The sequence below is a fragment of the Perna viridis genome, chromosome 8, assembly GCF_037379345.1.
Source record: "Perna viridis isolate PV_CMFRI_1.1 ecotype Kerala chromosome 8, ASM3737934v1, whole genome shotgun sequence".
In the NCBI taxonomy this organism is placed as follows: domain Eukaryota; kingdom Metazoa; phylum Mollusca; class Bivalvia; order Mytilida; family Mytilidae; genus Perna; species Perna viridis.
In genome coordinates, this window is record NC_142452.1 from 31,347,174 (window position 1) to 31,408,121 (window position 60,948).

At 33.4% G+C, this 60,948-nt stretch overlaps 3 protein-coding genes and 1 long non-coding RNA gene across 10 annotated transcripts; 3 read left to right on the top strand and 1 right to left on the bottom strand.

Moving 5' to 3' along the window:
- The first annotated feature begins 5,214 nt into the window (after positions 1-5,214).
- LOC148610227 (ETS homologous factor-like) lies at positions 5,215-10,966 on the top strand. Of its 3 annotated transcripts, XM_088542462.1 has the most exons (9): positions 5,215-5,355; positions 6,565-6,640; positions 7,147-7,303; positions 7,560-7,823; positions 8,089-8,217; positions 8,459-8,629; positions 8,806-9,202; positions 9,613-9,734; positions 10,425-10,966. In XM_088542462.1, exons 2-8 carry the CDS (start codon positions 6,620-6,622, stop codon positions 9,719-9,721), a joined length of 1,248 nt encoding a protein of 415 aa, XP_088398588.1. In that variant the 5' UTR covers positions 5,215-5,355; positions 6,565-6,619; the 3' UTR covers positions 9,722-9,734; positions 10,425-10,966. The 3 variants fall into 3 exon arrangements, with proteins under 3 accessions (XP_088398588.1, XP_088398586.1, XP_088398587.1); XM_088542460.1 differs by lacking the exon at positions 5,215-5,355 and having other exon boundaries at positions 6,546-6,640; XM_088542461.1 differs by lacking the exons at positions 5,215-5,355; positions 9,613-9,734 and having other exon boundaries at positions 10,425-10,660.
- A 1,532-nt stretch (positions 10,967-12,498) lies between these two features.
- LOC148610228 (ETS homologous factor-like) lies at positions 12,499-16,261 on the top strand. 2 transcript variants are annotated; one of them, XM_088542463.1, is made up of 7 exons: positions 12,499-12,598; positions 12,855-13,118; positions 13,384-13,512; positions 13,754-13,924; positions 14,101-14,497; positions 14,908-15,029; positions 15,720-16,261. In XM_088542463.1, exons 1-6 carry the CDS (start codon positions 12,511-12,513, stop codon positions 15,014-15,016), a joined length of 1,158 nt encoding a protein of 385 aa, XP_088398589.1. In that variant the 5' UTR covers positions 12,499-12,510; the 3' UTR covers positions 15,017-15,029; positions 15,720-16,261. The 2 variants fall into 2 exon arrangements, with proteins under 2 accessions (XP_088398589.1, XP_088398590.1); XM_088542464.1 differs by lacking the exon at positions 14,908-15,029.
- A 12,648-nt stretch (positions 16,262-28,909) lies between these two features.
- Positions 28,910-60,747, top strand: LOC148610229 (uncharacterized). 2 transcript variants are annotated; one of them, XM_088542465.1, is made up of 8 exons: positions 28,910-29,218; positions 35,421-35,617; positions 39,324-39,369; positions 41,166-41,346; positions 46,081-46,266; positions 53,478-53,762; positions 54,126-54,318; positions 55,592-60,747. In XM_088542465.1, the coding sequence occupies exons 1-8, from the start codon at positions 29,147-29,149 to the stop codon at positions 55,698-55,700; spliced, it is 1,269 nt and encodes a 422-aa protein (XP_088398591.1). In that variant the 5' UTR covers positions 28,910-29,146; the 3' UTR covers positions 55,701-60,747. The 2 variants fall into 2 exon arrangements, with proteins under 2 accessions (XP_088398591.1, XP_088398592.1); XM_088542466.1 differs by lacking the exon at positions 35,421-35,617 and having other exon boundaries at positions 28,914-29,218.
- Positions 30,649-41,180, bottom strand: LOC148610230 (uncharacterized). 3 transcript variants are annotated; one of them, XR_015914772.1, is made up of 4 exons: positions 40,997-41,180; positions 40,135-40,202; positions 34,876-39,367; positions 30,649-32,959 (listed from the first exon to the last, which is right to left on the bottom strand). It is a non-coding gene; the product is annotated as an uncharacterized LOC148610230 (long non-coding RNA). The 3 variants fall into 3 exon arrangements; XR_015914773.1 differs by lacking the exon at positions 30,649-32,959 and adding an exon at positions 39,763-39,878 and having other exon boundaries at positions 38,940-39,367; XR_015914771.1 differs by lacking the exon at positions 30,649-32,959 and adding an exon at positions 39,763-39,890 and having other exon boundaries at positions 38,940-39,367.
- Positions 60,748-60,948: the final 201 nt, after the last annotated feature.

Below are 60,948 nucleotides of genomic sequence, written 5' to 3' on the forward strand. Positions count from 1 at the left end.
TCTTGATCTGTTTGTTTCTCATCCAGTCAAGTTTTATTTTAGTTGGAGTCGTATTTAAAGAGAAATTCCTGAAAACTGGTGTTAAAAAACATACGTTTGTATAGTGCATCTAATTACTTACGTTATATAAAATCATGCCCGTAAGCTGGGGGTCGAGGTAACGACGAACACTCCCCCACCCCAAACCACCCGTTTGAAAGCAAAAAAAAAAGGCGTTGTAAACTGTTAAAAAGAGTTTGCATTTGGTGAAGCACTATAAAAGTAGAAGAAAATCTGCCCCCCCCGAATCCCCCTAAAAAAATGCTAGCTATTAGATGACCCCTCAATTTAGATAAAAAAAAAAGGTTGTACAGGGTCGTTCAGGTTGACCTCTTTAAACATGTAAATAAAAAAAATGAAAATTTCATTTTTGTGTCCATAGTCTAATTTAATCCATGAACATCGAATTATTTGCGGTTTTATTTACAAGTTTTTGACTCTCCAAACACAATTTATCTACAATCGCAGATATTGGAGATCTATCCAGTGCATCAAACCCCTGGATCTGAATGAAGCATACATGTATGTATGTCTGCCATGAAAAAAGATTCGAAAATATGTTTCAATCACTAAACTTTTTTTTAATTTTCATGTATATGGAAATACACGTAGTGCGCAAATTTGGGACAAAACAATTAATATCTATACTTTAAATCTTATATTGATCAGGCTTTTCCCTTCTTAAGTAGTTCATGTGTACAAAATTATGTAAAATCACGGTAATAATTTTTAAAGTAAGTTAAAATGACCGATCACGTACATTTGTAGATCAACATAACAAAAACACAGAGGTTAACTAAAGTTGAACAGAGCTCGACTGAATCAAAAGGGGCTTTTTCTTACAATATTTTATAAATTCCAATGAAATCGTTTATATTTCCTTGAACGGGTGGAAAATTTTCGCTATTTTTAGTTATATATATTCCCAATGATTTGGTTTAAATATGTGACCTCGTTTCATTCACGGTCACGTATCCGATCAGCGATGTAAGACGTTTTATGCTTTTTGCTTTGTCTTAACTACATTGAAGCTGAAATCGAATTCGGAACGAAGGCATTTAAAACGCTTTAAAGGTCCACAATTAAATCTTAGGTTATCAGTTACAATTTTTTTTAAATACTATATGATATTTTTTGCAAATGTTATATGTATGTAATGGAAAAAGAACGAAGTTTCTTCATAGGAAACTTAAAAAAAAATGCATCTCCTTGCTCTGTCTAATACTTGTTAAGTACATGCATGTACATGATTGTAATGGCAAAAACATACCTTTATTTAGAGACACAGAAACCATGGGTTGTATAATATTTACTTTAGAACAAAAAAGTTCGAGCAATCCGAATTTCGCTTACAGACTTACGGACAAACAGGCTTTAATTGCTAGAGAAGTTTTGAAATACTTGCATTGAATTTCAATCGATGACAGCAGTGACAGAACAGCTAGAACCAGTTCCGTTTTAAGCCGTAAGGCCCATTGTAAAAAGATGTCTTACTATAACAAAAAACGATAACTATCATGTATCTAACGCTAATTCTATCAAACATTGCCTAAAGCTCAATGTTGTAAATGTGTATTATAAAAATATTACAATATTGTTTAATTTTATTAGAAGTAAAAATCAAAATATTGATTTCTGTAATAAAATTATTATATTAACACGAGCAGGTCTTCAAAGAACGGAAACACCAACTCAGATTAACGTAACAAAATATTGCATCAAAAATTATTATTATCACACATTTTGAAATTCTGTTTTTCTTTGATTCAAATTTTTGATAGATATAAACATCAAAGTTTTTATTCCATCACGAAATAATATGACTTGTAACACGTTTCTATAATTGTAGATGTTCATTAAGATTAAAAAGTGAAAAAAAAGGGATTTTAGAATAATATTTTCATCTTTAACTGCAACAAATATTTAAGATAAATGTTTGTACGATTGAAAAAAAAGCATGTACAAGAACTTGAATTGTCTGTTGGTACACGTTATTTTATCTGTTAATCATTATTTATTCATTGTATAGTTCAACAGTGTAATAGAAAATGTGCCTAAAGTTTCCTTAAAAACATATATAATGTATATTCCATAAATATAGGTGTCACATTAACTGAATCAATATTTCATTGACTATAGATATATACATTTGTATACTTTAATGTTTTAAACCCTAATAGATTTCATGCCTAAAACTGCATGTGAATGCAGTTGCAGAAATTCCTTAAAGTATGGAGGGGGCAGAATGTTCTAGAAGAGGGTCCATTCTTGTGATTAGGCCTGACTGGTCTAGGAGAGGGCCCACTTTGTGATTTGGCCTGACTGGTCTACAGATGGAGGAGAGGGCACGCTCTCGCGATTTTGACCTGACTGGTCAAAGAGAGGGGCTGCTCTTGTGATTTGGTGCATTGTCAACCGAACTTTTCGAGTACAAAGGAGGCTTTTATGTTAATGTTATCGACTAAGCATATAATATGAGAAATTAGCATAGACGTATATTCTCATGTATATCAAATGGAATAAAAAAACAAACTTGTGTTAGGTAAACTGATTGTGCAGAACTTCAAAGACATGTTTCGGTGTTGAATCTGACCTATTTACATTTTGTTCTAAAAACACTCAGTTCTGTCTTTTACAAGTAAGCAGACAGAAAGACTTCATGGGGTTAAATTAATTGATTCGTTGTTCTCTTTTTGTCATGGCTCCATTGTAACAAAAGCATTCCTAGTATTGACCAACCGTTTAAAAACGGATGATGTCTAGAGCTTCAAAATCTTATCAAATAAAAGATTTTTATTAACTCACTTTGGTATACCATTCGAACCGCTAAGATTTTGTCAATAAACATTGCTTCAAGTTGATACTCTATCTTGCGTTGATAAGATTATGTACGTTATTTGAAAAGATTATCCATACGAACTATTTACCCAGGTATCAGCAGGGGTTTATGTTCTTTTTTTGACAGTCATAGTAAAGGATCAAAGAAACCTAAATGTTCAGGCGCAGATTCTTAGGTGGGCGGACCGGGCGTACCCCCATCCGGGAGACCCCCTAATAACAAACTGGGAAAAAAAAATTGCATTAAAATTTGATTTATTACAAATTGTCGATCGATCTTTTATTTCATTAACGCTATTAATCCTGAAACCCTGGGACCGCCCTTGATGTTTGAAGTAAAAGGTACCGTAACCTATACATGCATATAACAGGTAAATACAGTATATCTTGTCGAGAACTTGACATGGTATATAAGGATCCCTTAATTATCATTTGGAAAATAAGGTGTGACTGACGAACAGACGAACGAACGAACAATTAACTGTATATAATATCCACTAGAGTATAATAACTCAAGAGGATTTCAAATTGTCTCTTTTAATGCAAGAGTAATCAAGGGAACCAAGATTATAGCGGTAACCAACAGAACGCAATCCAGGGACAAAGACCAGACATGGAAAACAGACACACACAACAAAAAACATAAAGTAACTAAAATCATACATATAAAGTAACAAAAGCAAATGAGCAACTCGGACTCCACTAAAAACTGGGAGCATGAACCAAGTGCACCGGTAGGGTAAGCGTCCTCTGCTTTTCTAGAAACATCCATTCAAGCGTGGGTAAAACATGTTAAAAACGCGACGTTCTAACAACAAAAGAATCAAAACTCATGTATATTGCAGGCAATGGCTAAACAATACAAAAATAATACTTTTAGTGAAAATATATACCATAAATTTAGTCAATTTTATACTTAATATAGGGGATAAGGAATCTTTGGTATGGCAAAACCAGACAGTTAAAAAAAAAAACAGGTTCCAGGCTATATTTTGCTCCGATTTTGCTTGAAATTAACGAAATTTGACAAGAAATGGTGATTGTTGCCCGAAACCTGCCGAATCACCCATTTTGTAGATTTATTCAACGAGTTCGTATACATAAGACACCGATATTATATGGAACGTATCTATTTGACTGAAAGGCTATGTACATTAATGACGACCAATGCACCTGGCTTTGATATTCAGACAGAAATTTGAAAATGAAGCGCTGTCATTCATTCATAAGCATCTATGCATGTAATATTTAGATACGTAACGTAAATTTATGAGAAACAAAAAAGTAGCACGTTCAGCAAAAGCGTATTGGCTTAAACTATCATGTCTTCAATCAAGCTTTCTAAACGTGAACACAATCATTCATAAACAAAATAATACAAATAGATTCTCAAAATTGAAAAACGGCAAACACGCAACTGACTGCTCTGAAAAGAGTACATGACGATATACAGAAAACAAAATTTAATTTCTTCACAGCGGGGCTTTATTGAACATTTTCAAATGCATACTTTCGTCTCTAAAAATACGTACTGAAGCAAGAGTACTTAAAAGTATAGAATTTCAACACAATGACAAGGCTCTTTGTGGAATGAGACCAATTTGAATGTTTATCCAGTACATATAATAGCGAGTATACAAGTTAACAGCTGATCGATTTCCTAGGGACTTTCCCCGAATCCACCCGCAAAAAACGTGATTAAATATGTATGAAAACTGCAGTTTATCATGGCAATGCCGATTGTCCAATAAATGAATTGTATTGTACGAGGTCTTTCTTGAATACAATGCATTTCAATTTGTACATGTATTTCCGTACTTTTTGCTTTTTTCAATTCAAATATTTCCCCCTTCAATATAAACAGTTATAATCCAGTATTTTATTTTATACAAATCTACCTTTTCATATGATTCAGGTTTTTTTACGAATGGCATTTCCTCCGTACCAAGAAGTGCAGTAATTCACCATCACATGTATGAGATGCAATTTTAATCAATAAATCATGAATTAATATGTAAAACTATAACATACATATACTGGCCTATTAAAGTTTTGTTATCGTCTGCGAAGATAAACTTCACAACCAGCTATTTACAAAATATACGGTAATAATATACTTCAAAATCTAAATAAAGAAAAAAAAATAAGAAAAGTTTTCGATTATGACACAATTTCTCTAGAATTACTGTTTAATGAATGAGTCTCTCTTTGCTTCTACCATTACAGTCAAGGTTAGCTAAAAAATCAATGCCCTGACGTCACATCCAATGAGAAATGTGTATTGCTATGAGAGGGTATTTCCCTTTACTGTTAAGTCAATTTATCACGTGGCTTATAGTTGTTTATATGTGTATTGCTTTACGAATGAAGGTACAAATGAAATATATGTTGGATAGTAAAGTGTAAAAATTAAATTTAAATTTAAATTTCTAAGTCATCATCTTTGAGATACTGAGGCTGGGAATTAATACTCATTTGGTAAGCTTCATCTATATAAGGCACTTATATTGCTTCATAAGGAAACAATGTCACATTAAATATGAAATAGTGATTGTTTTTTTTCAGCTACACTTTTGTAGACTTTATTGCACAATGTTATATTTGCATTTCGTTGTACAGTAAATGATTATGTATAAAATTATTTAATGTATTTCCTTTTTTTAAGTAGCATTTCGGGATTCGCAATTAACTATGTGAATAAAAATTGGCTTATCTGCACAACATTCTGTAATTGGTTTTTACATCATGATTCTTTGAAATGATATTTGCATCATTTAAAATTGTCTTCCAGTTTGTACAATATGGCAAAAAAAAAAGAAGAGTTCAAGAACTGTATACAATATATACATCTTTCGCATTATCGATTTCGCGATACTAATTAATGCTACAAGCAAGCAATCGATAAACGCCAAAGTCATCTGACATTGTACATCAAACTTTTGACTTTTCAGGAAAAATTAAGGTTTTGACATTTTTAAATTCGATTTTATCAGTAATAGTATGTCAACAGTAATCCGTTTTTATGCATACATAATTGCATAAAATCCTATCATATCGACATAAAGTTCATAATATGTCCTGCAGATATTTGTTAAATTTCAAGATAGTGTTGATTAGCGGTTTCCAGCCTTCGTCTTGTAAAGGGTGTTAAAACCAATGTAGAACTATCAATCAAAATCCAACGTGAGCCTCTGTGACAGCTCTGCGATGTATTTAGTTTTGCCTGCAGGAATTCGGGTAGAATCAGTCGTAGAAATCGTGGGATGGAACCTGCGTAGAGATTCGTAGTCAAAGTATTGGTTACGTTTGTATATCGCTCGAGGGCCTTTTCTGAGTCTTTTGATTATTGGTTGTCGGCTGGTTTATAAATTGGTACCGCGTGCCGAAAATGGACTAGTTGAAATTTGTAATTAATGAGTTACAGGTGTAAAGAGACCGAAAACTTATAAAACATTGAGACATCGAATAGTGCTTCATTAGTTGCAATACCTACCCTTACGTGAACGTTACATACTGACAGTGACCGAACAGTCCGTAACCTGGAATAACTTGGATATTTAAAAAATACATCGCTGTATTAACAGTATATTCATACGTTAGCATGTACAACAGCCTGTGCGATTCCGAAATTGCTGCCTTCACAACAGAAATCGGAAATTTATATGCCTATCGTTCCATGTATTTCAGGCCGATCTCACCAGAACAAACCCAAGTTACCTTGTCTCAAGACGATCTCATAGATATGGCTTCATCTCCACAAATCGTAAGTATTTTAGACTTGCCTCTTCTGTAATTGTGTGGGAATGCGTACTATATTTATGTCGTATTTAGCAGTATGTGATAAAATAATCTTTTTTTAATTAAAATTCGTAGAAAAAAATATCAACTAAACTTGAATAAAGGTCCATTACGGTGTAATTTGTATTGAGACCAGAGCTAAAGAGAAGTGCGAATAGTTTACTATCAATGATTTAAATATGAATGGTCTATATTTAAAGATTTGACTTATTCTGGATCAAAAGGTCATCATTGCGGTCAGTAATAAGCCTTATAAATTCGATTTCAAAACAATTAAAGAATTGAAATAAATTCTTTGAAAAATGTTTTTAAATTTCTCGGAAATGCTAAAACTGAAACGTTCCAATCACTACCAAATACTTAAGGCTTGCTGCTATGATTATTTATTTGTAAATTCACTCACGACTCAGACGAATGGATGTTTTGTACCCGCTACAGTTTATCGATACGGAAAATGTTTTCTTTCTTCAGGTACCATCTGAAGGTTATCATAGTGATTTGTCAGAATCAGAACTGTCATTCCATGAACCTGAACCAACAATGGTCAAACAGGAGAAAGTTTACTTCAATTGTAACACTGCACCTGAGCAGGAACAGAAAACTTTCATGGATATATCAACAAAAATGGGTAAGCTGGATGCTATTTATGCTTAACTTGACATTTTTCCAAACATAATAATTTTTCCATGTTTTCATATCTTTTTTTATTCAAGTATTACAGTTTAGCGTTGTGTATTAAGATGTTGGTTCACAGTTTACTATATTTGTACAATATATGTTTTTAAAACAGTATGATCACGTTTCCTGTAATGCATAAATACTGAGTAATTGACATAAGAAACCGGAAGACAACGTTTATTATTACTTGCTTTTCCCATTTGCAGAATATATCGAGGAAAGTGACACACTGTCTCTTTTAAGCTGGACAAGAAAACATCCAGAGCATTGGCAGAGCCAAGAGGTACTAGATTGGGTTTATTATGTGGCTGAGAAGATGTTCTCGGAGACCGAAGCACCCATCAGAGGCGAAAAATTCAATAACGTCACTGGTGCCCAACTCTGCAGAATGACGTTGGAAGATTTTCTAAACTGTGACAATTACTATGGAAAAGCTCTTCACGATACGTTTAGAAACTGTCTCATGCAAGGTAGGGGCTTACATTTTTTAAACAGGGGCCTTGCTGGTCCCATTATACATACATGTATACTATTTACATATAAAAGCGTGAGTTGTATATGGATCTTTGTACTCATCTGCTGAACACGACACGTTTTTGATAAAATAATATCTGATTACCTCATGCGATTTTTATCAATGCACAAACAAAAAAAATGAAATAAAATAAACATACAACATTATCAATTTTCAATACTGTTCACATTTTTATAATAATATTTTTTTTCATTTTACAGGCCGTTTTATTGAACCTACACCATTCGAATATACTGCCGATCTGATGAATTCCAATATTCCTGATATTTATAAAATGTACCAGATCTCCGAAAACATTGACCCGATCTCCATGGATACCAGAACTGAAAGTAAGACTTAAAAAAAAACTGATATGTTTCGGATCAACTTAATTTTACAAAAAGGGAGAATGCCATTAGTTACGAGAATTTTTGTCTTTGTAGTAAATAATCATTAAATAGTGTTACTACATATATCTTTTTATATTAGATTGATTGATTGATTGTTGGGGTTTAACGTCCGATCTTGGAGTAAATCGGATTGAATTGACTGAATGACTGCAGCTAACAATGATTTATTTTGTTTTTGCAGAAATGCTCGATGAGAATCTTAGTCTGGTAACCAAGATTGATGATAGCGATGGGGTCAGAAAGGTCAACATTGGAGGTATTTGGATACCATTTGATGATGACCCTTCAAGTATCCCAGACTCACTGCTCCAACACGGAGGTGAACAGAGTTTCGAAAGCTTCAGCGACGATGGTAAGCATATTTATAGTTATTTCCCCTAAAACAAAAACAGAAATGCTAAATTTTCGAACAGTTTTAAGTGCAAGATACTCACTATGTTTACAAATCTTGTATACTTTCTCCTTTTCAACAAATGATGGCAAAATTTAGTTACTAATTTTATATAACTTCTATGGTTTTTTTTACAGATTCAGACCGATTCAGTGATGCAAGCAATGATGGATCAAGATATCCTTTATTGTGCAGCTCGGGATCTTATGACTATTCCATGTTTCACACGCGACCACGCCCACATTCTAGTGTATCAAGTGACGAAGGTGTGTTTATGGACGAACCAACATCGCCAACAGAAACCAAACCACCAAAAAAGGGACGACGAGTTGGACAGGGGTCGAAAGGAAACCACTTGTGGGAATTTGTTAGAGACTTATTGAAAGATCCAAATTTGAACCCATCTTTGTTGAGGTGGGAGGACAAAGAATCTGGTGTCTTCAGATTTGTACAGTCCGAAGCAGTGGCGAAAATGTGGGGACGAAAGAAAAATAACCCAGGCATGACCTACGAGAAACTGAGCAGAGCAATGAGGTAGGTTGAATTTCAGGTCACATGACCGCATAAAAGCTAGCGACGCATGATTATTGTAGAAATCGGTAGCATGGGACGCAGTCAGTATGTGTTGCTGGAATGTAGTCTGAAATTGTTTTAATGTGAATTTAAATAAAGTAATGAAATATTTTAATCACTGATTTTGCAGGTTTAAATGGATTTTTTCTTCTAATAGTTTTTTTTTGGTGATATACACTTTATGTATATATGCAATTCATTGTTATCAAAGTCTCTAAAGAAGGAATAAAATTATTGTTTGGGGCGGTTTTATTTGTTAAAAGAACCTAACGAAAGAAATTAAATGCGTTATTAAAAGCAAAACTTTTATTTAAAAATGTTACCATAGATTATATCGATGTCATTGCTAAATGTGTGCTTTTCCTGTGCAGGTTCTGTAGAACAGCAGGTTACTTCGCTGAAGTGCCTAAGTCAGGGAAATTCCCGAAGAAATTATGCTTTAGATTTGGGCCCAAAGCTTATGGATGGAAAGAGGTGTAGAGAGAATGCTTAGGTTAATAACTTTATATGTTGATATTGTCTTTTGTGCAACTAACTGCTTGCTTGGTGGAAGGCTTCATGTACTCTTGTCTTATGTCTATCTGTAATTAATCCGTAACTTTTTTCTCATATCTCTTTTTTTATTTTCAATTATTTCTAACTGGTTTACTCACTTTTCTTTTAAGTAACTGCACCTATTTCTTTTTGCTTTTTTCTATTCGTTTCTCTTTATAAAGTGGTTTTTAATTTTGTTTTATTTTCTATCTTTTTTTCTTTAACATCTTATAATTTTCCACTGTATATCTTTTTTTTTCTGCATTTTTTTCTTTTTAATTTTATACATTTTTTACTATATTCTTTTTTGAATCTCTTATTGTGCTTTAAATGACTCCAAGTCAGAAACATTTATGAAAATACAAATGAAAAATGAAATTTTCAAAGTCAACTGGATAAAATACTTAATTATAGTTTTTTTTTAATTATTAATTAAAGTTTAAAAATTGAATCATATTTGAATACTTAAAATAGGAATACTTAAGACAAAATAAAACTTGAAGTATTAACAATCGTGTTTGCATGGATTTGGAGATGGGATAAGCTTCATGAATATAAATGTTACATACTTGCATTTGTACAATACACCTATGTTGCGCTTGTGCATCACAATATGCAATGTACTAAATTATTTCCTTTCATATTTCAGGTATTACTACAAGCGAGGCATTCTCGAACGAGTCGACGGTAGACGTCTGGTTTACAAATTTGGACCATTTTCCACTGGCTGGAAAGACTGAAAACATTTTTGATACCAGACCGTTTTAATTCTAGTCGGTAGCATGCAGGAGACGGAAGTCAAACGGAAACAAGCGAGGCGTAACGAAAAAAAAAACGAGTGAAAACGCCCAGTTAATCGCGTCAGTAAGAGTCCGAAAAGGGGATCAATTCGTGCGATACACTTTGATGACAATCAACTCTTCAGCCAATCAGAAATCCGGCAATGGTCGCCTGAACATGGAGTGCATAATCTCTAAAGAATGTTAGTTGAATTCTCAACTTAGAGAGTTTCAGTAAAGTGACTTTGGATGGACAGATTTTTTTTATAAAAATTCTACAAAATGGAGTCGATAATCCATGTCCTTTTTAATTTGTTATTTGTACAAAGTCTCATTATTTATAATAATTGTTAATATTTGTTATTTATTTTTGTATATTTTATAATAAAAATACATCATTTTTTTTTATCTATTTTCTTGTTTTTATGGTTTTCTTATAGAAGGGAATAAGCATTGATTTACAGTCGATTGTAAATTAAGGCAAATTTGGAACACTTGTTAATGAGACTTACAATGTAAAACAAACGTCATAAATGAACAATACAGCGCCAACCGATGTTATGACACATTATTTCTCAACATTAAAATGTTCAAGTCTTTTTTTCTTTAAGAACTGCATGAAGGAACAGCTACATCACTAAAACACTATTGCAAGGTACAGTCAATAAAACACTATTACAAGGTACAGTCACTATAACACAATATAACAAGGTACATGAAATACATTTCTACACTTCTCAAAATGATACTTCACATGTAGGTGGGGTGGGAAAACTACATTTCAACAATGAACTTCAACCCTGTCTTGAATGTACAAGTTTATGGTTGTCAGAATACTTGCCTTAACCAATCGCTGTCGTAATTTCTCTTCTAATTCTTTTTCTATGCAAACATGTAAACCCTACATGAGCAAACAGTGGTAAGGATCAGACTTACTTCTCAATTCGAATCTTACAAATAAAAATCTTTTTTCTGAAGACATTTCTGATGGGCCAATCAAATTTCTGCTATCATGATTTTGGAAGTATTTTTTAGAGGAAAACAGAGGATTCTGAAGTGGCGGCAGGATGGAATGTTGTCAGATCCTGCACACCGAATGGAACAATTTGTAGGTCTTCCTTTGATTTTATTTACATGCATCCTATGGAAAAGTAAATAAAAAAATAAACTTACAAAAATATTTATTTAGTTCGAGACATATCAATCAATCCTAAAAAAGCAACTTTACTTAAATAGCAAAGTAAATACATGTTTGTTAAAATACAATAGGCCCATTCTTCGAAAAGACATGCAACTTCAGTTTATATACTGAATCATTGATACTGTGAATCAGCGACAAGCTAACAAGAAGTTAGTGGGAGGTGTGTTGGTCTATTACCACATGTTTTAACCACATGTACAAATCATACAACTTTTTCATGTGTATATTTCATATACTTATCACCCACATATACATGTTATGCAAGTTGGCTTACACTGTATTACGCATGTACATGAAAATGTAGGGTTGTGACATTATGTTATTCCCAGATTTTATTGAGGGTGAAAAGTTCGAGTATTTGATAAGATTGAGCTGATAAAGTGATCGAACAAAAGCAGTGTTTGTAAGATTGCACATGAAAACCAGACCTACATGTAGTAAAGCGCACGACACAGAGTCAAAATCTGCCTTCCTTGTCGCAAAAAGGAAAAGGTATGAAGAGGAAGAAGGGATATTTTTAGGGGTTTATCCCAAAAGGTTTTGCATAGGATTTTCCAAATATTGAACATTCTACTACGTCTTTCCAATAAAAAAGTCATGTCCGTACTCCAATTTGTTTAAGCGTAATAACCTTTTATAGGTTATCTATATTAGATTATTAGTAATTAGACTGGTTTGACTAAAATGCTGATTACAATGTCAGAACGTGATTAAGATTATATTTAGCAAACCTGAAACCTGAACCTGAACCAACAATGGTCAAACAGGAGAAAGTTTACTTCAATTGTAACACTGCACCTGAGCAGGAACAGAAAACTTTCATGGATATATCAACAAAAATGGGTAAGCTGGATGCTATTTATGCTTAACTTGACATTTTTCCAAACATAATAATTTTTCCATGTTTTCATATCTTTTTTTATTCAAGTATTACAGTTTAGCGTTGTGTATTAAGATGTTGGTTCACAGTTTACTATATTTGTACAATATATGTTTTTAAAACAGTATGATCACGTTTCCTGTAATGCATAAATACTGAGTAATTGACATAAGAAACCGGAAGACAACGTTTATTATTACTTGCTTTTCCCATTTGCAGAATATATCGAGGAAAGTGACACACTGTCTCTTTTAAGCTGGACAAGAAAACATCCAGAGCATTGGCAGAGCCAAGAGGTACTAGATTGGGTTTATTATGTGGCTGAGAAGATGTTCTCGGAGACCGAAGCACCCATCAGAGGCGAAAAATTCAATAACGTCACTGGTGCCCAACTCTGCAGAATGACGTTGGAAGATTTTCTAAACTGTGACAATTACTATGGAAAAGCTCTTCACGATACGTTTAGAAACTGTCTCATGCAAGGTAGGGGCTTACATTTTTTAAACAGGGGCCTTGCTGGTCCCATTATACATACATGTATACTATTTACATATAAAAGCGTGAGTTGTATATGGATCTTTGTACTCATCTGCTGAACACGACACGTTTTTGATAAAATAATATCTGATTACCTCATGCGATTTTTATCAATGCACAAACAAAAAAAATGAAATAAAATAAACATACAACATTATCAATTTTCAATACTGTTCACATTTTTATAATAATATTTTTTTTCATTTTACAGGCCGTTTTATTGAACCTACACCATTCGAATATACTGCCGATCTGATGAATTCCAATATTCCTGATATTTATAAAATGTACCAGATCTCCGAAAACATTGACCCGATCTCCATGGATACCAGAACTGAAAGTAAGACTTAAAAAAAAACTGATATGTTTCGGATCAACTTAATTTTACAAAAAGGGAGAATGCCATTAGTTACGAGAATTTTTGTCTTTGTAGTAAATAATCATTAAATAGTGTTACTACATATATCTTTTTATATTAGATTGATTGATTGATTGTTGGGGTTTAACGTCCGATCTTGGAGTAAATCGGATTGAATTGACTGAATGACTGCAGCTAACAATGATTTATTTTGTTTTTGCAGAAATGCTCGATGAGAATCTTAGTCTGGTAACCAAGATTGATGATAGCGATGGGGTCAGAAAGGTCAACATTGGAGGTATTTGGATACCATTTGATGATGACCCTTCAAGTATCCCAGACTCACTGCTCCAACACGGAGGTGAACAGAGTTTCGAAAGCTTCAGCGACGATGGTAAGCATATTTATAGTTATTTCCCCTAAAACAAAAACAGAAATGCTAAATTTTCGAACAGTTTTAAGTGCAAGATACTCACTATGTTTACAAATCTTGTATACTTTCTCCTTTTCAACAAATGATGGCAAAATTTAGTTACTAATTTTATATAACTTCTATGGTTTTTTTTACAGATTCAGACCGATTCAGTGATGCAAGCAATGATGGATCAAGATATCCTTTATTGTGCAGCTCGGGATCTTATGACTATTCCATGTTTCACACGCGACCACGCCCACATTCTAGTGTATCAAGTGACGAAGGTGTGTTTATGGACGAACCAACATCGCCAACAGAAACCAAACCACCAAAAAAGGGACGACGAGTTGGACAGGGGTCGAAAGGAAACCACTTGTGGGAATTTGTTAGAGACTTATTGAAAGATCCAAATTTGAACCCATCTTTGTTGAGGTGGGAGGACAAAGAATCTGGTGTCTTCAGATTTGTACAGTCCGAAGCAGTGGCGAAAATGTGGGGACGAAAGAAAAATAACCCAGGCATGACCTACGAGAAACTGAGCAGAGCAATGAGGTAGGTTGAATTTCAGGTCACATGACCGCATAAAAGCTAGCGACGCATGATTATTGTAGAAATCGGTAGCATGGGACGCAGTCAGTATGTGTTGCTGGAATGTAGTCTGAAATTGTTTTAATGTGAATTTAAATAAAGTAATGAAATATTTTAATCACTGATTTTGCAGGTTTAAATGGATTTTTTCTTCTAATAGTTTTTTTTTGGTGATATACACTTTATGTATATATGCAATTCATTGTTATCAAAGTCTCTAAAGAAGGAATAAAATTATTGTTTGGGGCGGTTTTATTTGTTAAAAGAACCTAACGAAAGAAATTAAATGCGTTATTAAAAGCAAAACTTTTATTTAAAAATGTTACCATAGATTATATCGATGTCATTGCTAAATGTGTGCTTTTCCTGTGCAGGTTCTGTAGAACAGCAGGTTACTTCGCTGAAGTGCCTAAGTCAGGGAAATTCCCGAAGAAATTATGCTTTAGATTTGGGCCCAAAGCTTATGGATGGAAAGAGGTGTAGAGAGAATGCTTAGGTTAATAACTTTATATGTTGATATTGTCTTTTGTGCAACTAACTGCTTGCTTGGTGGAAGGCTTCATGTACTCTTGTCTTATGTCTATCTGTAATTAATCCGTAACTTTTTTCTCATATCTCTTTTTTTATTTTCAATTATTTCTAACTGGTTTACTCACTTTTCTTTTAAGTAACTGCACCTATTTCTTTTTGCTTTTTTCTATTCGTTTCTCTTTATAAAGTGGTTTTTAATTTTGTTTTATTTTCTATCTTTTTTTCTTTAACATCTTATAATTTTCCACTGTATATCTTTTTTTTTCTGCATTTTTTTCTTTTTAATTTTATACATTTTTTACTATATTCTTTTTTGAATCTCTTATTGTGCTTTAAATGACTCCAAGTCAGAAACATTTATGAAAATACAAATGAAAAATGAAATTTTCAAAGTCAACTGGATAAAATACTTAATTATAGTTTTTTTTTAATTATTAATTAAAGTTTAAAAATTGAATCATATTTGAATACTTAAAATAGGAATACTTAAGACAAAATAAAACTTGAAGTATTAACAATCGTGTTTGCATGGATTTGGAGATGGGATAAGCTTCATGAATATAAATGTTACATACTTGCATTTGTACAATACACCTATGTTGCGCTTGTGCATCACAATATGCAATGTACTAAATTATTTCCTTTCATATTTCAGGTATTACTACAAGCGAGGCATTCTCGAACGAGTCGACGGTAGACGTCTGGTTTACAAATTTGGACCATTTTCCACTGGCTGGAAAGACTGAAAACATTTTTGATACCAGACCGTTTTAATTCTAGTCGGTAGCATGCAGGAGACGGAAGTCAAACGGAAACAAGCGAGGCGTAACGAAAAAAAAAACGAGTGAAAACGCCCAGTTAATCGCGTCAGTAAGAGTCCGAAAAGGGGATCAATTCGTGCGATACACTTTGATGACAATCAACTCTTCAGCCAATCAGAAATCCGGCAATGGTCGCCTGAACATGGAGTGCATAATCTCTAAAGAATGTTAGTTGAATTCTCAACTTAGAGAGTTTCAGTAAAGTGACTTTGGATGGACAGATTTTTTTTATAAAAATTCTACAAAATGGAGTCGATAATCCATGTCCTTTTTAATTTGTTATTTGTACAAAGTCTCATTATTTATAATAATTGTTAATATTTGTTATTTATTTTTGTATATTTTATAATAAAAATACATCATTTTTTTTTATCTATTTTCTTGTTTTTATGGTTTTCTTATAGAAGGGAATAAGCATTGATTTACAGTCGATTGTAAATTAAGGCAAATTTGGAACACTTGTTAATGAGACTTACAATGTAAAACAAACGTCATAAATGAACAATACAGCGCCAACCGATGTTATGACACATTATTTCTCAACATTAAAATGTTCAAGTCTTTTTTTCTTTAAGAACTGCATGAAGGAACAGCTACATCACTAAAACACTATTGCAAGGTACAGTCAATAAAACACTATTACAAGGTACAGTCACTATAACACAATATAACAAGGTACATGAAATACATTTCTACACTTCTCAAAATGATACTTCACATGTAGGTGGGGTGGGAAAACTACATTTCAACAATGAACTTCAACCCTGTCTTGAATGTACAAGTTTATGGTTGTCAGAATACTTGCCTTAACCAATCGCTGTCGTAATTTCTCTTCTAATTCTTTTTCTATGCAAACATGTAAACCCTACATGAGCAAACAGTGGTAAGGATCAGACTTACTTCTCAATTCGAATCTTACAAATAAAAATCTTTTTTCTGAAGACATTTCTGATGGGCCAATCAAATTTCTGCTATCATGATTTTGGAAGTATTTTTTAGAGGAAAACAGAGGATTCTGAAGTGGCGGCAGGATGGAATGTTGTCAGATCCTGCACACCGAATGGAACAATTTGTAGGTCTTCCTTTGATTTTATTTACATGCATCCTATGGAAAAGTAAATAAAAAAATAAACTTACAAAAATATTTATTTAGTTCGAGACATATCAATCAATCCTAAAAAAGCAACTTTACTTAAATAGCAAAGTAAATACATGTTTGTTAAAATACAATAGGCCCATTCTTCGAAAAGACATGCAACTTCAGTTTATATACTGAATCATTGATACTGTGAATCAGCGACAAGCTAACAAGAAGTTAGTGGGAGGTGTGTTGGTCTATTACCACATGTTTTAACCACATGTACAAATCATACAACTTTTTCATGTGTATATTTCATATACTTATCACCCACATATACATGTTATGCAAGTTGGCTTACACTGTATTACGCATGTACATGAAAATGTAGGGTTGTGACATTATGTTATTCCCAGATTTTATTGAGGGTGAAAAGTTCGAGTATTTGATAAGATTGAGCTGATAAAGTGATCGAACAAAAGCAGTGTTTGTAAGATTGCACATGAAAACCAGACCTACATGTAGTAAAGCGCACGACACAGAGTCAAAATCTGCCTTCCTTGTCGCAAAAAGGAAAAGGTATGAAGAGGAAGAAGGGATATTTTTAGGGGTTTATCCCAAAAGGTTTTGCATAGGATTTTCCAAATATTGAACATTCTACTACGTCTTTCCAATAAAAAAGTCATGTCCGTACTCCAATTTGTTTAAGCGTAATAACCTTTTATAGGTTATCTATATTAGATTATTAGTAATTAGACTGGTTTGACTAAAATGCTGATTACAATGTCAGAACGTGATTAAGATTATATTTAGCAAAGGGACAATATTCAAACGTTCCTGACATTAACTGCACCAAATATATATCCAACAGAGTACCTAAATTGTGCTTCGTTTTTTTTTCTTTTACAACAGTATATTCATTGTGAGTCCTTATAGGCCAAAGCTAAATGGTGGTGAAGTGTTATGTTCATTTCATTGCATTTTCTGTATTCTGTGGATATCTCTATTCTGTTATAAAATTACAATAAAAAATTGATAAAACAATCCTCTTAAACATGTATTTGATGCTACATGTACATGTATATATGGAAAATGTTTAAAATGTTGAAAATGCATTTAAAAATATGATTCAACTTGGCGTGTCAAAAATGTAACTTACTCGGTACAGCCACCCCAGCCTAAATACCATAAAAAGTTTGATTAATTCGTTCGGAAATAATAATACATATATACATATAGGATCCGCGCATAAAACTAGGTTTACAGGTACAGATATAAACCGACGTCGATATCAGATGGAAACATTACTTATTTCCGTTTCTCTCGGCACCTGGGATGTGCAGCACCTTACTTCCCAAAGTTCGTTATTTGGCAAAGATTGGTAAAAAAAATGAAAACGATCCATAAAAAGACACAAAATAAGGTTTGTCATTAATATATAATTGTAAGTACGGCATTAATTGCTTAAACTGCAAAATTGTCATACATGTATTATATATCGAATTACCGAACATGATGTACACGTATTAAATGTATGAAAAAATCATAAGACCTCCAGAAATATGTAGCTGCATTTCGTCAGATGATTATTCCATGGCTTGCAACTATATCCTGACAAACAGATGATTACGACCTAAATTTGGGAATGAGCTCAGAGGAAATGACGTACGTCTGGGCATGATATTAATGGTAATCTTTTGTTGCCTGCAAGCATGATTCTGTCTATACTGATTTTCCCAAACAACGTTAAACGATCGATTGATTGGTTGATTGTGGTGGCTAGCCCAAGAAGCAACAACCCGCAGGTAAACATCTCATCCCACTAGGACACAGTCATTTTGAGTCTGAGCCAACAGGCCGTCATGTTATCCCCTAAATACCATGTTTGGTGGAGAACCAGTGATTACCGATATTAAATCCCTTGCTGTGACTCGGACGAACCCCCGACTTCCCAAAATAGAGGTGAGTACGCTAGCCCAGAGAACATCGAGGCCTTTCAAGAGTAATTAAGGTTCTTGTTCACACGAAAAATAAATGTATGTATATTGTTGGGAATGACATGTACATGTATGAGCAAACATACAAACGATTTATTGAACGCATAAATTTTCACAATTTGCAAAATTAGAATAAATAAAATTTCACTTCAGAAAAACGTAAGCATTAACATGTATACTAGGGTTGCGTATTTGGCGCAAATGAATGCGACAGCTCGAGTTTTATAGGGAAAACAAAGTATTAAAGGAAATTTCATCTGTCATTAGAAATAATTTACATTAAAGGGAGAAATAGGTTGTATTAACCATCCCTATCTCCGATTTTGAAAATATATACGTAAATTCTACGTCATTCACGCTCTCCGAGAAACACGTTGAAAGATGGAGTAAAATAAAATAAGTCCTTACGTATATACATTTTATTAATATTTATTAACCCTGAAAACTGATGTGTTCCAAGTGTCATAGTTTTCTTCCTCTTTCGTCTATCCTGGACTTGACTTTTTATGACCAACTCGGCGGGTGTTTCTAGAAAAGCAGAGGACGCTTACCCTATCGGTGCACCTGGTCCATGCTCCCAGTTTTTAGTTGCTCATTTACTTTTGCTTCTTTGTATGTATTATTTTAGTTTCTTTATGATCTTTGTCGTGTTTGTCTGTTTTCCATGTCTGGTCTTTGTCCCTGGATTACATTCTTTCGATTTCAGCTAGAATCTTGGTTCCCTTGGTTACTCATATACAAAATCGATCACGGGCCCAAAGAGAACTGTTATGGAGGAAGGTACTCTGAAAAGTGAGTGGCTCATTTCTTTATGTCGGAGGTACATACATTTCGGAAATGACGTATGCAGTTCAGTTGTAACTGTTTGAACTTTCAACTCATACAAAGGGTAAGATGTATGAAGTCTCGCATATTCCCGTTGGTCGAGACATCAACGATATAACAACAAAGTGGTGAATCGTCAACAAAAACAAATTCATTTTTAGTACAAATTTGTCAGTCATAGGCAAAGCATAAAATCGTATATAAAATGTCACACATGCATCATGGAAAATACAGATTTTCTTGTCACAAAAATTTTCACTTATTCGTGAGAGAAATGCTATAATAGACTTAAGTCCAAGTGAAGCATTTATTAGGTTTCCTTTGAAATAAAATGGATTTTATATTATTTACCATTTTTGCTAAATTTGATTCAGGATAATTTCATCTGTGGGAGCCGGTAAAATATATTCATAATATTTGTAATTTTATCGGTAAAACAGTTTCGGGATTGGCTAAGAATGCCTTGTTTTATCACAACTGGAAGAAGTTTATTTTAAAAATGTCTAAAGTGTGTCTTAGAAACGTTTTGTCTAGCAAGTAGTTCGACTACATTTCAAAGCTTCGATGGGTAAAGCTGTATCGTTTTGCTGGTACGAGAGAGAACACAATTAATTAAATAACGCATTTCAACAAACCCATTTTGATATATACAAAAATTCCATCGCTTCAAACTCAATAAAACTTCACCAATATGGAAACATGTATAAAAGCTGATTCCTATAAGAGTGCCAGAAAAAAAAATCACCATACTTTTTTTTATTTTTAGCGCGTTTGCTTCGGAGACCCCGTAAAAATGAAAAGTGACCACTGCCAAATGTCCGAAATTTTGACCTTCTTCCATAGAATCAAATTACAACTTCTACATAAAATTACAGAACGAAAAAAAACATCCCTTGTAAATTTGATCGTTGTCCTACATTTCTGCAGTAAATACTAAGTAATAAAGTTTATGACAGCAAAGAAAAAAATCAGGAAGAAACACACTAAAAAGGGAACTATATTCGTAAGTCAAGGAGAATTGATTGTGATCTCGTACCTGCTTGGACGAAAGTTTCTCAAGCGGTCAATATGATACTTTTAATCGTATTCCTATACATTTAAGATCTAGTATGTTTCGGCATTTTTCTTTGAAGTTATCATTGTACCGGTTGAGAGTTGGATCATTCATGCCTTGCCTTTGTTTATCCTGGAAGCTGTTTACACACTCTTAAAGGAAATACTGTATGAAAACTACATGTACAACTTCAAAGCAAAATGCAATTTAAAGCATACTGGTTCATTATGGAAGAAGACAAGAAGCAGAACTACAATTAGAACTAAAAGGTCATCCTCGTGCTGAATGCTGATTGGGCTGCTATTTAGTTGATCAGACTTAAAGGGCACCAAGAGCAGTGCTACATGACAAAAAGGAACGTTGTCTTTAACGAAAAGTAAATAAAATGGATTTCTTGTCAATTCCCTTTTCCCGCTAAATTTGATTTAGGATAATATCTGTGGTAACCGGCAAAATATATTTCATATATTTGTAACTTCATCGGTCAAACAGTTCCGGGGTTAGCTAAGCCTAAACTGGAAGTATTCATTTTAAATGCCAAAGGAGTTCCGATTAAATGTCACGTGGGTCTTTGAAACGTTTTGTCTAGCTAGTGTTTTGAGTACATTTCAAAGCTACAATAGACGGCGATAAAGCGTGATGGAAGCCCTGGTCAAACTCTCGTTCCACAAGTTTCTATCAAATGTAAATCCGATCACCGGTGACGTCTTCTGTCATTTAATTTGGCTGAGTGGATATGCGTTATTTAATTACTTTTAAACGTTCTTGTGTTCAAATTTTAGAAAATACGTTAAGATATTTCTTTCAAATTAATTTTCTTTTGTAAAAAAAATAGTTAATTAAGATAATTTTAATGCTTTATTTACCTAAAATAATGGCAATTTACTGATATATTGTGCATATCCATTGAAGGTGATTTTGACGATCCTAGGGTCGCTTATGATATAAAACGCTGAACCAGATTAATGCAGCGTTTTTTTTTGTTTGCTTTGAGTGGTCAACATGAACGTTTTTTAGACGAATTTCAATACATTTAAGACTGAGCTGTGCTCGCTTATTATCATTATGTTATTATATTTTCTTCATCGAGGAGATACGAAGAAGAATTAGTTACTAAACAACCTCAATAAAGGCACAGAGACTTGCTCCCACTATCAAATATGCAGTCCACTAGTGTAAAGGTTATATACTATTGAGGCTGCATATTTGAGAGTGGGCGCAATACCCTGTGATAAAGGTACATGTAACTATTGTGGGTAACGGTACAGACTGAAACAGATATAATAGCGAGCACCGCGAAGCGGTGTGAGCTCTACGGTTATGTACTATTAAAATTTCCCTTAAGGTTCCCAATATACTAACTAAAAAAAAGTCAGGTCCCAGAAGTAACAAAAAGTGACTGTCCTTATGGAGAAAATTCATCGCTTCCTTTAACCAAACAAATAAAAATACATAGGTTAAGATTACGTTTCAGTAAAAAAAATAAATTCATCTTTTCATAGTTTTCGAGTCTTTCTCTATTTTTTACTTAATAAAGAAGTGAAAATGATGTTTTTAAAAAGTTCGGAAAACACGTGGATGTATGTACTCCGCTGTTGTCAAGAACCTAACCCGCCTAATAATATATTATAAAAATCGAAGCATAGCTTTTCTATGATGGGAAAGGCAATCATTTTCTTGTTTGGAATTTGCAGCTGTCGTCTGAATTTTGTTTACGTCACGTGATACGTGAAGATATTCCCACCGTCAGTGGAGAACTGTATGGCAAGCTAAAGTGGACAAAAATCAATATTTTGTAATATTAGAAATTCATTTTGTAATATTAGAAATTCATTTTGTAATATTAAAAAATCATTTTCTAATATTACAAATTCCTGATTTAGTAATATTATAAAACATCACACATTGGTAAAGCTCACGGTGCTCGCTGATGTAGGTAATGCCTACACCATATTACAAAATGAATGGCATTATCAAATTGTTCAGAATCTGTTGCTTTGGAGTTTAATATAGTGGTTTTATGTTATTATAACTTTTTTCTTCTAGCTGGTTCACCTTTCTATAGAGCCTTAAGTTTATTTGTTAACATCCTTGGCAGCGTGTACTTATCAAATGCTATAGGTGTAAGAAAGACAACTCTTGTTTTCGTAACACACCGGCTGACATACATGTACTGATATACATGTAACCAAAAACATGAAGAAAAATGTTAGATTATATTTTCGAAGACGTATAGTCATTTTGTGTATTTACAGAATGCAAATTATTTTAGCAAGTTTTGTTTTAAATGGACGTAACCCACCAACACAAGACAATCTGTTTGGCGTACTCTCTGGGGAATTTTTTGAAAGTATCCAAGTACTTGCCGTAGCTCCAATAAATAATTGAATGTGAATTCTACTGCTGTTCATGTGATATGTTTTTATATCATTGTAAATTTAAATTCCCAGGAGTCTTTAACGTTGTAGACTACAAAACGTAGTTCCTTACAATCAGAAGTCTGAATAATTAATATACATGGCAGAGTTTTAAAATGGATAAAACTAGCATTCATGCAGTTGATAGGTCGTCTGCTTCCAAAACCAGGTTTCTCGGGTTGATTCTCGTTCTGAAATTTGTAAGTGCATCTATATTTATATTATTATAATATTTTTATCATTTTGTTGAATGTATATCTTCAATCCCTACTGTGTTTTACTTGCTCCTCGAGAGCCATTTATTGGTCAAATAAACTTGACTGTATTCATGTATTTCCTTCTTTACTTAAAAACAAAACACGTGACTAAGCGAGAAATTCCATACCTTATATTGACTTTTTATGGCACATACTAATAACAATATTTAACTTATCAGGGCCGGAGCCAGGCACTTTGAAAAGTGGGGTGGTGGGGGGGGGGGGTCCCAGCCAAGATTCCTCAGTAAAGTAATGCTTAAATATTAATTGCATTTTTTGTCAATTTTACACATGAAAATGACAATTTTTCCAACAAAAAGTGCGTGATTACCGCCCCCCCGAACCTGCCTTCCTTGGATCTGCCACTGCTTATTGTACCGCCTTTGACTATAAGCTAACTGCACCTCTCAATACTTTTGTGCTTCCTTTTGCTAATACTTTCAGAAGAATTATAATTAACTTACACAACAATGCCATCAATGAACTGGTGTAATTTAATAAATGTCTATAATTGTCATACAAGTGAAACCAAAATAAGATTAAGACTGGAAATTTTAAGATAAACAGAAACAATAATAACTAAATAAAATAAGAGTTAGCTCCCCTCGCCCGTATAATTGTTTATGCAGAAATAATACGTGACCGTAAAAATAAAATTGAAGATATGACTGTCATGGTAACCTTTTATAGGCGTACCAAGGATTTCAGGTTAAGGTAGTCGTAAATAATAATAAGGGCCGGGTGGGAGAGTCAAGAAGATTTTTCGAGTAGAATTTGTGAAAAATCTTGATTTCATGCAAAAAAAAATGATTTTTCCCTTACTCGGAGTCCGCCACCTATGAATCCGCGTCTTTTTAAAGCATTGTTACATTCTGTAGAATATACGTATGTTAATACTCTTTCATAAAAGTTTAATTCATTTCTCCCTATTCTACAAATTGTTGCGGGATTTTGAAAAAGAACGATATTTCAAGAGCAAAATTCAATTTATATGCCAATAAAAACCATTAATTCTATCTTCATTGGTAGTTTAGTACTAAATGTTGATTAATAGATAATGTAAACTCTGTCTAGTGATCATCCAAGGGGAAACAAAATCATGGTCACATTACATACATGTAGGTGGTCTTTATATGCAGGTTAATTTCATATAGAATAAATAATCTTAAAGGGATATTATAATTATAGTCTGTTGTCGTTAAAACAGGCTTCACTGACTATAAAGACACACAAACGTTTGCGTTTTACTAATGAAAATATTTTAATGAAAAAATTGAAATATTATCTTTGCTTTTTGATTTTTTTAAACATTTTTGTTCACTTTGACGTTGTTTTAAGAAAATTGCAAAAAAAAAGAGTTTTGTATTTTAGTATTTCGGGAAAAAAACATGAAACATATATTGAAATAATTCTGTTCATCATGCATCTGAGAATCTGAGTGGACGTAATGAGCTATGATCAAGCTACATTTTCACATGATTAGTCGTTGAACTCTGTTGAGGCACAAGTTTTAATGTCACAGCGCAGAGAACGACCAAAAATTTGCATCGCAAATTTGACAGTTCTAACATCGTTGGGGGTAATGACGTTTGCGTCCATAAGGTACTTTAAAATGCAAAATAATACAGGTTAAAATAATTCAAAGTGACAAGTTTAAAACGACAATAATTATGTACTTGCCGTATAATGCAATTGAATGGTAAAATGAGTTGCTTATACAAAATAATACAAAATACTTTCAGATTTTGATATCTTCAACAAGTGAAAACAAACCTTTAACTTAGCTCTGAAAGGACCAACACCAAAAGTAGTAAACTCTGCGGTAACAGAACGATTACACTTCTTCATAATAAATTGGAAAGTCAAAGAACATCTCCTGACTGTGGACATGCGCATGTCTGTGGTGGGGTTAAACCACCTTTATAAGACCTTAAACGCCCCTTTTAACATGAGATAAAAAATAAACGGAAACAACTAACACACATAATATTCACGCAATAATGTAAAAATCAAAATATACTCTTCATGAAACACATCAATATACACCATATAGACAAAATGCGATATCCAATTAAAGTATACTCGCAAAAAAAAAATCAGGATGTAAACCACGATGGGTATATATGTACATGTATAAATTTTTTTATCAAAAAGATAAAAAAAAAATGACTTCATTTGTTGCTCATTGTGCAGGAATGGAATGTTGGGATATGTGATGATTTAAGTCTGAAACATGTACGGCAATATGCATTTCGTTAGATTTGTTCACGACCTCAGTTTGATCATATTTATGCCAATATTCGAACGTTAGTTAATGAATACATGTAATTGTATGAATGAGTTGATTGTTATACGAGTACATGCAGTAGTTGGCATACATGCTCATCTTATTCACTATTTTGGGTATATGTCCAATGTACATTGTACGCACGTCGATCATTTCCGTGCAGATACATCGTGCATGATACCAAAAGGATGTTGATCGTCCGCTTTTCTCACGATGTCCATGAATGTCAAATTTCTTTATTTCTTTAATTTTTTTTTTAAGTGTGACATTATTCAAAAGGTATATCATGCTGGTCGTAATTTTAAACTCGATGTTTGTCGTCCTTACTAGTGGTCTGTGTCAGGGGTCGTCGGACGTATTCGTGTTGAAATGCTTTGTGATTTTTGTCCAGTTACGAATTCAATTACATCGCGCATTGTGCAAAACATACTTTCCGAGTAAGTTTTAAAGCAGGTGATGCATATACATTTTGCCATATTGTTACGATGAATGCGGTTGATCACATTTTCTCGCAACAACTTTAGATATGCATTCGTTGAATTTTAGTGGTGGCATGTTAAAGGATTCCGAGAATAACTTTTATGCATTGTAATGTTGTAACTACTTTATATGTTAGCAGTTTATTGCTGGCACTCTAAAAATAAAATTTATAATCTGAAACTTGAAACAAGATGTACAAAGGAACGATTACAACTAATGACATTGATATGGAAAAGCAATACACATACATACATGTATAAATAAAAATATTTAGTCCGATGAAATTACTTCCCTAGAACCTTCTCTTCGAATCCAGCTGTTTATAGTGAAGTCCATGGTGCTCATTCTATTAATATAGTCTGGTGTTAAGTCCAATTTAAACGGTATCGTTGCAAAATCGATTGCCGATTAGGCAAAAAAAATAATTATGTTTCCTGCTACCCTACCTACCCTGGGTTTTTATTACCATTATGGTTCAAGCACCGTTCAAGTCTAGATTTCTCCCTGGTAACTCAATGTGAAATGTTTTTGAAAAATAAAATAATTGTCCTACCTATCTATACCCTGTTTTTATTTTATTGCTGGTAGGAGGAAACAAGACTATTCCCTTTTTTGCCTTAGTCAGGCGCAAGGATCCCAGACTACCGATTAAGAACAATCCAGTTTACATGTACATCCCAATAAAGTTGCTGTATGTAGAAGTTTGAATAAAGGCATGCATCTGCACCTGGTCGATAAGTTTTTAGTGAAGTCTGAGTTGCTCATTTACTTTTGTTACTTTGTTACTATTATTTTGGTTATTTTATATTCTTTGTTGTGTTTGTATGTTTTCCATGTCTAGTCTTTGTCCCTGTATTACATTCTTTTGTTTTCCGCTAGAATCTTGGTTCCCTTTATTACTCTTTAATTTTTTTTCAAGTTTTCGGCTTTTTTCTAAGAGCAGCTACATATTACTGAGCTATTTTGAATAGGTCGCCTTTGTCTTCGAATTTAACTAAGAAATACATGTGTATTCATACACGTAGAGAAGCTTTGCAAATCTAAAATTCATCATACCACTTGACATGATATAGAACATGTACAAGTATTATGATAAAATGTAGTCACATGTAGTACATTCACTCATCACATTACATTCATATATTATTTCTAACGGGGCCTATAGGTAGGTTTAGTCTAATTAATCTTGCAAGCTGTGGTTCTAAAGGGACATACATTTGTAGCGTGTTTAGCCTACCTACTCATGCAGACTGTGGTGCCTATAGTGGGTTTATACCACACTTTCATCCAAGCTACAGTTCTAAAGAGTCCCACTATGGTTGTACATTCGATTGCATTTTCCGTGTCAAAACGTTACGTAATCGTATACATAATGCTAGTCCGGCATATCCTATCATGTTATCTGTAAATCTATAAAGTATAGGTTTAACTAAACTAAACAACCAGTTTTTGTCTTCGCGTCCTTGGAAGCACAATGACTGTTCATTTAAATATCCGTGCACAGATCTATAGTTACATGTCAACAATAATTTCAAAATGCAGCGAAGTTATAAGTCTTAAAATGAAAGAACTTTTATACTACAATTAATGTATGTGGCACTATACAGGCATATTGGAACAAATGCATTTACATGACCTCAATGTACCCAAGCCTTTGTGACCTCCAGTCAATATTGACCTCTTTATGTATTAATTGAAAAATGTTACTAGGTGAAATTAAAAAAAAAATCAGCGAAATCACGAAGAGTTGAATGTGAAACTATATCGCCCGACTAATGTGCAGATACATGTGCAGTATCTTCAGTGTAACTGCTGTCGAAGCAACAACGAGGGAAAGAATGAAAAAAATGACAAAGCAGTTATTTAGCTGCAACAGTAAAAAGCAGGAAAGGCAGCGCTAAAACTAACTTAAGTAACACATCAAGTTAATTATCAAAACATATGTAAACAAGCGTCCTTTCATTAAGAAGGGTAAACCGCCAATAATTGTATGCTCTTAAAAAATGTTGCCTAACACTGCTATAAAAATCAATAATTGATTTCCAGAAAAATGTTGCCAGCCTGCCTAAATTATAATCCTGGGTCCGACCATCGAATTCGAATTCGTTTTTGTTTGCAATTAAAAAGTACAAATCATTTCTGCCATATAGATGGACAATTATAAACGTCAACAAAGTTGCACACGTCAACATACTTTGAACTCGTTGAACTTCGGAATGTCCCTCGCATTTTTTTAGATGCGCTGACTAACGAAAGAAACAGTTCGTTCATTTTGTTTATACAAGTGCATGTACATGTACATATACATATACATATAAATCATCGCACATGTAGAAAAACTAACACTTATTGATATATACATCAATATACATATATGTAAAAGTGTGTTTATCTAAAATGAATATTTCACGTTGCATACAAAACTGATAATCTTTGCCCTACATGTACATATACAAGGTATGATATTTTTTGCAAAGCTAAAAAGAAACTAGAAATGCAATCATAACATGTTCTAATAGTTTAAATGCCCATTGACGAAATAATTCTATAAACGGCTTAAAGTTCCTGGAAGAGCTTTAAATCAGCACATTTTTATAATATCACAGAGATATATGATAGGTACCCTGTGTTTACGATTCATTTATGGTGTACCTAAAATTGGAGTAACTTCCGTGTTTGTGTTCGATGTTATCCGACCATATCTATTTAGTTTGCTTGTGTGTATATTAGATAAAGTTTCTAGTGGTTTTAAGGATGCATATCCGTTTTTTTCTAAAATGGACAAATAATGTCTGTTATTTTAAACGTAGAGGAAACTAACACCACTTAAATGTGTGCTTTGTATATGTGTTAAATCTATTGTTTAATGTTTTTACTTATTCCGAAAAAAGTTTTGTCCACCTGCAGAAGCCAAAATGTTGGAGAAAGAAACTTGCCGGTAAGTACATGTGGTATACTATACTTCACCCCAAAACCCTCACTGAAACTATGCTAGGGAAAACAACAGCATGGTTAAATTAATTTGGGATTCTAACAAGATCGGAAGCCGCGGCTATCTCGCATGTCTACAAATATCCGTTTGTTTTTTGTTCTCTAAATTCAATTGCATATACAAATGAAAATGTGTTGTATTATTCTTCAAGTACACGTAGCCTGTGGTTGTAACTGTATCAGATTTGTTCCTTTTCCAATTCCTCTGCTTCTAAGCATGCATACAAAGTTTCTCGGATTTTATTGTGTATACATGTTAATGTAGATCGCTTAATTGCAGACACTGAGGAAAATGTACAAAGATCCCTCAAAACACAGACGAATAATATAGTACATGTATATTTGACTCTCAATTTTTTTTCACTGATCTGTTACAAATCTTTCTTTTATTGACGTGCAGGGAAGGATTTTAGGATCTTATTTTTTTATCACTAACATTAACTTAAAAAAATAAGTATTCCGATTCAGTATGCATGTTAATTTACCTGTCTTATTTATTTATTTATTTATTTATTTATTTATTTTATTTTTGAACTGAACCAATAGGTCAGACGAGTTTGACTAGAACTTGCATACAAATAACTGGGCATGTATGAATTGGCACTTCTTCAATTAACATTTTATATATTGAGCATTGTCAGTATAATGAAAATTGGTTTTCGAGTTATACGTCACCCAACATCAAGTATTGTCGTATTCAAAGTTATACATGTATTATACATGAACATGTACATGTAACATGGGATACAACAATTGTAAGACACTGATCAAGAGCAGAAGAGTAGGATGCACAGTGAGCGCCACCATCTTTCCCAAATCTTATAGAATGTATGACCTCTCCGTCGACCTTTTAAGCAAACAATGTGACCCAACCTTTTTTCTTGTGCCCCTATACATAAAGGAATGATTACCTTATATGGTCATTTTTATATGGTTAGAACAAATAAGTGAAATACTGTAAAAAATATCAATTTTGCGATGTACAAATTTTTGTTACTTTTGCGAAAGAAAAACTACCTTCTTTGTTTTTTTGTTTTTCCGCCTTGGAAAATGTTTTTACATCTCATACGAGTGTGTTACTTGTTCTGTCCGCTTTTGGAGGAGTGTCTTATTCAAGGAGTTATAGAAAGTGAAAGTGAAGATTTGTTTAATTCATGAGAAGTGTGTGAATTGCTTTTCAGAAAATAAATCAAAGATTTAATGCGGTGAATTCTGTAATTTTTCATTGGTATATCATGAGTTTAAATGGCGACAAAATTTTTCTATAGTGTACACTGTATTCCTGTCAATATTCAATTCCTGGGAATTTAAATTTTGTTGTAAATATATAGAAACATTGTACTCTAATGCGCAGTTAAAATTTACATTCTACCTTAACGTACTGCAGATGCATGAAAATATACACTTAATGTTTTAGAAGATGGTAGCTGATGTATGCATAACTAAACAAACCAAACAATGTCTATTTCTTTATAATATATTTATTTTTATTCACGGTATGCGTCTCGACGACTTTTTGTTTCACAATTAACTTGCATCATTGAATTAATTGTTACTTCTCAAACTGGAAAGAAGCGTCTGTGATCCAATGATGCTTTGTTCCAGAATGCGCGTCGTGTCTTAATACAAAATGCTTTTCACGAGCTTAAAAATTAAAATCTTTTCAACGCATAACAATACGGTATCCAATTAATACAAAAAAGTGAAAGTTACTTTTGAATGAATGTCCATGTGAAAATCTTCCTTTTCGTGTGTTTGCTGCGCCTTTAGCGTTCGTACGTGTGGGAAACCTAAACGCTTTAAGAAGTGCACATCAATTGTCCCTTGATGTCAAAAATATATTCAGCTCTTTGTAATTGTGTTCATTGGAACATTTGGAATATTTTTTTCGCCGTGTTCCCAAAATATTCTGCAAATCAATTACAATGTAACCTCATTTAAAGTAAAAAAAAAAACTTTGATTTGCACACATTTGTGAATATATTTCTATTTTGCATAAAATAGTACAACTATCTTAAGATGTTAAAGCCTGAACTTGTATTGATAGCACCTTAGCTACAAAGCTGCATGTTGTCAGAACTCAACACGATATAAATGTGCCTACGAGTGTTTAGTCTATCAGATTGCACAAAGAAGAAAAAACACAATTTGAAAGATCACAATTCACCAAAAGCTGAGTAATCTTCTAGGTGGTGTTCACATAAATTTTCTCCATTGCATAACGCCTCACCGACTTCTCTCATTCAAGATTATAGGTGAAATACGATATTTTGAATTTAACGAGATATAACCTTTTATGTATATATTTCAGAGTGCCAACGTTTTTAACTGCCGATCAGAATGCAAATAGTGATAAATATTTAAATAAAGTCATTAGCATTTAATTGTGGTTTAAAGTTTTTAATTAACCCAATGAAGTGTATCATATACCAGGCTTATTGACTCTACAGGAGACTCAAGCTGTTCGTTCGCCGTATTTTTATAAGATGAAAATGGCGTCCTTTACTCAATATAACTCTAAATGTAGCATTGGTGGAATCACCTTGATGATTGTAAAATATTAGGTTACAATGTAATAAAGAACAAATACCGTCTAGGCCTAACCATTAGATGATCTTCGATGGAAGCTATTGTGTCTGTTGGTTCCTGTGACTATTTTGTCTGTTGGTTCTTTATAGACTAAATCATCTGTTCGAGTCTTAGTTCTTAAGTCTATATCGACTGTTACTTTAGACTATATCGTCTGTTCGTTCTTTATTGTATATCGTCTTATGATTCCTTGGCCTGTATCGTCTGTTGGTTCTTGTGACCATATCGTTTGTTCGTTCTTTAGACTATATCGTCTGTCGATTCCTTGGTCTGTATCGTATATTGGTTCTTGTGACTATATCGTCTGTTCGTTCTTTAGACTATATCGACTGTTCACTCTTTAGACTATATCGTCTGTTGATCCCTTGGCCTGTATCGTCTGTTGGTTCTTGTGACTACATCGTCTGTTCGTTCTTTAGACTATATCGTCTGTTTGTTCTTTAGACTAGTATATCGTCTGATGATTCCTTGGCCTGTATCGTCTGTCGGTTCTTGTGACTATATCGTCTGTTCGTTCTTTAGACTATATCGTCTGTTTGTTCTTTAGACTAGTATATCGTCTGATGATTCCTTGGCCTGTATCGTCTGTTGGTTCTTGTGACTATATCGTCTGTTCGTTCTTTAGACTATATCGTCTGTTCGTCCTTTAGACTAGTATATCGTTTGTTGATCCCTTGGCCTGTATCGTCTGTTGGTTGTGTAGATTATATTGTCAGTTGGTTCTTGTGACTATATCGTCCGTTCGTTCTTTAGACTATATCGTCTGTTGGTCCCTTGGCCTGTACCGTCTGTTGGTTCTTGTAACTATATCGTCTGTTGGTTATATATTGTCTCTAGAATCTTTAGTTCATGATCAGATATAATGCATAGTCATTCATGTTGAGCCGAATGTTGTGTAGCATTGAAATTGCAAGGTTTGTTTAACGACAGAGAGTTTTAAAAACAAGTATCATATCATTTAAGACTTTAACAATGACAAACACTTAATGCACTCCAAATAAAAAGATCCGAAAAGGTGATTGGTTGTGTTACAAATGTACATTTATTATTCATTGACTTTAGAAATGCATTAAATGGTCGTTCGTGAAAGAGTTCCGGCCTGTAACAAAATGAAAATTGAAACCGATGAAATAAACCAAAAACGTCCATGTTGCATTATGTTAAAGTACAAAATGTATATATGTGTATTACTGAGTTAGAATAAGTATACATGTGCAATAAATGGACAACCTTACATGTACGGTAAATGGACGACCATATATGAACAGTAAATGGACCACCTTATATGTACAGTAAATGGACAACCTTATATGTACAGTAAATGGACCATCTTACATGTAAAGTAAATTGACCACCTTACATGTACAGTAAATGGACAACCTTAAATGTACAGTGAATGGACCACCTTATATGTACAGTACAGTAATGGACAAACTTACATGCACCGTAAATGGAGCACCTTACATGTACAGTAAATTTACCACCTTACATGTACAGTAAATGGACAACCTTATGTGTACAGTAAATGGACAACCTGTATACACGTATGGTTAATTAATGACGAGTGCATGTATGATAAATTTACAAACCTACATGTATGGTAAATTGACATCGATATATGTATTGCAAGCTTCCACATTTCAAGTATGGAAATTTGACTTACATAATAGTCAACAATCACTCTTACGGGCTGATGGATCGTTAAAAACGATGCGAAACATAACAATAAATTAAAAAAACGTCTTAATATGTTAAACATCACCAGAAGATGGTAAAATTTTAACTGAATATTTCGGATAACTGATATCCTTCCTCAGCATAAAACTCATAAAACTATATGAGTATAAAACTCACAACGTTCAAGATCAAAACAGATTCAGAAGGTGATTGTACCTTTATCAAAGGCTCACATAAACAACTGATAAGGAGCCTGAATGAAAATAACAAAGAGGGTCTTTTTCTCAAAGTTACAATTAACTGTGGAAAACAATTTAAAACAATAAAAAGTCCAAATATAGTAGTACGGCGTATTGATGTATAGCAAGTAGTGCTGTACCAGCCTTAGACCAAGACCTAAAAATGAATTATTTTTTCTTGTTAATTCCATCTGGAGAAGTTGTTTGCAATTTCTTCATCCGAAAGCTTTCCCGAGATACTCTTTTACATTTTGACCAGTTTTTATTATGTTCTATGATCGTAACAGTAATGTTGTGGAGATCCTGCTGGGTGTGTCCGGTAGATCTAAGATGGCGACTTAGAGGGAGGTCTGATTTTGTTAGCACGTTCAAACCCAAGATCTATATCCGTTGATTTATAGCCACGCGATAACAAATGACCACGGAGTTCATCTAGACGTTTGTTGGTGGTATCGTCAGAAGAACAAATGCGCCGAATTCGAAGTGCCTGACTGTATGGTATGCTTTTAGTACAATGTTTTGGATGACAACTATTGGGAGACAGGTATTGGTGACTATCAGTTGGTTTGCTGTGAAGATCCATGGACATTTCCCCGTCTTGTACAAACGTAGTAGTATCCAAAAATGTGATTTTAGTGTCAGAAATTTCATGGGTGAATTTTGATCGATTCAGTTATCCGAAATATTCAATTTAAATTTTACCATCTTCACATATATATAATGTGAACCAAAAAATACATATAGGTATTTTGAACTGACCAAATTTCACGACAGTTTAGCTGACACACTTGGACAACATTGAATCCAGTTAGTGGTTATATTGTTGACGTCAGCACATTTGCGTAAAATTGTAATAGGGAATCAGTTGTTTTTGCTAACTTTTTTGTAAGATTCAATAGAAATTTGCTGTTTAGTGAGTTTTGAACTAAGATGTTGACCACAGATTATAATAATTCATGCTTGTCATGAAAATATTATGCTCTTGAGTTATTGCATTTGATGGATTTTTTTCCATCTTTTCCTTCTTTAAATCTTTAAACTCTCGTTAAATGCTTGAAAATTAAGCAAAGTTAGAAGTAAGCAAAACTGACTTTCTTACTTCAATAATAATCTATTCACGTTAATTAACCTAGCTTTGTTTCCCTATGTTCATTATTCTCATATTGTATTCGACCACCGGCGTATCACCAGGCGTGGCGTCTCCAGGGGTGCAGTGTGGTTGGCATCCCTCCCTTTAATAGAAAATTAGTCATTTGTATAAGTTAAATTGACAAAAATGGTAAACAAAGTCCTAGCACCCCTTTTATTAAGGAACCCTTGCTGGCGTCCCATATTTTCAAAGTATCTGGATCCGCCCCTGACCACGGGTAAAACTGACGATTTGAAACCACGAAAAATACTTCTTAAGTATGTGTCTTGTGAATATGTTTGTGCATGATACCAGCGACATTAGACCATTTAATTAAATTAACTGACCGTAATAACTGCATGCATGAAGTATATGCAACGATTCATTAAAATCAATTGAAAGTCTTTAGAGCGCGAGGAATCAATAGAATTATTATATAATTCGTATTGTTGTAGCGAAAATAATATAGCTCATTATGAATCATATAATTTAACTTTTTTTCGTAACTTCTAAAGTATGCAGAAAAACTGACCACAAAACACCACGAACATGAAGATATAACGAGAATGGATATGGTGAATATGCTACAGAAACAACAACCCCACTTGGATGAAAAATATCAGCTCAAGGCCACACATGGGTCTTCAATGAATGAAGAAAACCTCACACCACAGGACAGGCTCCAGCTGTCCAAAAACAACATTATACACAGGTACAGCTAGAAAGTCACACCCCCTTCATATACTCCAGCAACATAAAAGTATACTTGTATGTACTTCCTTATTAATAACATCTGTGGCCAAGGTCATTGCCGCGGCTTCATAACCTGTTGATTCTATTTATTTGATCTTTTTTTATGATTTGCGGGGAGGGAGTTGGTTGCAGCCTCCTGTCCTAGCACTCACACATAAAAATTAAATGGTAGTTCCTTGATTTGTTTACATCCTTGATTTTTAATCCTAGTAACTAGAAGTGCATGTTCAAACAAGTATGCATTATGCATGTTAAAAAAGTAGACAGAATACAATCGATTGTGTTTCATAATTTAAACCAGTAAACGAAAATATGGATTTTATTAATAGTTACACACAGAAAATGAATCAATGAATGAATTTTAATTGTCAACGGAAAAGAGCTTAAAAAATTTGCTATCCTACAATGCAACAGTCAAACAATTACTCTGTCTTTGTTTACATATATAAGGTAAAGATTGAGTTCTAATGGAATCAAGTAGTTCTTCAGCACAATATTCATATCGACTTATGCAAATTCCTTACTTTAACAGAAATATGTCTACTATAACAGCTATGAGAATTTCGCATTTTACCTATTTTTTGCACGAAGTTAACAAAGTTTCCAAAAACTGGTGCCTCAGTGGTCCGCCACCGGGCGTATTTCACAAAACTCTTACAGCTTTAGGGACATGGTGTGGAACAGGAGAACTGCTACGACCCTACGTATCAGCTATAACTATTGTGTAAATAACTGTTTGATATTGTACAATATATACTTTTGAACAGTGCGATATCTTATATTTACCGTTCAAAGTTGAGAAATGATTTTCAGATGAACGTAACCAATTAAAATGCACACATCACGTGCTAGCTCATATATAGAGGCAACGTTAACATATCGCAGGTAGGGCATGTCACCTTACTCGGACAGGTTATGGTGACTCCATGCCAACCAGTCGTAACTCCATCTTCTATATGTCGCGTGCTCTGGCGACGATTTCACAAAAAGTCGTAAGTGTAAAGTTAATCGTAAGTAATGACGTCACAACCAAAAATAGCATTATGATGTCATAAATTACGATCAATTTCACACTTACGACTTTTTGTGAAATTGACACCTGGACAGTCTATAAAGCATCTTAAGTAGTGTTTTTTTGTGTGACTGACCAATGCTTCAAGACGAATCGACCATCTAACAATTGAATTGACCTAAAAATGTATAACATGTGCACGTAACGAACTTACTTAATGACTAAATGAAACGAAGCACATGGTATACATAGCTACATAAATGTTCCAATATGTTATTCTCTGTGTCAGTCTATATCTAATATTTAAGATTATCAATACGGACTTGTAGAATATAATACATTTTTTTTCATAAAAAATATCAAGATTAAAATTCGGTGGTTTCATTATCCATCGATTGTAAAACCTAACATCTACTCTGTTTGCTTTTGATAAAACTCTTACGCGCATTGTTAGGTAATAAATTTTGATAAATGGCCGAGAAGGTATGTAAACCCTTTTTGTTTCGATTTACAGACTTGTATCTTCTAAAAAATGTCAAGTTTTGAAGAGAACACGGTTGCCTCTGATTTTTTAAGCGAAAATTAATTCACATGTAGTGCAACCACCTTAAATTTGTTTGTTTAGACTAAGTGATCCCATTCCAATATCATTGATTCTTGTCATTTACATGTGGACTGCGGACGACTCGAGATAACATGTTTCCCGAACTGCAGTACAGTCACTATGCTGATTAATATCGACCGGAAGTGCCTAGCCGAGCCAGATTGTTGTATTCGTGTACTGTGAATATGGAATATTATTGTTTTAAGAATATTTCATTATATGGTGTATTGTCCGATTTATTCATTGCAATGAATGTGTGTGTATATTCATAATGACACGACAATACTGTGCTGTTCGGCATTGATGCTCTAGCTGAATGCATGGCACTGATGCGCACGCTGATTTGACGGTCCACTCGCTATGCTGTCCGCTCGGCACTGATCTCGGCATCATGAGGGTAGAACTAAGCAAATGATAAGAGTTTATCGCAAAAAATCTTTATAATTACCCTCCTGTATTGCTATACTTTGGGATTTGAACATCTGTTGATATTTGCCTATTAATGTAATGAAACTAGGGGCTTCCCCTTTTTGAAAAAAAAAATTTTGATTACGAGCAATATTTGGGTAAAAATGGGAAAATAATAGCCTTGAAACTTGCTCCACCTTTTTTGAAATGTATGCATCCGTCAAGTCATGGATGATTGTGAAATGCAACAATGACTCTTTAAGTTATTTACAACTGTCTAACTTAATACCACACGTCATTGTGTGACCAACATAATCAGGACTTTAATGTCTCACTATGGTTACAGATACGATGATTTGCATAAGTATTTAATATCGATTTCAATTCTGGCCAATTTTTTAAATCTTGGTTGCTCTTCCAATTAATTATACTTTGTAAAAAAAGAACTTGATTATTATATTATAGTTTAAAACTTTCTAAAGCTCCATTCTTGTCGAAAATCTTTTTGTAAACTAAATTTTTTTATTGGTAATCTCCGACTCTTACAGCATCGATCTACAACCAAAATCCCAAACCATATTATTGTCAGTCTCATAACAGAAAACGAACATTTTTAATATTGGCCTCGTCTGTATACCTATAAAGTTTAAAAATTTCATTGGTTTTAAAGGAGTACGTAAAGCATTTTAAAACTTCCGCATTGAGAGGGCAAAGCCATATACCTTTATTGTTCGGGTGACATTCACAGTCAGAATAAAATATTACAGTGATGTAGCTATTTGAGATTTGGATTGAATTTCAATAACAGACCAGACCAAGATAACCTTTATACATGTATTAACCATAAATATTTTGTATTCGTATTCCAATGGTTTTATGTGGTGTTTGGTATGAAAAATTAGAACTGTTAGCTACCTGGTTGAAAAACAAAATGATTACAGAATTAAAAACTGCAACATGTAAGACTTTACAAAGGTAACTTCGGAATTAAGAACTTCAAGGTAAAATTAGTTAAAAAAAAAAAGAGTTTGAAATTTGATTATAAAAAAAATCAAGACTTCATGCGTTTTTCTTACAACTATTTGAATGGGAACTTTCTTCCAGGCGCCTATTTTTCGTCAAATCCCAAGCAAATCCATCAAAACATTGCCGCAACGCCGCATATTTCTCCGTCCCTATCTAATTTTGATTACCATGGATTGTCATTTCAGTGGATATCATACTGCCATTTTTTTTAAAAGATATTTACATTACACAGTAATCGACATGTATTTATTTATAATAAGAAGTGTACGTGCAATTAATGTACATGATCTAACACACGCCTGTTCGAATTTAGCGAACTTCGTTGCTCCATTACTGCAAATTCCTGAACTTTGACTTATTTAATCAGCCAGATTGAATTTATGATATCGTCAGTGCTTTGAAATATTTTCTTACATGTACTGTACCCTGCGACACAGGGGTGGATCCTGACACTTTGAAAAGGATGGGTGCCAACTGGGGTTTCTCAGAAAAGGGGGTGCTAGAGCAATATTTGCCAATTTTACACATGAAAATGACAAACATCCACCTGGATCCGCCATTGGAGTAAAATCATAATTCATCCATAATAATGCTGTGCCTTTCTTTTTAATACAGGTCGGATATCTTCAATGGAATCATGGCATCCTCCATTTTCCCGTCTGTAAGTATAAAGTTAAATTTAAAGAATATATATATGCCTGTGAGCTTTCTTGCCATGCATGCTATCCTGGGATCAGAGGGTTTTAAAAGAAGTTAACAAAAAAAAAAACTAGATATATTTACATATTAACACAAAAAAAGACAAAAAAAAAACAATAAAGTGATACTTATAGGGTTTTCTTACCTTTTGAACTGCAGAAGCAGGTACAATCAAGAATATTAAACCAATAGAAATAATCTTTGTTTCAAACCACTCTGCATAGAAACTTAAGTTTGGTTATGTAGATCTACATGTGTATAGAATTTAACTAACTTTCCAAAAAAGGGGATATTAACCACGGGAACCTCTAAAATATGCCTCCAGATATTTTAAAATTTGTTTCAAGATGCATACGTTTAATATATTAAGTAATTTGGTCTTGTCACTCTGTCCCCAATTGAATCTACTGCTTAGTGAATGCACGCCATTCCCCGGATCGAGTCGCCACCAGTGGTTATCATGCATTCATTCTGAAAAAAGATCTATACATACATTGTAGTAAATCTGCATGTCTACTACAAATATATATACACACATGCATTATATATCGAGACGTACATGTATGTATTGTATGCATATTTGGCACTGTGTGGAATTTATTTCAATTAGAAAGTTGGCAGCTAAATCTCCTGCATAAATGAAGCTGCACACGTGTTTGACATGTTTTTGAAGTATAATAAAATATGTCCCGACAAAATGGTTTCATGTATTTTTACGCTTACCTACCTCGTTAATTTCGACCAGGAACTAATGTTACCAGTAGAGCATAAAACAAACTTCCGGGGTCAAAATAACTGTTGAAGGAAGGAAAATACAGAACAGTTACTTCATTCATACCGCCCCCACTCATCGCTATAAATATATTCTAAATTTCCATGTTTCTTCTCTATTATTGTGATAGCATATTGACCTTTTAAGCAGCGCAAAGGAACGCCCTTTTCGTCAAAAAAAATATGAACAGAAAAAAAACAATAACAATAACACACAATCAAAGAATAGAAGTATCAATGATACATGTAATTTAATTAAAAAAAATATGATAATATCAGAAAAAGAAAAGTTTAGCCTCCGACAATATTATATCTGAATATCATATATAGATTCTCTCCAATGCTCGGGATATTACAGGTTTTATCCACTCGATATAGTGGGTTAAATCTAAAATTTAACTATCGAGAGTGGAGAAATCCTGTAATCCCCGAAAGCATTGCAGGATGATCTGTTTCTCCCATGAAACCTGTAGAAAATTTGGAAATGAAAAATGGCGGGAAAACTCACACAGAAATTTAGTAAGTCGCATGCATTTATAATCACCGGCTTAAAATGGGAGAAAAACCTTTATTTTCTTGTCTGTAAAGATATTCGGTTCAGAGTGAAATATTTGTCGCCAATCTATTAAATTTTTGAAGGTTTGAGTCAAGAATTCAAACGCGTCCAAGCCCACCCCTTAAAAACCAAATGGTCGACCAATATTTGTGATCGTATTTGAGCTATAGTGAACACGATCACCGTATAAATATTAAATGCCAAATAAACTAGTATACAGGCACAAATATATAAAAATGCATATTAAACCTTATACACGTACCTAAACCTTAAATGAGTTTCATCGTGTCATTGATTTCGAATTATTAAATCTCCCTGTAAATTCTGCGAAACGACATTACACTTCCGAGAAACTAATACACATTGTGTTAAGACGGGTAACCTTATATCTCAGAGCCTCGTTTTAAAAATCGACCTATTTTTGTATACAGTTGGCTGACGTCTTTACTGAGGCTATACTATCAGAGGAAAACTACACACCCTGTGATTTTGTCTACCCTCGGGCAATGTCAGATCAAATACACGGAGGCAGAGGGTTGGATGAGAGGGATTTTCTAAACCAGCAAGTTTTAATAGCAGGGAGAGTTGACACAATTTCTAGCACTGTTGAAGGTAAGGCAAAATGAAAGTAGAATTTTCACGGAATTCCCTTTTACTTAATACCGGGAAATTATTAAAAGCGTAAATTTCCAGTGGTATCCTGATCGGAAACTGTTGTTACATGTATAAGTGTACACATGACCATGGAATGGGAGGCGAGTGACATTGATTTTTGGACAGGGAATATCTTTAGTAAAGTCGACTGTTTTCATGTTGATAAAAACGAAACTCTGCTCCCCAAGTATTCAGGTAGGACCTATTAACACAAACCACTTAGGGGAATTTGTAATTTTTGTAAAATTGAATTTAAGTTAAAGTAAATCAATTTTAATTTCTTTCATTTGTTTTAACTGTTTTTTGTTTTTGTTTATGTTTTCATCTTTAAAGAGTATCCATGACTTTCCGTTTTTGTCCGAACTTCGTTTTCATTAATACGTGCGTCTTAATTTATCGATTATTTTGGTTCCGTACCTGAAATTAAATATTTTGATGAAATTATCTATCAATTTATCTCTTTTTTGTTGTTTGTTTTAACTTATAAATCATGGCAGCTCAACCTTTGAAAGACTTTGCGGTGGAGGGATTATACATTTCTAGACTCATTTATTTACCAAGTTTCAAGTATATTGTCTGTACTTAGTATTCTTATAAACCACACGAAGGACAGTCGGTGTTACTTAATATATGAGATGCAAACAAAGTAAGATTATATCTTTTGAAGAGATGGTTAAGTTTATATAGCTGTAAAGTGCAACCTACTTTAAACAGATTTCCAACTTTCTATGCACGCAAGTAAAGTTTATTTCATCAGTGAGTAGATCGTTCTTCCTTTCTTGCGAATCCAGTCTTTTTGAAATTGACCCCCCATCCCGTTTTTATTTTGCCGTAATGTGATTTCTCCAATTCACACAAACAAAATTAAACGTTATTTTTGTTTTGCTTTTATTTAATTTTTAACTTGATAAACTGTCATTAAATTGTTTCCATTTTGATCCGTTTCAGGAATATAAACTTGATACTTGGTTAGGTTTTATCTTATATAAACAAATGCACGTGGAAAAATCTATTTTCCCCTTTGGGATTCCCCAAACTTTAACTTCCTTGTTGATAGAAAAATGCTTATATCTTCATTGTCAATATTTAATAAAGGTATTCAAGACTTGACAATTTAATTTTGGGTCTGAGGCTCATATAGGTTTTTTGATTGAAACGTGACTGAAGTCCCGTTTGAAATTTATCCATTATACTTTACCTGTATTTAAAGATAGTTTGGTGAACTCAGCAGTAAAGGCATGAGGTTTTTAATTTTTGATCGAAGTTTATTAGTTATGTTCAGTCAGGTCGAAATAGTTGATATCTAGGCCGCAAATCATTAGGTGAAATATCACTTTGAAAGCGTGTCCCCATTTCTCCCCCATACTAATCAATTGACCCTGATAGCCCTGGACATTTGAAGGCAGATCGGTTTATATGTACTTTCATCTTCCAAATGTCTCTGTTATAAACTCCTTTTACGATATCATTGATTTTATTGTGACTTGCTCCAACTGCAACCCGACTTAAGGGCACAGTTATAGTTCGCGTCTGTCCGTCAGTAACAGGCACAACTTTGACAAGTATTTTGTGGTCATTGACAAGTATTTTGTAGTCACAATTCGCCTATGACCTATCTGGTGATTTTGGATTTTTCAAATATGTTGTTTAACGATGATTTGTATGAGCCAATCACCGTATGTTTTCATTTATCTGATCAATTTATTTCGGAAATGGAAAAGTATAGTGTTCCGTGCACAACATTTATTCACTTGTGTCGTACCCTCTCTGCCAAGCACGCGATGTAGTACATGTATATAAATATTATATAAATTCACCGTACTGGGTGAAATGTACATGCAGTGCTATGTCCGAGTTAAAGTGATTTGACGCGTTTTTCTATGTTGGCCGTTTGTTTTTCAGCTGTGAAAAATCTCATGTCTGGCTTAGTTTGTCGGTCATTGAAATCGAAATGCATTACATTTACATTTAAATTTAGCAATGCTGTGTTTCACTCAAATTTTCAAAAAGTAAACTTAGTGGTTCTACACCGTTTGTTAAGACCTGACAAAACAAAAATCATTTTCAATTGTGTGAACTACCATTTTCTATATGTACTGAGAAATTTCTCATGATAAAAAATAATTAAAAACACATTGTAAAAGAAAACAGTCTGAAGTACCAAATAACCATACCTTTCAAAAATACCTAGTAATTTGATCTGTTAAAAATATAAACAACACACTGTTCATATGACATACAAGATTAGACCTGGATGCGTGTCGGGCCATTTAATCTATAGTCGATACCCACTGTGTCGGTACTCCACTGTGGTTATAAATGTAAGAAAACGTAGAAATTATTTGACTAGTTTCTTTGTTTCACCGACTTCTTGAAGATTTGTTATTGTAAAGTGGCCTTGGTTAAAAAACGCAGGTTCCGTGAATTGATTTGTCAGCGCTTTCAAAGGCATTTACTAAATAATATTCGTCTTGTTTCCATTTCTTCCGTATATTTGTTGAGACTGTTCATAATTTACGCTCCGTCTACATGTTTCCGCGATTTAATCGGCAAGTTGCTATTTTTTTTCATTTTACTTCCAATGCACCCACTTGTATTGTGTTTACGATAAAAAAAAATACAGCACACACGAGTTGTTTTCGTTTGAAATACCTACGTGAACGTATACCAGGCTGTCTAAATGATACCTAAATGTGTTCGTTTTCCGTTTATCCTGAGATCTTTCAGTTTGATTTATTTTGCTACAGGTATCATTTCTAAAGAATATTGTAAGTGCAAATGGGAAATCATAATATTTTTTTCACAGCCAAAGAGAGGTAACTCAATATAGAACTGAATGAATTTGTGTGATGTAAAATTACATGTAGATGTGCACTGAATTATATTGGGCCAATGTTAATCAAATCCCAGCAGAAATTGTCTCTTTCTATGATGAACGTTATCACATACAATGCTACATTTACCTAATATATGTTTCCTTGGAAAATAATCGCAAGTTGGTAAGCCTAAGGGGTGGTTATATGTACATTTGTACTCTTGATTTAAAAAAAACAATTTTCTTTTTCGTATTTTGAAGTTATGCGATAATCTCTGGATACTTTCTTACTCTTCAGCATTTAAAGTTTCTAGACTTCATACCCAAAAGACGTTTAATTTCAAAAACGAAATTTTTCAAGGAATCAAAATCATTGAAAAAAAATTAGGGTTAATGTGGTGGATCGTTCGTTTATCCTCTAAAGATAGCATGGTAAACGATCAGGTTGATCTTACAGAGGTCCAACAAGTGAACAAATTCCTTTAACTGCTTGTTGATTACATTTTCATTGGAATCTGTAAGAAACCTTATTATTAAAAATGTTAATTTGTAAAAAAAAAAAAAAAAAAAAAAAGGATGGTCCTAGAGAACTACAAAATTAAGTGATACATTTTGTTGAAAATCAATTTCCGACAGCTAACACTAAGTTGCATCTAATGATATCTTATTTAATAAACAACACAGTAAGCAATGATCAGTTGAGGATAAAAATTCTAATTTTCAAAATTTTATTACTTTTGTTTTTTAATTCCACCCCAAACACCCCGTCTATCTGACTGTACATCCATTTGTCCGTTCACAAGAAAGGAAGATTGGACAACATGTAAATGGGCATAAAGGAATAGAATTACTATTGGATGTTTTCAAGATAAAACCCACGTCATTGCAACTTATAAGGGTGTTACATGTTTAACCGCGTAGGCACAACAATATTCCTCCTAAACCGCTTTAGGGGTTTCGATGAATGTTAATGATTGGTTGATTGTTGGGGTTTAACGTCCGAGCAGCAATCTTTCAGCTATGTATATTCAGACGATGAACATGAAATGGATGATAAAATGAACATGAAATGATGAAATAAAAAATGGGATGGGACACAACGATAATATGGTCGACAAACTTTGATGGCCACTAGAAAAAGGGAGGGATGGGTAAGGTCGGGCAATTTAGCCTCCTGTGGCGGAGCGCAAAGGTTCCTACTCCTATCGAATACCACAGCAGGTTTCTTTAACGTGCGAGGACAGTGACATCTTTCCCAACACGGTGCACCACTATGGTTTGCGGTCAGGTTTTCCGTATTATAGCCTGACAACCCCAGCATGTAAAGGAAGGTTTAGCATCATATGAAGATGTGTAAAAAGGAATGTTATAACTGTATGGGAACGATAATCTAACTTGAGTATTTCACATGTTAGAACCCTGTAAACACAACAATACTCCTAAACCGCTCTAGGGATTTTGAGAAAAAAATAGGAAGATTGGCATCATTGGTATAGATATATGTGCTTGGAGGAATATAATTGAACCATTTTTGTTTGTTATTTCACTGTATATGAAGGGGCATTCCAAAAGGAGATCCTTCAACTGAAATATTTTGCATTTAACACCATTTGAAGCATGGGGTAGGAAATCTTCTTTGTGAGCTTGCTAACAGTATATCTATTTTTATCAAAATTTAGTTCTGTAGATTTAATTTGTAATATTTTATCCCTAATGAAGTATTTGTATTTCTTGAAAAAAAATGTTCACTGGACCAGTGATTTGTTTTCAGATGTAAACCTCTTTCTTTCATAAAACATTGATATGAAAATTCAATTGCACACATAGCCTAATCGCTGCTGAAAAAAGTTTCAAAAATATTCTTATCTTTATTATAGAGGCAGACATTCAAGAACTCACCCAGCCTGATGATTTGATGATCCCGTTGATGTGGCCAAATGTTTACGACGGTCAGGGCGGAGAAACATTGGTTGTGGAATATGAAGTAGAAGTTTCTCCTGAGGAGACGGAAATCTACGCAAATTCCCCGGGATCAGCTGGAGACGATTCAGAGTTTTCTTCCGGTAGGTGGTGTCCATAGGGAGACAATGTCGAATTAATTTGTTCATTGCCAAAAGCCCCTTTTTGTCAAGTTTCTTGCTACATGTAATGTTCACGTGCATTAAGTAAAATGTAAAATAATTTGAGAACAAATTAAATAGAAATATTAAGAATTCCACCGACTTGTAAACAAAATAATTTTGGAAGAATTATACAGACACAATATATATGTGTGTGTGTGTGTGTGTGTGTGGGGGGGGGCATTAAATAGAATGCTAGAAGTAAGTAAAACAATCAGATACTAGTGTGACCGGGTGGAAGTGGTCGTTTCTAGACGTAGAACAAGACGGACAAGAGTTCAGGTCTTAACCTTTTATTTTCTGCAGTCCAGAGAATCCGAACTTTAGTCATAAACTAAAACTTTAAAACTAACTAAAACACAAATCTACAAAACATTTAAATAGTACAGATAATTAAAGGATTAACACAGATCAAACAAATGAATTGAGTAATTATTATGTCTGGCAGGTTATGGCAGGTTGAAATGAGTGGTAACAATTTTACAACTAAGTGAAACTCAACAGTAAATATATAAATGCAATCAATGACATAAGGGATAATTATAACAGAGCAGCGGTGGTCTCAGAGTAGCGTGCTTGCCTTGAGTGTGGGAGTTCATGGGTTTGATCCCCGGGTCGACTGAGAAAGTCTTAGGAATATGTATTGCCTCTTCGGTAAACACTCTGTATTTTAAGGGGAAAGAGAGGCGAGTGAATGGCTCGGACTAATAATTTGGTGGCATGTCCACCTGCGGGCCGCTGAATCTGTGGGGTAGCACATTTAAAGATCCACCTCCGCTCAGCGTTTCTGTTCGATGGGTCGATCGTTCTCTTCCTGAAATGCATGAAATATCTGCCACTTGGCGTGATAGAGATCTCGATATTGTCTGGACAGGTTCAAGATACTGTACACGTCTACATAGATGGATGCAACATGATACGATCTCATTGAATTGTTACAAGGAAATTTGATTTTTTGAAATACACTGAACAAAAAAAATAAAATAACCGAAAAATAAACCACTTGGGAAGAGAAGTTACCACCCTTCCTCTCTTGAGTTTTTCCTTATACCAACCTTTAAGTTTCCGTTAAACGTTGTTATCGAATTTGAAACATTTAAGTATTATGTCTATCTGATTCGTAATGGGTAGTAATAAATGCTGTCCTACTTTGATCAATATTCTGGATATGAATTAATTTTGAAATGCAAAGGAGAGTCTATGGGAGATTTTGATTCAAGTGGGTAAACCTTCCATTTTATTTAAAGCTTGTGTAAAATGCGGGCAACAATAACTGGAACCCCGTATAAAATGCTTGATCGGCGTCTCAAAATATTTTAGACAAAACTAATTGACACATATTTTGTGGACGTCACTTTCCTATTATTATTCTGTGTGTGAATAAGTAAACAAACTATTTAGAAATACGTACATGTGTGACTTGTTTGTTTGTTTGTTTGTTTGTTGGGGTTTAACGTCCGAGCAGCAATATTTTAGCTATATTCAGACGATGAACATGAAATGGATGATAAAATGAACATGAAATGAAAAAAAAAAAGGATGGGACACAAGGACAATAGGGTCGACAAATTTTGATTGCCACTGGAAAAAGGGGGGATGGGTAAGGTCGGGCAATTTAGCCTCCTGTGGCGGAGCGCAAAGGTTCCTACTCCTAACGAATACAGCAGGGTTCTTTAACGTGCGAGGAACGTGGCATCTTTCCCAACACGGTGCACCACTATGGTTTGCGGTCAGGTTTTCCGTATTATAGCCTGACAACCCCAGCATGTAACACGCCAGGAGTACCCCATTCCACCTCCTGGGGCACACATCCCAGTTGCTTTGTTGGGCAGAGCGCCTAGCCCCCGGCTAGGTTTCTGAGCACTATTTAGTCGCCTTATACAAGCTTAGCGCTGCTGCAGGCCTATTCTGTTAACACCCGGACCTGCACGGGGCTGTGTGACTTGTACCTGTACACAAAAACTTGCTTGACCCAACATCTGAGTACTCCAAATTTCTGTATACTTCGAGAATTTTTAGTAATCCTGATACACGATAATACTGCTATTGTTTTATGATCTGTGACTCCTACAATGTGCCTTAGCCGACGTACATTATACCAAGCTCCGAAACAGTATCTGACGTTCGAAATTCACGCTGCAGACAGTCCTCTCAAAAAATGCAACAATCTTGCAAAGTCGGGGAAAAGTGAATGATTTTACGCGACGTTATCCGATTGTTAAACGACTTGAATTACGCCAGAAATTTTGAAAGGCCTGTCTGCAGCGGTTAGCAAGGGAGGAAACGAAAGCTGTGTGGAGCTTGCAAAGTACAGTACAAACTGTTTAACCGAACCGTGAATCAACCGAGAATCTGTCTTAGCTATATGTTTTAAGTAGCAGTCTTCCTAAAAATCAGGCAGAATGTGATTCATGCATGTCAAAAACCCACCGAATTCAGTTTTATTTCATGTTCAGAAACAGTTACTAATCACACAACCAGTTTTATAGTTTTTCATTTAGGTGTTGCGCTTTTGGGATGAAAAATGCATAGATTGTACACAAAATTGGCACTCTGAAAAAGTTGTCGTTCTTGATTTGGTTTCATTTAGTTGATTTTAGTGGGAGATGAATGACTATGTTTTTATAAAAAGTGTAGATCTGAGTGCAGAAATGATTATTGTTCTGTCAATGTGTAGAATATGTAGACTGAAGAAGCATCATTTGTTTGGTGGGTTTTTTTTTTTACTATGAATCACTTTACCATTGGCAGTGTCTGAATTTTATTAAGTCCTTCATAAAATTTATTTTGAAGTTTTTTCATACAATGTATCAGTATAATGATGGTGGCTGGCCTGTTTTCAAAGGGTTTCAAAGGAATTTAAAATCTTATAAGGTATTTCATGCTATAACAATTCAAGAAGAAAGAAATTGTTTTTGAAATATAAGCATTTGAAATTTTAGCGGGAAAAGGATTTCTCTAGATTTTCCATATGCTTTGTCAAAGTAAGTTTTATCTATTAAAATCACCGAAGAAAGAACAAGGATTTCATAAAAAAACTAATCAAGTAATATTTTAAAGTGTGTTTAATAAAATTATGCAAAGAAAGTGGGGTCAGCGGGCAAAAAATATTATATGCTATGAAATGGATAAAAACAGGTAGTCCGAAAATCTGTCAGTCGTTTTTATGTCTTATATAGTTATATGTTATTATATTCAAATACCCGGGCGAAGACAGAAATCTCAAAAGGGGGCGGGTAATAAGGAGATATCGTTTTCCATCGAACCGATGTTGTATATTATTTATTATATATGTATATATGCCAGCATCAGTGGCATATGATACTTATTCAGAATTACACCAAACTGTATTCTAAATATTGATTCTATGCATTTGTGGAACAAAAAAAAAAAACCAAACAAACAAAGAAAGACCAATAATAGCCCGCACCCCTATTCCAACCTTTTCAAAATCTCTAAATTTCGAATCTGCGTGGAACACTGAAACAAAAAAAAACGTCTTTATAGCATAAGTTTTCTTCTTTAGATACCTCCATGTAGTGGATAGATGTACTGTCTTGGAACATACCGTAGACATGTATTAAAAGAAAACTCCTTAATTTCAGGTCTATGAACATACATGTATACACGTGAGACCATACTCATACATCATGAGAGTTTATCCGCATGACAGTAAGTTGCGAAGCAGTCTCTAGCATCGCTGGGTTGCGGAACCAGAGACTTCATTTTTCTAATCATTACATTCCTTGGTGGTTGAACTTTAAACCACCATGTACATTGTATAATGTATGTACATATGACACTTAGTCAATAAGCATACTATACTTTTCGAGCATATTCTACTGACGCATTGAATTATTTCCATATTATTTATATAACAACCTATATATTTATTTGAAAATATCCGTTCTGTATAAATAGAATTAAATTGACTGGTTTTTAAATGTTGATAATTTAAAACCTGGTGCATCGTGTTCCATTTGCCCGGGCTATTACATTAGTACACAATAAAAAATGATTGTAGAGTAAATCAGAAATAATGAATGAAAGTGAAATGTTTGTTTTTTTTAATTTGACCTTTTGTCCACCTCTTAATTCATTGACTGTTACCTGTACACCTTTTATATTTTGTATCCACGCATGACTACTGGATTGGTTTTACTTCCGGGATAATGCCCGCCAAGTATCGTTGCTAATGAGATAAAAATATCAGGATTAAATGTTTTAAAATTAATTCGATCAATTTGTTATACTATCTTGATAACTATAAGTTAATTTGAAAGTTAACAACTTGTATAACGAGTCACGTTAAACAACGAAACCAGAAACCCGGAAGTAGAATTTATAGTTTGTCTAGAAGGCAGATCGCTGTGTTAAGAAGTTAAGACTTGGCGAAGTTCGTTGTTATTTTTATTGGTCTCGATACTCCTAGTTGATGAAAAAAGTTATTTTATTGAACTGGGGCAAAATGGAAGTTTTAGATCTTTCGGTAGTGAAGAAAGGTGAGTTATTTAACCTCGTATACGTTTCGTCCTTCTCTGGCTTCTGACAACATCTGTTTTGGTCACAAAGTGTTCCAGTGTTTGTTTTAGAATATGCACTGAACAACCTTTAACGATGATAATAATAAACATTTTCAAACATTGGTTTTTATAACGTTTGTGAATGTTTTGTTTACGTTGATGTTGTGTAATTTTGTTCCTTGATGATATTGATTTATTTGCGTTGATGGAATGTAGGTCATTATGACGTACTAAGGGAAGTAACTCTAATTCTTAAGGTGATGGAAAAGGGGGTGGTGGCCGCTCTCAAACCCTTACTTTGTTATACTAAGGATTAAAAAGTGTTTTGTAGTAATAAAACCTACACATCATGCCTTAATCTACTAGCACCATGCTGCCCTCATCATGACTTAGTGTGTACCTCTCCAAGGTAAAACAAAAGTTATTGCAGCATTATTCATACACTTTGTTTAACATGTGTCAACATTTATGTGGCAGGAAAACCTACTTGCCTGAAATTCACTGTATTTAGTGGATGTACATTTGAGTAGCCAGCTAATTGACCTTGCTACATAAAACATGTAGTACATGTATAAGATAAATTCTTGAGCAAAATCAGTTTAGCACTGGACTGTCACCATTAAATACATTTTTATTTTGTATACAAACAAGGAGTCTATATATGTACTATAAAATCCCTGATACAAATGTACATACTGGTATATACATCATGTACATTTTGCAAATTAAAATTGTGACTTTTTCTTGCAATTTATTTTTGTATTTTGTACCATCACAAAAGGTCTGTTACACTTTGGTTCAATCCTTCTCAGGCCAAAGTAAACATTTGTGTGGTGAATCATGCTGGAAGTTAATATATGTAGTTGATGCCTACTTGGTTTTGATAACAATTAAGCTGATAGTGTTAGAGTTTATCACAGTAAAAAAACTACAAATGTAGATCATTAGACAAGTGAAGTGTGGCTGGATGTCCTGCCTGTCATACAAATGTGCCTGCATTGTCAAAGGGGCTTTCCTCCTCAAGGGGGTAGGTAATGTCATACATGTAATTTTGTGAGATGATTATCTGGTTACACTTATTTTACTTGTACGTGTATTCATGTTGTTATTTTGGCACCTACAATGTATCTGTTACACTTGTTCAAATCTTAACTATCAGGCAGGAGTGAAGTTGCATACATGGTCATAAAATACCGGTAATATACATGTACAGGGTTCATGGAACTAGATGTACAAGTATATCTAAATTATTGCTCCTGTGTCAAATTTGGTTCAACCAGTGTTATGAAACAATTGATTACCGTCAAAATACCAAATTTACTGATACTACATGTATGCCTTCAAGTTTTTGGGAAATACATTATAAATTTTATAATTTCTGTGAAATCCAGTTGAGAGTATAACATTGCATTCTTCCATGTACATGATCATGCATAAGATGTCGTATTAAAATTATAGATGAGTAATACATGTACATATACTAAATGCATGAATTTATTAAGTATGAATATATAGTGTTCATGCATGTACATGTACAATATAAAAACTTTTGATAACATAACACAGAACAAACTAAACTACATATTAGTGGCATTTTCAGACAGTTAAATGCTGTGTAAATAAAACACATTTTGTTTAAAGTCAATTCTACATGTACACTCCTTGAAACATTCAGGTTTCCCATTTTAGCATTCGTGGATCATTTATCATTCGTTTACCCATTGTTTTGCACTGGTTTAAATGCACGACAGATTTAGTGTTCGTTTAAACACACAAAAGGAGTGTTTGTTTAAATGCACGATATGAGCGTTTGTTTATTTAACATTGTAAATTCATTATTTTCTTTTTTCTACTGTTATTTTTATATTTTTTATTTTTTTTTATTTTCATTAATTCTATTTTTAATTTTTACTTTCTTCATTAATACATGTATTGGTAAATATTATTATTTTTCATCACCTCTATCATGCGTTTAAACGCATGCTTTGAGCGTTCGTGTATAGTGCGTTTAAACACACACTAAGAGTGTTTGTTTATTGTGCATTTAAACACACGATGGGAGCGTTCGTTTAAACACATGATAGCAGCGTTTGTTTATCGTGTGTTTGGTGAGCGTGTAGCATGCGTTTAGGTATCGAGCATGCTGGAAACCCTAAAAGTCTCAAGGAGTGTATCTGTTTTCCTTGTGTCTCAGGGTAGTGTACTTGATATAAAGCATGCTCGACTGGTATGATACATGTAGATGTTACTGGTTTAAACAACAAAAAATTAAATTGGCGGTCACTGCTTCTTCTCCAACCATTCAATAGATTGACTACTGGTTTTCTGAGAGTCAGTGAAAATGACAGTGTGGGGTGACATGCTTAAAAAAATGCCTGCAGATTGTTGCTTCACTGAGCTTGCACAATGAAGATTGATCTCAGCATTTCAAAATAGTACAAAGCAGGGTCTGTTGGATTGGTCTAACATTTTCTGTGTTCTCTTCCATAAAGTGTGTGAATCTACCCATAACCAATCAATATGGACATGGGCATGTACATTTGTAGTTTGAATTAAGGTGGTACATGTACAATATGTATTGATTCATATACTATTCAACTGAACTTACATGTACATTATCTTTTCTTTTAGAGCCTGAAAATGACAGTTCAGGCAATGAAGAAATTCCAGTCCTTCCCCCATACAAAAAAGTAGAAGTAAAAACAGAACCTGGGATGGAAACAGATGAACAGAAAGAACAATGTTATCTCCCTGTTCCAGTCCAAGGAATGTTGTCTCCGTATGAGGAGGAGGAATTGGAGGATGGCTATGGAGGTTTAATGAACAATAACATTAGCAAGAAGAAAAAGCAACGGAAAAGTGATTCAGAATATCTGGCTGATGGGCGAAGACGTCCTGGAAGGAAAAAGGGACAAAGTAATTCATTTTATTTGGAGAGATTTTATATCAGTTAACATGAGTTCCACCATATTATTTTTTAGTGTGAGGTCTCTTATACATGTATACATTTTGTACTATCCCATATCATATGCTTAAGTTCATATTAGAGGTATAAATTAATATTACTTGATGCACATACATGTACATCATGTACATGTACAATGTATCTACAATTAAAAATGCATGACTATAAAAAGATGAAATTGAAATTTTCATCTGATTTTTATTTCATTTTCATCTTTTTTGGTCAAGCATTTATAATTGTTTCAACTGAGGTATTTATTTTATGCAATATCATCACTACATGTATGTTATTCAAATGATTTTTTTATATTGTAGCATCAAGTGTGTACCACTTATGGGAGTTTATTAGAGATCTGCTACATGACCCAACACAGAGGATTATAAAGTGGGAGAATGAACAGGAGGGCATTTTCAGGGTTGTTAAGTCCAGTGAAGTTGCCAAGCAATGGGGCAATATGAAGAAAAACCGTGAAAAGATGACCTATGAAAAATTGAGTAGATCTTTAAGGTACTTGTATGTTCCAATATTGATTTTTATGTCTGTTTTGATTGGCTAACTGTTTTCATTCATTTATTTTATCGATGATTGTTTTGTATGTGTGTATGAATTCATCATGCAGTTCAATAGTCAAGAATGGCAAAAAAATATCAGTACTAGTATTGACCATGCTGGTGGTCAAGACTGGTTTTTACTGGTCAATACTGGTTAATTTAGTTATTAAGGCAACATATTTTAAGTACACAAAATTTGTTCCTTTATTTTGATGGAATGAAATGCTTCTAAGTTTTATTGGGTGTATGAACTAACCAACCCAATCACAAATGAAAATCTTCGAAAATTACTTGATTTGTGAGTGAGTTTGTCTCGTTCATCCAAGGATGAACTCCAGTCTTGGCTGTATATACTATAATCTTTATAACAACAGGAGTTTATCTCCAACCAAGTATGTCCAGCCTAAGTTTTAATCAGTAAAATACCTTGTGTAATTAAGGAAAAAAAACTAATATGGACATGGTTTCATCTTGGGTAAACAGGAGTAGACTATTAAGTATGGTTCTGCCTAAAAACCAGGCCGGGGGTGATTTATCTTATCTTAAAATAATCAATGAAACTGTAAAAGTACATTTGTTAGGTCCTAAAAATAACTCTTTCTATGCTCAAGTCCTTGGATCAGCTACTTATCATGAAATATTTTTTGACTGGTTATAGTGTAAAAGTTCTGGTGGGAATTTTTCCTGTGCTTTTTTTTTCTGTAGTAGAAAATAACTAAAACCTAAGTGTAAATATCTCCAGTGGGCAGCTTTCATTTGCACTTTAATTTTTTAATACAATTTCTATGAGGCCTACTGAGGTATTTCCAGTCATAACATATTTTTGATTTCCTATATACATTGTATCTTGAAATATTTTCTTACTGCTTGTATTATAGTGTAAAAATTCTGGCAGGAAATTTTCCGATTTTTTTTTCTGTAGGAGAACATAACCAAATTTTAAGCTTTAATATTTCCAGTGTACAACTTTTATTTGCATTTACATTTATTAATACAGTTTCTATGGGGCCTACAGAAGGATTTTCAATAAACATTATTTGGGATTCAATTAAGAAATGCTTGAATCACCCATTATAAGCCTCTGCCTGGTTTTATGGCAGGGCTGTATTTAATACATGTATTTTCATGCTGTGGGGATCCACTTGGTTTCTTTTTTTGTCATAGTACAGATTGTTTAGTTGCGTTACTGTTATAAAGATGTGAATGAAGATTTAAATTTAACTTTGAAGGTATTCAAGAAAGGAAGGATATTTTGAAGATGTTCCAAAGAATGAAGGTTATCCAAAAAAACTCTGTTTCAAATTTGGACCCAAATCTCATGGATGGAAAAGATCGTGAAACTGTACAAATGTACAAGTGAACTTTGTGATACCCTCCTGAATATCAAAGTAGCAAGATATGGATTGGGCTGGCAGATATTGTGAATCAAAGACACATTTTGTCTCAGATGTGATGTAAAGACATGGCTGTGCTGCACACTGAAAGGTGTAAAACATGATTGTGTGATTACACTTAGTGTGAATCATAGATATGGATATTGTAAGTGTTAATCAGAGCAGAAACATGATTCTGATTACACAGCAGTGTAAGTGTGAATTCTGAATCAGATCCATGGTGTAAGTCATTAATGTACATGTAATCTTGAGTATACTTTGTGGTAATCAGACATGATTGTGGTTGCGCAATTCATCAGAGTCCGGTGAAAAACAAGAGTTTACCATTGCTGCCAGTAAAATATAAGGCTATGTTAAGAATATTGTTATCTTCTTATAATTTTTTTCACAGATAGAAAGACAGAGAGAAGTTTTCTTATATATTTTTTATACTCTTAGTATGTCTGTGCTACATGTACATGTACATGTGTCTGACTCCAAAAGTACAAAAAGAAAAACACAACATACTGTTAACCAAAAGATTTTGTTTAGTTTTTGATCTTTTATGAATTATTAAATGACCATTCAAAATTTTTAAAGTACATTTGTGTACATGTACAGTCTTCAAATTTAGGCAGGGGCTCGGTGGCCCAGGCCCCTAAAATCTGCCACGGACCCCTAAGATTATGTACTTAGGAAGCTGACAGACTTTTTGGGTGTTGTAGTGTTCTGTTTATTTTTGGGTTCTTTGACATATCTAAATAGTCTGAATCGAATGAGCGTTTGTTGTTATCTATTTTCATTCTAACAGGATATTCTTATTACTAGAAGTAGATTCAGATGATTTGGACTTTAAAAAAAAAAATGTTTTCATATAATTTCAAATTTTTTTCAGGCCACTGAAAAATCATTCGGACTTCCAATTTTTGTAGCTTTGTAAGTCCATATGACTTCTGTCTGAAAAAAAAAGTTAACCATGAAGACTGCATGTATATGGGGGGAGGAGGGGATGATATGAAAATCTTAACACTTTTTATTTAAATTAGCCTAATGTGATAATGTAATAAAAATAAGTGCTGCATACTGTGGTAATGAGCTTGTGAGCATGTATGAGTATGATTTTTGAAAAATCATGTAATACATCTATATGAAAGAAATGCAATGTCCAATTAGGCCTAAAAAATTATCTGTTTTTCCGCTTAACCCTACTGTCCCTAATTTTTTTTGTACCTACCCTAAAAATTTTTTAGCCATTTTTTTGTCAAGCATTTTTTTAGTCTGAATATGTCTCAAAAATAAACCATTTAAAAACCTTCAAAAAAATTAATTTATTGTATATTTTTAGAGCATGTAAGCGGAAACACAGGTATTTTTTTCTTTGCCTTATCTACAATATATTGTTCTCAATTTTATGCAATTATTCATGAAAATTTTTGATGTATTTTGTTTTATTGTAAATTAACTTGCATTAATCAAAACTTACTACATGCACATGTATTCAAATTCAGGTATTTAGGCACAACCATGTTAATAACTGCTATTCATAAATGGACATGTACCTGTCGTTCATGTGATATGCACTTGTAACTACATGTACATGTACTGGTATTTACATTTTTGTAACTCGAATGAAATTCCTGTGGTGATATTTAAGTTCTTGATACATGTACATTTTTTACAATAATGTACTGTACATATAGTTTTTAATTTTTTACATGTAAATTGTACATGAATTCAGGAAAACAAGAATTAAAATGTATTACATGTCTGCTTGACTTTTTACTTTCTCTTCATAATGTTCTTATGCTATGTACATGTATTTGTACCTGTATATGAACATGCCTATTTTTAGAAAGTTGATATAATATTTTAGTGTCTTCTGTTGGTCCTAAGCTATATATTTTTGTTATTTCAATATAAAAGTTTTTCATTTTTATATATTTGTTAACATGATAAAACTAAACAAATACTGTTCACAGTCAATAATTCAATTTGCAGATATTTGAAGATGCTTTCTTTTTTTTTTTTTTTTTTCCAAAAATAATCTAAATCCTAATGTAAAAACACCAAATTACAATAATTTGTCATCTAGCATTAATTTGATTAAATCAGGATATGAATCGACTATAAACAACTTAAATTCTGTCAAAAGGAAAAAAAAGCAGTCTGAATATACTGTTCAAGTCTTCATGAAGTTTTAGATGACAATACTGGATAATTGGTCCATTGGACTAGTGAAGTTTTGTAATTTACTGGTTTAAACATAAATTTTTACTGCAAACAATTTCAATAAAAGTCATAAGTGTAAAATTTGACTTAAGGTCTGATGTCACAATGCTTTTTTCTGTTATGATGTTTTTATTTATGACTAAATTAACTCTTACAAATTTTTATGATTTCACCTGTGAAAATACAGTCAAATTTCCAAAACAATACCATGCCCGTGGTCAGGCGAAGGATACAATTCCCAGTCCAAATGGGTCCAACTGCTACATATATATTTCTGCTTTTTACTGTCCGAACAGGATACATGTACATGTATGTACCTGGTGATAAACAAATGTAGTGAGATGGCTTGTATTATCACATGACATGACATTTTTTTTGTTTTATTGGTTACTATGAATTTAAAGATCTCAAGTAAGTATTTTTTACATTGAAATTATTCAAGGTCTAAATATACTCGTATGAATTAAAGTAAATTTTTAGCATGTGGATGTATCTGAAAATAGAGTTAATGACATTTAATTTCCTAAGAATTCCTTACGATCCCAGTCTTAAAAAAATTAGCACCCAAAATGTACATGTATTCACTTATTAATGTACATGTATTCATTTATTAAAAAAATGGGAACAAAGGAAAAACAAACCATATGATACACACTACTGTCAACACAAATTTTAATTTCTCCACTCTCCACAGTGGAGATATTTTGAGTGGAGTTGCCATTTCAAAAATTGTATGTAATTAACTTCTCATGTCTTTATGCAAAGGTATATTTAATGGTTCTAGCACTTTAATAACATTTCAGTAAAGGTCAGAAAAAAATTATTGGAAACTATTGCAATTGAGCAATTTCGTCCTGATTTTTGCTTTGGTGGAGTCACAGTTGAGGACATGAGTGACTCCACTGTGAAAAGTGGAGAAATTAAAATTTTAGTTGACAGTAGTGTACATTGACGTATATTTCCAATTTTGTTAATTTTCATTTTTTTTTTTCATCTCTTGTAATATTATGTAGGATGATGTATAAATACACAATGTATTTCTGTATGTTCATTACATTAACCCTAAAACCGTGAATCCTAAAATACAGTTTTAAAGAAATATTAAGAGCCAGAATTTTTGTTTAACAATTGCCATATCTATTTTTATTGACACTTGTGGAAATAATGGCAGTCAAACCTATTTCCAGATGCATGCATTTTTAAACTTGAATTGTTGAATAGACACAAATCATTGTAAATATTTGCATGATCATATTTATATAGGTAATATTTACATCTCCAATAATCAATTATTTGTGATATAAGAGGATGAATATCATTTTTTATATTGCCATTCACATTGTTAAGACTGTGTTATACATACATGTATGTGCCTTTGTTATTTTTAGATGTACATGTACATTTTTTTTATTCAATAAAATGGCATAAATGATAATGAAGTGATTTTGGCTTAAAATCATGGATTTGTAATTCATAATTTTACAGATACATGAACCTGTTACAACAACTTCCGAACTTGAGTTATTTTTTTTTATCCTTGGTACATGTAGAATACTAATTTCGAATGCATGTTTAATTTTCTGGAAATTTCCCCGAAATTCTTCAATTTATGATTTTTGTCTTGACTTCCATGAAAGTAGAAGTATTATATTATGTCTGTATTAATATAGTAGTAATTTCTTATGAATAGTAATTTTTTTTGGAAACTGCTAACGATTATCTGAAGTTGATCCTTTCACTTTTTCAACATCTTAATTTAAGAAACGAACTTGTTAATTGATAATTTTTTTATTTTATTATATTTATTAATTGAAATTCTCAATTTAAGACAGGATGACCTTCACTATTAATTTGTTATTATTCAAAGAATTTTGGCTACTCACATGTTTAGATTATGGTAAAATGAGTCATCTTTGTTTTTTTTGGGGGGTGAATTTAGTCATATTGGTAATATTTACAATCAATGGGAGATAACTCCAAATGTAATTAAATGTTCTAAAACTATGGCTATCTTAGCCAAATGATCTTTGACTAATCCTTACCTTACATAACATAGCTCTTTTCAGATTTAAATTCAGGCTTGTTCTACAAAGTAACTACAGAAAAAAATTTACATTTAATAACAGAAGAATCAAAATGAAACCTTAGTGTTAAGTAAATATAAAAAAAATTCACATGGAAATAATTCCATTAAGACAGACTTAACTGATAGTTTTAAGAAAGGAAAACCTACTTTTTTTTCCATTTTCAACGTCATTTGTTTACCATTAGTGAAAACACTTGCAGATCTGTAAGGGGTGCAGGGGGTCAGCACCCCTTTTTATTGGAAAATTTGTCATTTTTATGTGTAAAATTGACAAAAAATGGCAAATGATGTCCTAGCATCCTTCTTTTTCCTGAGGAAGCCTGGTTGGCACCCATTCTTTTCAAAGTGTCTGGATCCACCCCCTGATGAAAAGCAGTTTAATGGTGGAATTAATTCTGAAATACATTGTTGTAGTATTAGATCTTATCCTCCTCTACAAGTAACAAACTAAGCACTCAAATGTTTAAAACATTTCCATCTTCTTCATTTCATTTTTACATGTCAGGCATGTTACTCAACATGGAACCAATACACCATGTTTACCATTCATAATTATTCCTATGCATAAACCAGTACTTGTTGAAGTAATTTTTTGTTAATGATGTGAATTTTACTTTTTTATGTGTACATTTGTAAATAGATATGAATATGTATTAAGTTTGTAGTAAAATGAAATAATAAAATATTTAAAGATGAATTGTCTTATTTTGAATTTGCAGTTAAGTTGGTTTATTTAGCTTGGATGCGCTCATGGTGAATGTTGGTCGGTCTGGTGGTTGGGAGGGCAAATATATTTGTTACATTTTTTTCAGCAACTATAGATCACAGCAATTAGATATTTGGTACACAATTTCAGTATGGAGTACCATATCGTGGGATGCGATTTCAGGTTTGCCCC

What these genes read in the sequence shown, in the direction of transcription:
- LOC148610227 (XM_088542460.1), top strand. Translation starts at nt 6,554, where the DNA reads ATGTATTTCAGGCCGATCTCACCAGAACAAACCCAAGTTACCTTGTCT. An exon ending in GGATATATCAACAAAAATGG is followed by an intron (nt 7,304 to 7,559) that starts GTAAGCTGGATG and finishes TCCCATTTGCAG; the next exon opens with AATATATCGAGGAAAGTGAC. An exon ending in CGAAAGCTTCAGCGACGATG is followed by an intron (nt 8,630 to 8,805) that starts GTAAGCATATTT and finishes TTTTTTTTACAG; the next exon opens with ATTCAGACCGATTCAGTGAT.
- LOC148610228 (XM_088542463.1), top strand. Translation starts at nt 12,511, where the DNA reads ATGGTCAAACAGGAGAAAGTTTACTTCAATTGTAACACTGCACCTGAG. An exon ending in TAGAAACTGTCTCATGCAAG is followed by an intron (nt 13,119 to 13,383) that starts GTAGGGGCTTAC and finishes TTCATTTTACAG; the next exon opens with GCCGTTTTATTGAACCTACA. An exon ending in CATGGATACCAGAACTGAAA is followed by an intron (nt 13,513 to 13,753) that starts GTAAGACTTAAA and finishes TTGTTTTTGCAG; the next exon opens with AAATGCTCGATGAGAATCTT.
- LOC148610229 (XM_088542465.1), top strand. Translation starts at nt 29,147, where the DNA reads ATGTTTTTACTTATTCCGAAAAAAGTTTTGTCCACCTGCAGAAGCCAA. An exon ending in TGGAAGGAAAAAGGGACAAA is followed by an intron (nt 53,763 to 54,125) that starts GTAATTCATTTT and finishes TTTATATTGTAG; the next exon opens with CATCAAGTGTGTACCACTTA. An exon ending in AAATTGAGTAGATCTTTAAG is followed by an intron (nt 54,319 to 55,591) that starts GTACTTGTATGT and finishes TTAACTTTGAAG; the next exon opens with GTATTCAAGAAAGGAAGGAT.